This window comes from Grammomys surdaster, unplaced genomic scaffold (assembly GCF_004785775.1).
Source record: "Grammomys surdaster isolate TR1022 unplaced genomic scaffold, NIH_TR_1.0 125630, whole genome shotgun sequence".
Classification (NCBI taxonomy): Eukaryota; Metazoa; Chordata; class Mammalia; order Rodentia; family Muridae; genus Grammomys; species Grammomys surdaster.
Genome location: NW_021620469.1, coordinates 1,572,379 through 1,633,291, shown reverse-complemented (window position 1 = coordinate 1,633,291; position 60,913 = coordinate 1,572,379). Strand labels below are relative to the sequence as shown.

At 42.7% G+C, this 60,913-nt stretch overlaps 2 pseudogenes; both read right to left on the bottom strand.

Moving 5' to 3' along the window:
- Nucleotides 1-12,502: 12,502 nt before the first annotated feature.
- Nucleotides 12,503-15,423, bottom strand: LOC114638767 (annotated as a pseudogene).
- A 10,166-nt stretch (nucleotides 15,424-25,589) lies between these two features.
- Nucleotides 25,590-28,819, bottom strand: LOC114638817 (annotated as a pseudogene).
- Between the last annotated feature and the right edge of the window lie 32,094 nt (nucleotides 28,820-60,913).

The following is a 60,913-nucleotide window of genomic DNA, read 5'->3' as shown; positions in this document are numbered from 1 at the left end:
GAGAGAGAGAGAGAGAGAGAGAGAGAGAGAGAGAGAGAGAGAGAGAGTGACTCCTGGGGCTCACTCACTACGCCAGTCAGCTTAGTCTGCATGGCAAGCCCCAGACTGGAGAGAGACCCTTCTTTAAAGACCTCAAGGTGGGTGAAGACCCTTTTTTTAAAAAAATTTTTTATTGGATGTTTTATTTACATTTCATATGTTGTCCCCTTATCCTATCCCCCACCCATCCAGGAACCCTCTATCCCCTCATCCCTCCTCCTTCTTCTCTGTGGATGTAACCCTTACCAACCCCCCCAATCCCACCTCCCAACCCTCAAAATTCCCACCCCTGGGGCGTCCAGCCTTCATAAGGTCAAGGATCTCTTCTTCCATCTATGCCCAGCAGGGCCCTCCACTCTTATGTATTCAGCTGAAGCCCTGGATCCCTCCTTAAGTGCTCCCAGGCTGGTGGTTTAGACTCTGGGAGCTGTGGTTGGTTGGTATTGTTGCTCTCCTCATGGGGTCACAAACCCTTTCAGCTCCAATGGCCTTCACTCTAACTCCTCCATTGGGAACCCCATTATCAGTTCAATGGCTAGTTGTGAGCATCTGCCTCTGAATATGTCAGACTCTTGAAGACCTCTGAGGAGACATCCATATCAGGCTCTTATCAGCATGCACTTCCTGACTTCCACATCAGCATCTACCTTTGGTGACTGCACATGGGATGGATACTCAGGTGGAATGGTCTTCAGATGGCCCCTCCTTCAGTTTCTGTTCCTCACTTTGTCTCCATATTTGTCCCCTTGAGTATTTTGTTGCTCCTTCTAAGAAGGACCGAATCACCCCCACTTGGTCTTCCTTCCTTATGAGCTTCATGTGGCCTGTGAGTTGCATCTTGGGCATTTCAAGGTTCTGGGCTAATATCCAATAATCAGTGAGTGAATACCATGTGTGTTCTTTTGTGATTGGCTTACCTCACTCAGGATGATAATTGCTAGTTCCATCCATTTACCTAGGAAACTCTTGAATTCATTGTTTTTAATAGCTGAGTAATACTCCATTGTGTAAATATACCACATTTTTTGAATCCATTCCTCAGTTGAAGGACATCTGGGTTCTTTCCAGCTCCTGGCTATTATAAATAAGGCTGCTATGAACATAGTTGAGCATATGTCCTTGTTATATGTTCGAGCATCTTCTGGGTATATGCCTAGGAGTGGTATAGCTGGATCCTCAGGTAATGCTATGTCCAATTTTCTGAGGAGCTGCCAGACTGATTTCCAAAGTGGTTGCACCATCTTGCAGTCCCACCAACAATGGAAGAGTGTTCCTCTTTCTCCACACCCTCGCCAGCATCTACTATCACCTGAGTTTTTAATCTTAGCCATTCTGACTGGTGTGAGATGGAATCTCAGGGTTGTTTTGATTTGCATTTCCCTGATGACTAAGGATACTGAACATTTCTTTAGGTGCTTCTCGGCCATTCGAGTTTCCTCCATTGAAAATTCTTTGTTAAGCTCTATACCCCATTTTTTAATAGGGTTATTTGGTTGTCTGGAGTCTAATTTCTTGAGTTCTTAGTCTATATTGGATATTAGCCCTCTATCAGATGTAGGATTGGTAAAGATCTTTTCCCAATTTGTTGGTTGTTGTTTTGTCCTATTGACAGTGTCCTTTGCCTTACAGAAACTTTGCAATTTTATGAAGTCCCATTTGTCAATTCTTGATCTTAGAGCATATACCATTGGTGTTCTGTTCAGGAACTTTTCCCCTGTACCCAAGTATTCGAGGCTCTTCCCCACATTCTCTTCTATTAGTTTTAGTGTATCTGGTTTTATGTGGAGGTCCTTTATCCACTTAGACTTGAGCTTTGTACAAGGAGATAAGAATGGATCAATTTTCATTCTTCTACATGTTGTCCTCCAGTTGAACCAGCACCATTTGTTGAAAATGCTGTCCTTTTTCCACTGGACAATTTTAGCTCCTTTGTCAAAGATCAAGTGACCATAGGAGTGTGTGTTCATTTCTGGGTCTTCAATTCTATTCCATTGATCTTCCTGCCTGTCTCTGTACCAATACCAAGTAGTTTTTATCACTATTGCTCTGTAGTACAGCTTGAGGTCAGGGATGGTGATTCCTTTAGAAGTTCTTTTATTGTTGAGAATAGATTTTGCTCTCCTGGGTTTTTTGTTATTCAATATGAATTTGAGAATTTCCTTTTCTAACTCTGTGAAGAATTGAGTTGGGATTTTAATGGGGATTGCATTGAATCTGTAGATTGCTTTTGGCAAGATGGCCATTTTTATTATATTAATCCTGCCAATCCATGAGCATGGGAGATCCTTCCATCTTCTGAGATCTTCTTCGATATCTTTCTTCAGAGACTGGAAGTTCTTGTCATACAGGTCTTTCACTTGCTTGGTTAGATTCACACCAAGGTATTTTATATTATTTGCAACTATTGTGAAGGGTGTCATTTCCCTAATTTCTTTTTCAGTCTGTTTATCTTTCATGTAGAGGAAGGCTACTGTTTTGTTTGAGTTGATTTTATAACCAGTCACTTTGCTGAAGTTGTTTATCAGGTTTAGGAGTTCTCTGGTGGAAGTTTGGGGGTCACTTAAGTATACTATCATATCATCTGCAAATAGTGATATTTTGACTTCTTCCTTTCCTATTTGTATCCCTTTGACTTCTTTTTGTTGTCTAATTGCTCTGGCTAGGATTTCCAGTACTATATTGAATAGGTAGGGGGAGAGTGGGCAGCCTTGTCTAGTCCCTGATCTTAGTGGGATTGCTTCAAGTTTCTCTCCATTTAATTTGATGTTGGCTACTGGTTTGCTGTAAATTGCTTTTACTATGTTTAGGTATGGGCCTTGAATTCCTGATCTTTCCAAGACTTTTATCATGAAGGGATGTTGAATTTTGTCAAATGCTTTCTCAGCATCTAGTGAGATGATCATGTGTGGGGCAGTAGGCTATGAGAAAGCCTGAAAGCTTGGTAGAAATCTTTGAAGCCCCGGAGACCTCGGCCTGAAAAGGGTCAGCAGGATGGGAGGTTGCTTCAGATTTCTCAGGCCATATATGGCCCTCTTAGCTTCCGATTGCCACAAAGAGGCCCGTGGCCTTTATCACGTAGGATAACACCTCCATGCAAATAAGGCATCCCCAAGCCCTCAAGCCAAACCCATAGAGGTTACCTGTTCTCCCCCCCCCAACTGTATATATACCCCCAGAGCTAAACGTAAAAAGCGGCTGCTGTTGTGTGGCGTAAGATCTCCCGCTGTGGGAGTGCTTTCATGAGTCGCCAGCTATCTTGCACATTTCAAAGGACAACTCTCCTCTTCTCTCAGTGGGAAGAGTGAACTAAGAGAGCTGTAACACTTTTCTTCCATGGGGTCTCACGAGCTATCCCCAGAAGGAGAGAACTGAAAGAGCTGGTACACTATCCCGCATTCGGAGGCTGGGGTGGAGGCCCTGTTCTGTGCGACTGGAAAATGTGCTGTGCCCTAGTTCATAGCTGCACTCTCCCTCACTGCTGTGGCCGCCACCCCTGCCTCTGGGCTGTCGAAGGCCCCGGGCCAGCTGGGCTGGCGCCTTCCATGCCCCGACCCCAGAGTCCGTCTGCCCGCCCACGTGGGCCTGGCCTGGAACGGACGCCCACCGCCACAGTGCCTCCTCTTGTCCAGGCGGCCCGTGACTGCCTCCCATGCCTGCCCCCAGCCGCCACCACCCTTGGTGTCCCGAGGCAGTTCCTCCAGCCAATCTTCAGGGTCTGTGTCACTTCTGCTCGTGCCAGCATGCCCGCCTGCAATCCCTAGGCTCGAGGAGTGTCCGACAATCATGTGGTCTTTTCTTTGAGTTTGTTTACATAGTGGATTACATTGATGGATTTCCGTATATTGAACCATCCCTGCATTCCTGGGATAAAACCTACTTGATCATGATGGATGATTGTTTTGATGTGTTCTTGGATTCGGTTTGCTAGAATTTTATTGAGTATTTTGGATCAATGTTCATAAGGGAGATTGGTCTGAAGTTCTCTTTCTTTGTTGGGTCTTTGTGTGGTTTAGGTATGAGGGTAATTGTAGCTTCATAGAATGAATTGGGTAGTGTTCCTTCTGTTTCTATTTTGTGGAATAGTTTGAAGAGAATTGGTATTAGGTCTTCCTTGAAGGTCTGATAGAATTCAGCACTAAAACCATCTGGTCCTGGGCTTTTTTTAGTGGGGAGACTTTTAATAACTGCTGCTATTTCCTGAGGGGTTATGGGACTATTTAGATGGTTTATCTGCTCCTGGTTTAACTTTGGTACCTGGTATCTGTCTAGGAAATTGTCCATTTCATCCAGGTTTTCCAGTTTTGTTGAGTATAGGCCTTTGTAGTAGGATCTGATGTTTTTTTTTGAATTTCTTCAGTTTCTGTTGTTATGTCTCCCTTTTCAGTTCTGATTTTATTAATTTGGATACTGTCTCTGTGCCCTCTGGTTAATCTGGCTAACGGTTTATCTATCTTGTTTATTTTCTCAAAGAACCAGCTCCTGGTTTTATTGATATTTTGTATTGTTCTTTCTGTTTCTATTTGGTTGATTTCTTCTTTTTGTTCTAGAGCTTTTAGTTGTGCAGTCAAGTTGTTAGTATGTGGTCTCTCCAGTTTCTCTTTGTAGGCACTTAGAGCTATGAGTTTTCCTCTTAGCACTGCCTTCATGGAGTCCCACAAGTTTTGGTATGATGTGTCCTCATTTTCATTGAATTCTAAAAAGTCTTTAATTTCTTTCTTTATTTCTTCCTTGACCAAGTCATCATTGAGTAGAGAGTTGTTCGGTTTCCATGTGCACGTGGGTTTTCCATTGGTTTTGTCATTATTAAAGACCAGTCTTAGTCCGTGGTGATCTGATAAGATGCAAGGGATTATTTCAATCTTTTTGTATCTGTAGAGGCCTGTTTTGTGACCAATTATATGGTCTATTTTGGAGAAGGTACCATGAGGTGCTGAGAAAAAAGTATATTCTTTTGTTTTAGAATGAAATGTTCTATAGATGTCTGTTAAGTCCATTTGGTTCATAACTTCTGTTAATGTCAAAGTGTCTCGGTTTAGTTTCTGTTTCCATGATCTGTCCATTGCTGAGAGTGGGGTGTTGAAATCCCCCACTATTATTGTGTGAGGTGTAATGTGTGTTTTGAGCTTTAGTAAAGTTTCTTTTATGTATGTAGGTGCCCTTGCATTTGGAGCATAGATGTTCAGAATTGAGAGTTCACCTTGGTAGATTTTTCCTTTGATGAGTATGAAGTGTCCTTCCTTATCTTTTTTGATTAATTTTGGATGAAAGTCAATTTTATTTGATATTAGAATGTCTACTCCAACTTGTTTCTTGGGACCATTGCCTTGGAAAATTGTTTTCCACCCTTTTATTCTGAGGTAGTGTCTGTCTTTGTGACTGAGGTGGGTTTCTTGTATGCAGCAAAATTCTGGGTCTTGTTTGTGTATCCAGTCTGATAGTCTGTGTCTTTTTATTGGGGAATTGAGACCATTGATGTTAAGAGGTATTAAGGAAAAATGATTGTGACTTCCTGCTATTTTGAATTATGTTTGTATAGTTATCTTCTTTTGGGGTTGTTGGAAGATTACTTCCTTGCTTTTTCTAGGTTGTAGTTTCCCTCCTTGTGTTGGCGTTTTCCATCAATTATCCTTTGAAGTGCTGGGTTTGTGGGAAGATATTGTGCAAATTTGGTTTTGTCATGGAATATCTTGGTTTCACCATCTATAGTGATTGAGAGTTTTGCTGGGTATAGTAATCTGGGCTGGCAATTGTGTTCTCTTAGGGTCTGTATGATGTCAGTCCAGGCTCTTCTGGCTTTTATAGTCTCTGGTGAGAAGTCTGGTGTAATTCTTATAGGTCTGCCTTTATATGTTACTTGACCTTTTTCCCTTACTGCTTTTAGTATTTTTTCTTTGTTTTGTGCATCTGATGTTTTGATTATTATGTGATGGGAGGTATTTCTTTTCTGGTCTAGTCTATTTGGTGTTCTGTAGGCTTCTTGTATGTTTATGGGCATCTTGTTCTTTAGGTTAGGGAAGTTTTCCTCGATAATTTTGTTGAAGATATTTACTGGCCCTTTAAGTTGGGAATCTTCATTCTCCTCTATACCTATTATCCTTAGATTTGGTCTTCTCATTGTGTCCTGGATTTCCTGGATGTTTTGAGTTAGGAGTTTTTTGCATTTTGCATTTTCTTTGACAACTGTGTCAATGTTTTCCACCGTATCTTCTGCATTTGAGATTTTCTCTTCTATCTCTTGTATTCGGTTGGTGATGCTTGCGTCTATGACTCCTGATCTCTTTCTTAGGTTTTCTATCTCCATGGTTGTCTCTCTTTGAGCTTTCTTTATTGTTTCTATTTCCATTTTCAGATCCTGAATGTTTTTGTTTAATTCCCTCTTTGTGTTTTCTTGCATTTCTTTAAGGGATTTCTGTGATTCCTCTTTAAGGGCTTCTACCTGTTTACTTGTACTCTCCTGTATTTCTTTAAGGGAGTTACTTAGTGCCTTCTTATAATCCTCTATCTTCATAATGAGAAATGATTTTAATTCTGAATCCTGCTTTTCAGGTGTGATGGGGTGTCCAGGGCTTGCTATATTGGGAGAACTGGGTACTGATGATGCCAAGAAACTTTGGTTTCTGTTGCTTACGTTTTTGCACTTGCCTTTCGCCATCTGGTTAACTCTAGTGTTACTTGCCCTCACTGTGTAAGACTGGAGTCTGTATTTCCAGTTATCTTGCTTGTTGCAGAGCTCCTCAGAGTCCAGATGTCTCTGTGGTCTTATGATCCTGATCTCCTCGGTGGAAGAACTCCTGGGACTCAGGCCACCTCTTGCATCTGGAAATCCTTCTGCTCTGGCTGCAGTGGTTCCTCTAGGATGGATCAGGATACGATGTCTCCCAAGTGCAAACCACCTTGGTGTCTGCTGCTCTGAGTGCAGCAGCTCCTCTAGGATGGCTCAGGATTCAGTATCTCCACAGGAACAGACCAACTCTGTGTTGGCTGCTCTGAGCGCAATGGCTCCTCAGCTGCTCTGAGTGCAGTGGCTCCTCTAGGATGACTCAGGATTCAGTATCTCCACAGGAGCAGACCAATTCTGTGTCTGCCCCAGCCCAGAGGACCAGGCAGGGGCGGAAGGGAAGTGGAATTCCGGAGGGGCGGGGTTTGGGTAGCTGCTGTGTCCTGAATATTCCTGGCTCCCAGATGTATCTCTGGGGCTTAGGGAGTGAGATGGAGTTCTTACCAGCTGCTCTGAGTGCAGTGGCTCCTCTAGGATAACTCAGGCTTCAGTATCTCCACAGGAGCAGACCAACTCTGTGTCTGCCCCAGCCCAAAGGACCAGGCAGGGGCGGAAGGGAAGTGGAATTCCAGAGGGGTGGGGTTTGGGTAGCAGCTGCTCTGAGTGCAGTGGCTCCTCTAGCGGGTGACGACCCTTTAGGAACAATACTGAGGTTGACATCTGGCTTCCACCTGCAGAAGCAGCACTTACATGCATGCTCACATGTATTTCCATGTACAGTTTCACATGTAAACTCACACAAACATGCACACATATACACATACATATGAAAATGAAAATAACAAAAAGAGGGTGAGAACTTGATGAATTCAAGTTCCAGTCTGGAATTTTTGTAAAAAGTCTTATTCTTCTCTCTGTTTCTGTGGCTGTAGGTTATTTGAGACTGTTCGTCTTCCCTTGGGGTCACGCTCATCTTCAGCTTCTTCCAGCCTTTCCCTAATTCATCCACAGGGTTCCCCAACTTCAGTCCATTGGTTGTATCTGAGTCTGTATGAGTCAGCTTCTTGTTAGGCTTCTTGGAAAACAACCATGCCAGGCTCCTGTCTGTAAGCACACTGTAGCATCAGTAATAGTGTCAGGCCTTGGAACCTTTCCTTCAGATGGATTCTATTTTAGGCTGATTACTGAACCACCCTTTCCTCAGTCTCTTCTTCATTTTTCCCCCATGGTTCTTTTAGACAGGAAGAATTCTGGGTCAGAGTTTTTGACTGTAGAATGGCAACCTCATCCCTCCACTTGATCCCCTGTCTTTCTACTGGAGGTGGACTCTGCAAGTTTCTTCTCCCTACTGTAGGGCATTTCATTTAAGGTTCCTCCCTTTGATTTCTGAGAGTCTCTCACCTCCCAGGTCTCTGGTCCATTCTAGACAGTACCCCTAACTCCTCCTCCCCCCAGGATGCATATTCCCATTCATTTTGCTGGACCTCAGGGCTTCTCTTCTTCCTCCCTCCCTCAAATACCTGATGATGTTCCCCTTTTCCCCTCCTCCTCCTCTCTCCCACCCAGGTTCTTCCATCCTTCTGCCTCCTGTGATTGCTTTCTTCTGCCTCCCAATTGGGACTTAAGCATCATTACTTGGGATCTTCTACTTGTTAATGTTCTTGAGTTCTGTGGATTGTATGCTGTGCATTCTGTATTTTTTGTCAAATATCCAATTATTACTAAGTACATACCATTCGAACACTTTTGAGTCTGAGTTACCTCAATCAGGATGATGATATTTTCTAGTTCCCTCCATTTGCCAGTAAAACTCATGATGTCCTTGTTCTTAATAGCTGACTACTGTAGAGAAATTCTCCCCTAATTGATTGACTGTATAATAAAGACAACAAGAAGCCAATCACTGGGTAAAAAGGAGGAGGTGGGCATTTCAGGCTTAAGAGAGGAAGGGGAAGGGCATGCAGGAAGAAGGAACCTCGGTGAGATGGTGAGTAAGATGATCAAGATGTAAACCCGGGAAGTATTAGACCTGTTGGTGGAAACCAACACAGAATAGCTGATGAAATTAGGACAACAGATTTCATGCCCAGAGATTGTGTCATCTGTTGATGTTAAGCTAAGACTGTCTGGTGGGAAGAAGGAAAGAACTTAGCCAGGGTGGCATTCAGCTAGGCTTTAGAACAGGAAGACTGATCAAAGAACTGAGCTCCAGGGGAGAGGTAGCCACAGTGGAGCTCAGGGTGGCAAGAGCTTCTGTAGCTAGCCACAGGAACCAGGGAAGTGCTAGCAGCTTGGCAGCATGTTAGCTGTGGGAACCATGGGGGCAGCTGCAACTGAAGTTGCTGTTGCTTAGCTGGTTAAGCATGGATTGTTTTGTATAACTACACTCTACAGAATAGTATTCCATTGTGTGAATGAACCACGTTTTCTGTATCCATTCTTCTGCTGAGGGACATCTGGGTTGTTTCCAGCTTCTGGCTATCACAGATAAGGCCTCTGTAAATAGAGTGGAGCACATGCCCCTGTGGTAGGGTGGGGCATCTATGGGAAATATGCCCAAGAATTGTATAGCTGGGTCTTCAGGTAGATCTCTTTCTAGTTTTCTGAGGAACCTCCAGATTGATTACCAGAGTTGTTGTCAGTTTTCAGCCTGGCTATTAGACTACAGTATTACCACTACTTGTCCTGTTCCTTGCTGCCCAGTTTGGAAAATAATTCCTATTTGCTGTCACACCCTTTTGAATACAGAAACTTGTTGGGAGCAAACTCCTAGAAGAAAGTGGCTATCATCTTTGCAGCCATTTTGGGCCATATATTCGCAGGTTGATACTTTTCCACTCTGACAAGGGACTTGTTTTTCTAGCATGATATTTTTGGAAGCAGCCCACGACAGCTCAACACACTCTGATAAACATCTTGTTTTTCTCAGACACATCCTGGACATGCTGTTTAGTGACCCCAGCTGCAAGGCACTCATGGTTAAGTGTCTCCAGCTACACTTTCCTGTTTGTGCTTATATACCATAATTGCCTTTCAATAAACGAGACTTGATCAGAAAACTGTCTTTTCTCCATTCTTAGTGTCTCTTGTCCCTCCATCCCCACTCTCTCCCTTGCAGACCCCATTGACTGACCTGCAGGGCAGATCAGAAACTAGCATGAAACATCAGCTGAGTCCAGCTCAGAGGGTGACTGAGTTCTTTCAGCACACAAGATTGAGAAGAGTCCTATCTGGGACTGAGGCCGGGGCTTTCATCCCTTTCCTGGCAGATGAGAGGCCTGATGGAGCACAGCAGGTGAGCAGCATCTGGGTAGCTGCTGAGCACTCTATGTGTCTCACCATAAGACTTTAAATCTCTTTATGCTGTACCTTAGAGGGTTTGGACCTGCACATCCTCGCTTTAGAAAGAAGAAAGGAGATCTTGTTCCCAGCCAAGGCTATGCACATAGATATGGCTGTCATGGGATGGGCTGAATCAGGACTGTGGTGTGCACTATCTTGATCAACCCAACCAGCTTTCTCACTTCAGGCAGTTCCCATGTCCATAAACATTTATGAGCATCCATGCACACCACTGTCTTTGCAATGGTCATCAGACAGAATTCATCCAGCAACTGATGGAAACAGATGCAGAGACCCAAGGCCAAACACTATGTAGAGCTTGGAAATTCTGTATAGGAGAGAAGGGAAAGGATTTTAAGAGCCAGATAAGTCAAGGACACAAAAAAACCACACAGAATCTACTATCTAGAGTCTGAACCAACAACCAAGGAGCCCGCATGGGACTGACTGAGGTTCTCTGCACTTATGGAAAAGTTTTGTAACTTGGTCTTCTTGTTGATGCCTAACAGTGGGAGCAGGGGCTGTTTCTGACTCTGTCACCTTCCTTTGTTACCCTCTCCTCCTTCTGGGTTTCCTCATCTAAGATTAGTAGGAGAGGAGGTGCCTCTCTTACTGCAACTTAATATGCCATGTTTCCATGATATCCATGGGAGACTGCTCTTTTCTGAAGAGAAATGTAGGAGGAGTGGTTTGGGAGGGGTAGAGAACAGGAGGGGAAGGGATTAGGAAGAGGAAAGGAGAGGAAACTGAGGTCAAGAGGTCAAAATTAATTAAAAAGAAAAACAAAAATCTATCATTTCTGCTCCTTGGCCCAGGGAAATTCATTAAGGTTCAGCTTCTCTAAGTTTTTCGGATGGCTCAGGTATGTGACCCATAAGAACAGGATGCTTACAGGGAATAACTTTCTTGGTTTCAGGGATTCACCCGAAGTGGACCCTCAGAAGTCATGGTTGTTGCCAGCCTCAGTCTCTGTTTGGTGTCCCCATGCTACCACAAGCTCTCCTCCAGCCACTTCTTTTATGGGCAGATGGTGTCCTTATCCTGCTGTGTGCTTTCTGCCAACCATTCCTCTTGTGGGTGAATGTCTGTACTGAGCAGTCATAGGCCTGGGGCTTCCTAGTGGTTTGTACAGAGCAATTTGTGGATGGATGGATGTTGATCAAGCTGACTTTGTGGTTGTTTTTCTTCTTGTTGTTCCTGACCATCTGTTCCATGACAGTGACTGAGAGGCAATCCCTTCTGCATCCCCTTAAAGCTTTACAGATGGGAGAGCTCTTGTCCAGATGAGCTCTGGCAAGATTGTTTGACCCTAGCTGTCCTACCTGTACTACTGGTGTAAATCTCAGCTGAAGTTGATTCTTCATCTTTGCCCTCAGGGACATTGATCAATAGCTGAAGCGATTTTGTCTGAGTGTGTAAATGGTGTTGCTACTGACGTCTACTGGAAAAAGGGCCACAATACTTTGAAGATCTTACGTCTGGTTTGCTATAAAAAATGTTCCCAGTGATTCTGAATTATTAAATATGAATCAGAGCTGGCATAGGGTTAATAGTTAGGGAATGGGAGATGGCTCAGTGGCTAAGAGAGCTTGCTGTGAAAGTAGGAGGACCCAAGTTTGAATCCCCAACACCCTAATAGAAAATTTGGTTTGGCTAAGTGTGCCTGTAACATCAGGACTACAAAACATGAGGACCTTTGGGGCTTTCTGTTCATCAGTGTGGCTTCAGGTTCATTGAGGACCCTGTCTCAAATGATTCTGGCAGAGAGTGATAGAATAGAAGATTACAATATTTGATATTCTCTTCACGTCTACTTGTGCCTGCATGGGCATGCATACCTATACACACATGTGCATACACAACATACAGATTTACACAGACACACATAAACACACATCTCACTCATTGAGGGACAGGTGAGAAAGGGATAGAGTGAAAAAGATAAATATTAAAGAAAGGATGGGTATAATTTCTTATTTAAGTTGGACATACAGAAGTCTTGCCAAACCAGGAATAAACGTAGTTTTCCATTGTTATTTCTGTCTCTCTGCCTGTTTGATAAGTATCTTTCTGTCTCTACCTGTTCCTTCAAACCATTCCCAAGCCCCTTATGCTCTCTTCCAAATCTTAAGTTATTTAAGGTGTGAATCAGATTGTTGTACGCAGGGAGAAGAGAGCAGCTGAGAGAGGAGACACACATTGTAATCTAGAATCTGGGTCTTTATTGAGGTTTATGAAGATGGTGACTTTTAGGAACATTCTATGACTTGTAAGAACTTTCTGGAAGCAAAGGAATCTGGCAGGACTTCAGCAGGAACTACAGACAGGCCAGATCACATGGCACAGAAAACCTGCTTTATACAAGTTCCAGATTTCCTCACTGGCTGGCCCTGAGCTCCAGAGTTAATTCTCTCTCAAGATCTTATTGATCCAGGGCCTGTAATGGGAGACTCTGGTGAATACAGCAGAGGGTTTTGCATTCTGATGTACATAGGATGCAATGCCTTGGGCTATCCCAGCACACAGGAGTGGTCCTCCAGAGTCTCCCTGTTGGGCACGGGGCAGTCAGGAAACACATGAATGGATAGGAGGGAGCCTCTACCTCTACCCACCCATTTCAGCTTGCAGTCAGGTCTGGAGCCTGATGCCACATTTTAGTTTTGGGGGGCAGCCAAGCTATCTTCCTTGTATCACCCCATGTTCTCTGCACAGCTGACTGAGTAACCCAAGATAGACCTGGGAAGATGGATACTTTGTTTCCTCACTTGGTGATTCCTAAACACTGTGATTAACTGACCATTTTCTGCCCCACCCCCCTCTAGAACTCTGGTTCCCAGGGGGGCTTTTAGAAAACCCTGGTAAGGGGCTCACCTTGTATGCATTTTGCATCTGGTTCCTAGGAGGGCTTTTAGAAAACCCTGGTAAGAGGATCACCTTGTATACATTTTGTACCTTCTTGGGGTTGCCCACACACAGCTGGGAATTGTGTTAAAAACTGGTGAAGTGTTTGCAGGCTTGTGGCTCCAGGAGTCTCATCCTTACTTCCTGAATTGTGTCTGAGGCTGGTTCATTCACATTGGTTCTGCCCCAGCCAACTACCCTGCACATTCTCCCAGGTGGGATGAAGTTGAAGTTGGCGTAGAGTGAGAGGATTCCCATGGCCAGGGTTAGCTTGGCTTTCTCCTTCAACTGTGAAGGGAATGAGGGATTCCTAGCCAGGGCCATGTGCTAGGGGTTAGTTCCAGGCAATCAGGGAGGGGAAGGGCAAAGTACCAAGTCCAACAGGGGAATAAGAGGGGATGCTGTCCACAGCAGGGCAGGGAAAATTTAGGGCAATGGGGACCAGAAGAAAAAGTCTGAAGGTGTACAATGGAAGGAGAAAGTTGTTACCTTCAGTAGCATGATGTCATGGAGGATAAAATAGTTATTGTATTTTGGATGAAGGAATTGCTTTTCAAACTTAAGCCTTTGCCATGTGTCTTCTTTAGATGTATTGTTATGGGCTTCTAGGAAGACTGTTACTGACCTGTTGTGAGAAAGGATGGGGCCTGAGCATGTAGCAATTGGCAGAGTGCTTGCCTAGCAAACATGAGTCTCTGAGTTTGATCCACAGCACTGTATAAAGTGGCATGGTGGTTCATGCCTATAACCTCTGCACATGGGTGGTAGAGGGAGGAGGATTGGAAATTCAGGGTCATCCTTAGTTACATAGTAAGCTTGAGGCCAGCCTGAGCTACAGGGGACTGTGCCTCAAAAACAACCAAAAATAAAACCAACATCAGCCACAACAAAAAGGAAGGGCAATCAGAGGCAGCCATAGCTTCAGAGATGAATGTATTTTGAGAAAAAGCTGGAATTCTTCCCTGGGACAGGAACCTCTTCCCATCCCCATTTTCTGGGTTACCTGTGGTGTTGACAGGCTCAATGTTTAATCATGAGAGCAGCACCTGCACTTGCGCCTAAGTCAGCTTTCAGGAGAGAAAAGTCTTGGAGCAAGAGGATTTCTGGAGCAGACACAGGTTCCAGGGCTGACTCCCAAGGAATTGCTAGAGAATAAGCAAGAAATAAAGGACCTGTGGGTAGGGTTAATCCTCCCCAATTTGGAGAACTTTGAATGGGGCCCATTTGCTACAGCAAGAACTATTCAGGAAATCAGGAAGTAGAAAGTGTCCTGTAGGCTTGTTCTGCCTTCCTTAGAAATGGTGGGCTATGGATATTGGAACCAAAGGCCAGTGTTCTTGAAAATAGCAAGGAGACACCCCTAGAAAAGTACTGGGTAGATCTTGACAAGTGAGATATGGGTGTCTTCCATGTTAGAAGGGATATGAAGGGGTCACATTGGAGAAACCTCTCTTGCCTCTGAGGGGAACTGTATTTATAGTGATTGAGCTCAAAGCAACTGTTTAATGACATCTCTCTTGTCAGCTCACCCAGGCTCAGGATCTCTCTCAGGTTCATCTGTGTGTGTCCCAGGTTGCCACCCCTTGGTTTGTTTCATATTAAGGATAAGCAGCATCTTGTCTCACCTTCCTGCACAGTGAGCTGCAGTCAGCACAAAGTTTTGTCTTATCAGGAAGCCAGTGCAGGTGGTCAGGTAATTCTTAGAAGTGACAATTTCCAGATAGGCCATGTAGGGGCGGAAGTGTGGTATGCATTATGTGCCCCCAATGATCTCCCCTAGAACAGAGAACCCCATGACCTGAGATAGGCATGGATGCTTTCTCCAGAGAGTGCACATTTGCGGTAAGGTGGAGAGAGGCTTCCCTTGACCTCCTTCTCTCAGGCATCTCTGTCAGCTCCTCTCACCCATTCCCCTCCACAGCATCATTTCTTTCTCAAGAATCCAATCCCGCCTTAGATTTACGCAGTTTCCTACTTCTGATATTTTGTATTCTTGCTTGTCCCTGGCCCATCTTCCCTCCTGCAGCACATGTTGTTCAGGTCCCCCCTCAGTCTCATATAATGGATAAAAACACAAGGTGATCTTCTTCCCAAGGACCCATAGATGAAGAGAATGTGCCTGTTATCCTGGAATCTCTGTCTTTCTCCCAGTGGCTTTAGGATTCCCTCCTCAGTCAACACAAGCTTCTGTGTTAGTAGAAATTACCACAGCTTTAAAGAATGGGGGGGGGGACATTCCATAAGAAGACTCTGAGGCTCTTGAGAAGACCTATGAGACCCATTTGAGAGTCCCAAATGACACACTAAAATTTATTGTTTTAAGAGCTAGCCTGCAGATTGGAGAGGAAGGGATCCCAGTACTCACCAGCTTTGGTGCTGGAACCTAGGAGAGGGAGCAACAGATGGAGAGCAAGAAGATACATCCTGTCAAAGATTTCCTCAGGACTGCTGCAGGCTTTATCTTTGGGTCTTAGGCCTTATGACTTCCAGCAGACAGGGGAGTGGCAGAGCTGTTACCATAGGAACTGTGTGGTCATGGTTTCTTTTTTAAGTTGGCTTGTGTTGATAATTGGACACTCCCCCAGAATAACACTGTTTACTAGAGGTGAAATTGAAGCTTGGACTGTTATGTCCCATATACTCAGATGGGTCCTCACCTGTGTATCTGTGTGGGTTAGGAGTGTGGGGACAGAACATCATGGGATCTTACCTTTCTAGTTAGGGCAACTTGTTAAAGGTCCCTAGAATCTTGGGTTGAGGAATATCTTTTCAGTGAGCATCCAGGCTGTGGTTACTACAGCCCACAGTAGAAAATGTGTTTTGCAGAAAGACTCTCTGGACATGTATAGACATGTACAGGGGTTGAGTTAGGTAATAGATATGATCATATTTTGCCAATCAAATTTTTTAAAAAAGGAAAATAGAATATTCCTAGTTGGTTTTCATTCCATCTTATTACACTATCTATTAAAACTTGAACAGCATTGTTCTTTTTTTATCTTTTTTTTGAATAGCATTGTTCTTAAATAAGGATTACCTGAAATGTGAAACATTAACTTGCATTTCTTTTTCTTGTAACCTGTGTTTATTGTCTGAAGAAGAGAGAGAGAGGGAGAGAGAGAGAGAGAGAGAGAGAGAGAGAGCGCAAGAGAAGGAGAGAGAGAGAGAGAGAGAGAGAGAGAGAGAGAGAGAGAGAGAGAGAAAACAGCAAACATCATAGGAGGAAGCCAAGTCTAGGATAGGAGCCCAAGGATTTCAACCTAGGAGCAAAGAGGTGGAAAAACCATTTTCTCAGACTGTGTATGCAATTTAGTGTCATTCCCTTAGTTACATTGTTACTTTCGTAGCAACCCCATCAAATACTTAATACTCTTTCAATTTTTTGACCTGACCTTTAGCTCTCATGTTTTAGAATGAGATTTTTCTGATTTCAAATTAAGGGTCCTTTCGCCCAACCATCCAAGAGAAAGAGTCTTGGTAAGTGTGAGTGGAGGGTTAGGGTTAGGGGTATGGGGTAAGCAGTTTGCTTCAGAAGGCTGGGGTGGTTCTAAACTTCAAACTACATCAGTGTCTGAGAGTTAACATCTTTTCTTTCTTGTTGAAACTACTTGGGAAATACCACTACTGTCTGTTTACAAATGTAGACATGAAACTGAAACCATGATCATTCTGTCTTTAACTGTAAAACAAATTTTATGTATCTGCTCGGTGCTTCCCTGGGCTAGTAAGAAGGAGTCTAATGAAGAGAAGGACACACAGTGCGGTGCCATTTGTCTTGTAGACCTACAGGAGGTTTAGGTGATAGATGGGAATTTAATGGCAAGTCCTGTTTTCATTTGCTAATGCTGTGATCTCTCTTCTAATACTGCCTCTCTAGCAGGAAAGGGGAGGACTTGGAGCTGGGGAAGTCTTGTCTGGTTGCTCTACATCAGTGAGACCAAGCCCCAGAGTCCATGGCAAGGCTTTTCTCTTCTATTGTTGAAAATGGAGGGGCAGGTCATATAGAACTAGGGTGGTAGTTCCACAACACCATGGCTCAGTGTAGGGCAGTGGAAGAGCATCATGGTTCATTGACCTGGAACCCCAAGATGGCAGGTGTCTGGCCATGCCCCCGAACCCAGGGACCTGACACATAGTCTAATCTCCATTTAACCTGCACCCTGAGTCATGTAGTCATGTACACAGGTAGAGGGCATGACTAACATGCCTCTCCCTCAAGATTTACATATTAATGAGTTATCTAAAGACTGAGGAGTATAGATAATTAAATTATTTCTCCCTAGTCTCCCCTCTTTCCCTCTCCCTATATAAGCTATCTCTTCCCTGGCTCTGGGGATGTGCATTCACATCCGATCCAACTACCATCATGGACAGTAAAACTTTCATCTTTTGGACTCCACTTGTCTTCTGTGTCTGCCGCCAATAAGCTTCCAATGTTTGGAACCCTAGACCTTCTCAAGTATGTGCGAACTTGCCTGCAGGAAAGCCCCTGAACCTTTGCTGCCACGGTCTGCAGGCAGCCTCCGCCGTAGCACCAGCCAGCGTGCTGCCTCTGCTGCTACCACGCCCTGCTGGCTGCCTCCGCTGCCATGCTCCCCATGCACCAAGGGATACTGACATGCGGGCCCCGAGACCCTGCCGTGTCTCTGGGGGCCTCCAATGCGGGCTACTGCTTTGGGGGCCTCAGCTGCCCCTCGCGTGTTTTTTCTCACAGCTGGCGCCCAATATAGGGCACAGACACCCATGGACTTGAACAACGGGCCACTGCCAAAGCTTCCACTCTCTAGATGCTATGCCAAGCAAGTATACTTCCAGCAGGGTGTGACGCCAGGGCTCTCCCTGTCCCCTCTCAACGCATGCCATGCGCTCCCTGCCTCCATTCTGCCAGGCATCCCAAGACCCCCAGAACCGTGGCCAATATCAGTGTACAGGTTTGTCACAGCACAACACCCCGCACCCCCACAATCTCCTTCCTGCTGCTCACCCACCCCTTATGGCGTCTGGGACCCAGAACAGAGATTCTCAATAGAGAGCCCTGTGCCTACTCCTGTTGATATCAGACTGAGTTTGTTCCCCGCCTGAGTGCCAGCCCCGCTGTCCACTTAGTGCAATGAGAGACAAACACAGCCAAGCTTTCCATGCTGGCTTCTGCTCTGCTGCGGTGGACCTCGCCTCCCTGAGACATCCACTCTGGATAGTAGACCGTGGACCAACAACACAACAGACACATGCCCGTGTGCCCGAGGTTTGTGAGCTATCATTTTTTCCCCCGCTAGTGGTGGACAATGCGTGCAGAGCCAGCTCCAAGAGCTCCCCCTTCTGGTGCCTGTGAAAACCATGAGTAACATCTCTCTCTGTCTACCACCTGCGCCGCCCCCCCCCCCCCCCCCCCGTGTTCCTGGCTAATGTCTTTTCTCTAATTCTTAGCTACAGTCTAACTCCTGTCTAGCTCAAAAGACTAGGTCGCTTTCTCACCACATGTTCTCCTGCCAGCGTAAGCTTCTCCCCTCCCCCTCCGTCATCCGTAACAAGTTAGTTCAGCCGCTTGCCTAAAACAGTGCCATTAAATTTTCCTTTCTGCTTTGAGACAGTTTCTTACTCATGACTAAAAACACCAGGCCGGGCCTGAAAAAACTGTGTGCTGCCTCCCAGCTTCTCCCAAGAACTATAGGCTGCATGCCAGCTTCCACATGTCTCTGCCCCTATGGCTCAGTTTTACACAGCCTTTCACTCCCAACTCTATCAAGCCCCTATGCTTCTTACTTTGAACTTTTCTTCAAGGTTGGCTTTTCCTCTTCTTCTCTACATTTAAAATTTACAGGCTAAGAAAAAAGAATGGGGAATACAGGGGCCCTTTCTGCTGAAACACTGCAAGCAGAAGAGCCCCTCCCCCCACTGCTTCTGAATTCACCATTAGTGTTCTCCCAAACAGGAATCCCTACAACAATGTTCATGCTCCTCAACCCAAAATTTTCTTGCTTTTATTTAAATGTTTCCTTTTCTCCCTAACAGGAACTTCTAAAACATCAATGTTCATGATTTTCAATCCAAAATTTTTTCACCTTTTGTTTAAATATTTCCTTTTCTTTCTAATACTCATGATATATGTCCAATACTTTTTTTCAACTTTTAAGATTTCTTCAAGTTTCCAAAGTCATCTAAATCTACTTCCACAGGTTAAATCAACATGGTGGTCATCATTTCTCAAGTCTTAATTAACAACCAATTTTCTTTCACAGACAAACTGTTGCTGCCTGTCCCAGATACATAATTAACATGATGTTTTTCTCCTTCAGCCATCCAAAAACAGACTCAAAGATACCCTCCAAGACTAAAATTTCCTCAAACACCTTTGTTTTTCCAGGACCTTAACAACTGACCATGACGTGCTTGCTCCCAAGTAATTTAATGCTCAATATCTAGCCTTTGCAGGCATCTCCCAACCGGGGATGCTGCTTCCTTGTGATTATATCCACAGATCCAGCAGAGACAACGCCATCTTCTGGAACCTGCCTGAGATGCCAAGCTGCCTTCTCCCCAGCCATCTCATCAGACTGCAGACTCCAGAGACACTCTGAGATCCAGAGACAGCACCACCTCCTGGAACCTGCCAAGCTGCCTTCTCCCAGCCATCTCATCTGACTGAAGACCCAGAGACACATTCCAGACTCCAGAGATGCACACCAAACCCAGAGATACTCGCTAAGACACAGAAACACACACTGAGATGGAAGACAGATCCAGACCTTCCAGCTGCAGATGAACTCTTTTGCCAAAGCCACATAGCTGAAGTAACATGTTAGCGAGGAAAACATAATGTCTATTTAGATTAATCAGATGTCATTACCCTCAAACTGTACAACATATATTTAATTGATTCAATGATTCCTTGCCATCCCAATCAAACCCTCAATTACCATTACCCTTGGCTCAATTATGCTACACTTCCCCCTCGCCTGCATAGTGTTTTCTTTTGACTTCCTCATCCAAAATTTTCACTACAGGTGATACTTATTCTGATGACACCTCTCCTAAAGGAGAGGGAATTGTGGGGCGGTGAGCTATGAGACACAGCTGGGTGCCTGGTCAAAAGAGCTTTGAACCCCGGATACTCTCTGGGACGGAAGGCATTCAGCTCTTCCTGGGCCTCTGGCTCGCTCAGCTTCAGCCCCCCACAACCCCTCCCACAGAGAGGTCTATGTCTCCAATAACCTGCACCTTACAGACGACAGATGACACAGAGTTGCCTCTCCTTTTATGAAAGAGAAGAGAGTAGGATGTTGGGCCATGGAAGGGCATCTTGGTTCGTGGGCCTGAAACCCCACGATGGCAGGTGTCTGGCCATGCCCTCAGAACCCAGGGACCTGACATGAAGTCTAATCTCCATTTAATCTGCACTGTCAGTCATGTAAGACACAGGTAGAGGGCATGACCAACAGGTCTCTGCCTTGCAATTTACATATTAATGAGTTATCTAAAGGTCAGGGGGGCATAGATAATTAAATTATTTTTCCCCAGTCCCTCCTCTTTCCCATTCCCTATATAAGCCAGCTCTCCCCTGGCTCTGGGGATGCACATTCACATCCAGATCCAACTATCATCATGGACAATAAAACTTTCATCTCTTGGACTCCACTTGTCTTTTGTGCCTGCTGCCAACAAGCTTCCAGCTTTTGGAACCCTAGACCTTCTCAAGTATGTGGGAACCTGCCTGCGGGAAAGCCCCGGGCCTCCGCCACCACTACCAACCCCCACAGGCTGCCTCCTCCACCGTGTCTCTGTGGGCCTCTGCAGGGGGCTGCTGCTGTGTGGGCCCGAGCTGCCCTGTGTGTGTTTTTTCTCACAGCTCAGGTCTACCAGCATTGAGTTGTTTCTTGGCTTGGCTGAAGGTGAAGGAGAAGATCAGGTTCTGTCCCTAGCAGGGCATCAACCTCAGAATCACTGACCCCATGATTTTCCTGGATTCTCTTTGTTTGCTACAGTTTCCCAAAATTCTGCTTTCTCTGGTGCCCCCTTGTCTGCTTTATATGTTATATACTGAAGAGTTCAATTATGGTTTGAAGAGCACAAAGCCAAGAGTGTGAGTAGTTAGAAAGCAATGGGGGTCAGTAGAAGATCCCGCCTTCACTTAAGTAGTGACTTATGAAGCCTGTTGTTTTGTTGCTTCAGGGAAGTCATGTCATGTGCCCTTCTCATGGTAACAGTTTGAGGACAGAGTTCATGATGGAAAGACATTGTAGCAGGATGGTGAAGGGTGAGTTGCACTGCATCAGCAGATAGGAAGTGGGCTCCAATGTAAAACTTCATAAAGAGACTGCAGCTAACAATTTCCTTCCATGCTACTGCACCTCTTAGGGTTCTACAACCTTCCAAAGGCAGTGCAACTACCTGGGGACCCAGTGTTCTAAGACATGAGTCACAAACACTGTTCAAAATGCTTGATCAATTCTCAATGTAATATTTTATACGGAGTATATTCAAAATTTCAATCATCTATAACATTGTAAGGTTGTTGGGAAAACTGAACTCTCAAAATAGAATATGTTATAGAGTGCATGCAGCTCTGGCAGGGACAGCTGCCATACAGGAGTGACTCATTTCCTTCTTCCTTCCCTCCCTCCCTTCCTCCATCCTTCCTCTTTTCCTCCCTGCCTTCCTCTGTCCCTCCCTCTTTCTCTCTTTTGTTCCTTCTCTTCCCCTTCTACTTCATTCCCTCTCCTCTGAGTTGTTATTTTTAGACAGGTAGGCTTTCATGTAGCCCAGGTTAGCCATGAACTTCATATGTAGATGAGGCCATTACTTGAATCCTGCTCCCCCGACTCTGTCTCCCAAGTGTTAACATTGCCTACATGCACTACTATGTCAAGTTTAGGATTTGTTTCTGAGAAAATAATTTAGTAATGTGGTACTAGGAGAAATTATGATGTTCAAGACATATTCTGTGCACAAGGTTTACTCTATGCTAACATTTAGTAGCTTTGCATTACAGAATGAAAAACATAGTGGTGCCCTCTGCACTCCTCAGTACCTAGGAGACTGAGGCAAGAGTATAGTGCTTGTTCAAGGCTAGCCTGGGCTCCAAGTAAGACCTTATATAAAACAAATCAGAATGAAACAGAACTCAAAAATTGTTAATGCTTAAAAACAACACAAAGTCATATTCTTTCCTTCATAAAAATGTTTCTAGACCTACTAAAACTTTTATTTACAAAACAATTGATAAAAACCTTCCTTGGATGGCAGGAAAACAGATGGGGTCAGGTGTTAACACCTGCTGCAGGATAGTAATGACCCTGGCTCACAAGAGACTGGATTCTCCTCATTGTAAGATTTTTTTGTTTTCTGAATGTACATTTACTTTAATCATTGTTTAGCAGTTAAAACTGCTAATTCCTCTCAATTGCACTGTTTTTCTTTTTTGAGTCTGAATATTTACCTGCCAACTTCTGGGTTATGTTTCTCCTTTTGCAAAGCTTTTTCTTTTGGACATCATCAGTAGGTGTCTGCTGCTAGGGTACTCTTAGAGATTTTCTTTTTTCCTTCTTTTTTCTTTTTGTATATTGGATATTTATTTACATTTCAGATGTCATCCCCTTTTCCTATCCCTCCCCCAGAAACCCCTATCCAATCCTTCCTCCTCCTTCGTACTTTTTTTTTCTTTATTAGTATTTTAAGTTAACATCGGCCTGTAGAAGACATCCTGGGGTGTTTGGCCACACCCCCAGAACCCAGAGACCTAACATTCAGTCTCATCTCCATTTAACCTGTATTGTGGATCACATAAAGCACAGGTAGAGGGCGTGATTAACAGGCCTCTGCCTCAAGATTTACATATTAATGAGTTACCTAAAGGCCGGGGGACATAGATAACTAAGTTTTCCCTTTCCTAGCTCCTCCTCTTTTCCATTCCCCAATATAAGGGGGCTCCTTCTGGCATTTGGTGGAGGGCACTTCATCTAGGTACAACGATCATCATGGGCAATAAACTTTCATCTTTGATTCCACGCGTCTCCTGGAACTTTGGACTCTCTTGTGTAAGTGGGAAACTCACCCACAGGAAAAATCTCTCCGCTCTCCCTGTTGCAGCGGTCTGCGGGGCTCCTTACTCCGCAGCAGCAGTCCATGCACCTGTGCCCTCGAGGGCTGCCTCCATCCCTGCTCCGGGAACTCCCTCCCCCACCGCCGCCGCCAGGCTGCACTGGGTCCCTGTGCCACTGCTCCCAGGACCCTGCCACCTGCCACCACTGCGGTGCGCAGGCAGGGCCGAACAGCCGCCCCCCCACGTGCCACGTGCTCGAGTTCTTTCCTTTTACCCACGGTTTGCGGGCGGCTTGTGCCTCTGAGTCCCGTGGGCTGCTGACTCTGCCGCTGGTCCAGGGACTGCCTCTGCCGATGCGCACAGGTGCGCCCGACCTGCAGCCTGCTGGGCTCCCTCCCCAGCAGCAGTGGCCTTAGGCGTCTCAGGGGAGTGCCACCACTGTGGCACGCTGGTGGGCACGAGTCGCCTGTGCCATGCTCCAGTTCGTAACCCACAAGTTAACATACAAAGTACTGGGTTTTATTACAGCATCCTCATACATGTGTCATTAGAGTTCTGATTTTTTTTCCCTCTGCCCTTTCTCATTCTTCCTCCATCTAGTTTCCTTATCTGATTTCCTGTCACATGTATTCCATCACTCTTCCTCCTTATCCTTTTTTAAAAAATGTTAATCAAAGGCTTTATAAGTTTGGTAATGCTCAAAAACAAGATGCCCTTACAATCAGAAGTGTAACCCAATACCCAACCTAGATATACCAACTATCTTTGACTGGTGGAGACACATGAACATCCACCTCTATGTTCCCCCCTTCTCATCTCCTAGCTCCTCCTCCTCTCCTCCTCCTCCTCTCCTTACTCTTCCTCTTCCACTCCTTACTCCTCCCACCTTAGATCCTCCTACATTTCACCCTTCCTGGTAAAATAAAACTTTTCTCTCAAAATACAATTAGAGCATAACTATACCAATTTGTATCAGTAAGGTACGAGATAGAACTAATACCCAGTCCAACATTTTGTTGACTAACCAGAACCTCTGTCATCTCTCCTAACTAAAAGACTTAGTTCTGAACCTGGCTTTTTTCTTGGCTTTAGAATGAATGTCAGCTGAAAAACATCTTCTCAAATCTTTCCTCTCAAAGTAAATAGCTGGGGTTGGCTATGAGACTATAAGTCTTTTCTTAAGTTAGGATGCCCAGCATTGTTACTGCACCCATAACTGGAAAATCATTGTCTGCATGTGTCCCTTGCTGACCCCAGGAGACCATGGCTGGTCTCTTGTTCTCAGTGTCTACTGGGCTTGCTGCTTTTGCCCTTCTTCCACCATGCCTAAGAATGACCATTGGTAGTGATGAGTCCCTTATTTTGCTTTTCAAGCCTTTGGGTCAACAACTGTTCCTTTGGCACCAGGGGACAATGTGATGGGGTTTTCTCTGTAGAGGTGACCTTTCTGGAAGCCATTCAGCCTGTGCCCTCAGCCCAGCTCTCAGGAGTCTCCCCCTACTCCCCTATTACTGTGGGCCAGGCTTCAGGGTGGGGCAATCACTCTCTCCTTACCACCAGTTGCACAGCTTCAGGGAGGAAGACTGTCCTAATTACATGTCCTTCTTAGACTATGGGGTAACGAGGCAGTGTGCCCTCAGCTGCAGGTTAGTGAGTATTCCCATCTGTTAAGAAAAGACAGGGCTCCTGTCTCTGCTTTGTGTTTCATGTTTTGAGTATTTTGAGTAAGCCGAGGGTGGTGGAGCATGCTTGAGGTCCTGGCACTAGGGAGACTGAAGCAGAAGGATCATGAGTCATTCTAATCCACATGGTGAGACTATGCTCAAACCAATCTAAGTCAAGTGAAAAAAAAATACGGTACCACTTATTTACACAACTACACAACTATAAATAAGAGTTAGAAAAAATAAACAAAAGTCACTTATGTATATATAATCCAACAGAGATTCTTCAGTTTTTTAAAGATCCTTTTAGGTTGTTTAATTCCCACTAATGTTCCCCACCCCCATAGAGTTAGAATAGAGTTAATATTCTTGTATTTGATAGCTATCTTTACATCTCTACTGAACAGCACCGAAGTTGGAAACCCAGAACTGAGGCTGTCAAGCCATGAGGAGGGCTGAGGGGCTGAGGTCCAATCTGGAGCTGGTTATAGCAGTAGATTTTCATGGTACAGTAGTCAGAGGGCTAAGCCCATAATATTAGGCCTTTGGGCTATGAGAGCTAATGTGTGATCTCCTCCATTTCAGACTTCACACTATCTTATAGTTAAAGCCTTGTTTCCCTTGACTAAGGGCAATGGGAGTTATGGCTTGTAAGAGTAGAACAGACCACTTAGAAGTTCACCTAAGCCAGGTTTTCTTCTGAAAGGCTGAATCTTTGAGGAATATGGCAGTTTTATGGGGGTGGCTCAGAAGCAGATCTAGAGACACCATGCTAAGTACTAGATCATGCTAAGTACTGGAGGGTCTCTTCGCATCATGGGCTAGTTCTGCCCTGTGTTTGGTTCCAGAAAGTGTTGTTCTCCTGTGGTGGCTACTGCAGCCACAGTCATGGTCCAAGGATTTCTGAGGGCAGGCTCTCCTCTAGCTGCAGGTGCAATCTTGAGAGGATGATGATGGCAGGGTAGGTGGTGAGGACACAAGGATCAACAGCCATGTCTGACCAAGACATGGAATCTGCAATGAAGTGTGGAAAAATGCAGTCGCTAAGGCCTGGGTTTGTAGGCAGAATTGCTGAGAGACCAGGAGGGAGAAGATGAGAAGACAAGACTGTGGAGGAGAAGAACAGAACAGTGCTCATTACCATGGAGGTGAAGTCTTACTGTACACAACCATGCATGTTAGTTAGTACTCAATAACCCACACTAGCACACCCTGTTCCAGGAATTCAGTAGTCAAGATGGTTAATATAGCAAGATGGTAGCTTAAACCAATTCATCATTGTGCTTAGAGAGACTCTGAGTATTTGAGCACAGCTTGGGGTCACACAGCTGCTGGAGGTTATATCTTTATTCAGGTGCATTACAGGGATCAATGAATCATCACAGACTTGCCTACCTTTGGGATTGTTTTGGGGGAAGGCTGGGGACAGGCTAGAGGTAGAATGGGGACAGGCTTTGTTAAAACCAAAGGGTACCACATGGGCTTTGGCTTGGAGAGTCTGACTCAGGTTGATCAGGTTTTTCAAGTAATTTTCCTTTCTGAATGTATTAATCCAGTGCACATATGAAGAGATTCAAGTGAAGATTATAGGAGGCGGTCCTTTTCCATGTCCATGAGATACAATGCCATGGGCCACTCCAGCACACAGTAGAGTTCCCCTGAGTCTCCCTCTGAGAGATAGGAGTTTCCTTGCTAAGTAAGGAAAATCAGAGTATGAGGAAAGATTGCTTTCCCTTAAATAGGAGCTCAAAGATAGCTAATCCTGGAATGAGGTACAAGGTCCTAGCTGTCTATGAGTCTTAAGTTGGGGATTTACTGCCTGAAACCTCACCCTCTGTCCTTGCCCTAATGCTAACATGTCTGCCTTTACTTTCTTCCTTTCTCTTCTGGAGCCTAGCAGAAAAGTTTTGGGCAGTGATTGGGCATAGGGCGATGAGACAGAGAGGGAGAATGTCAGTTCTCAGTCTTGGGCGTAGTAGCCTAAAAATACAGGCATTAGTCACTGCCATAGAGAGCTGTTTGGCACACTTCTTCCACTGACACTGTCTCCTGATGTGGGGAGGAAACACAAGTGTGTACATATCCTTATGCTGTTTTTAACACTGTGGGACTGTCCAAGCAGACCTGGGAGTTATGGTCGTAACACCTATAGATTTTACAGGCCTCCTTTTCCATGATTCTCAGATCAACCTCTCTCATGGTATCTGAGGTAGGTTCTGTCACTCCAGTTCACTCCCATCCAGCTGCTAAGTACATTGTTTCAGGGTCAATAAGGTCAGAGGGACAAGTCAGGGGAATTACATTCACAGCAGGAGTCAACTCCGCTTGCTCTTTAAGCTATTGGGAGAAGGAGAGAAGGGATGGCAAATCAGAGGATGCTTGGACATGAGTCCCTTCCCAGTGGGTCCATAAGGACATAGAGTTAAGGAGTGGCTTCTGACAAAAAGGACTGGATAAGAGAGAATTCAAAGGCAAGATACAGGGGGAAGAGTTTAGGAGGGGAGACTTAAGCAGTGCCAGATAAATAAGGGCACCTTCAGTAACATGGTGTCACGGAGATTGGAAAAGATGTTGTAATTTTTGTGAATGATTTGGTTTTTGACTCTTATACTCTGTTGTGTGGATTCTCTTTTGCTCACATCAAGAGCTCCATGGGTGACAGTTATTCTTCTGTTGAAAAAGAAAAAGCTGGGCTGGAGAGATGGCTCAATGGTTAAGAGCACTGACTGCTCTTCCAGAGGTCCTGAGTTCAAATCCCAGCAACCACATGGTGGCTCACAACCATCCGTAATGAGATTGAATGCCCTCTTCTGGTGTGTCTGAAGACAGCTACAGTGTACTCATAAATAAAATAAATATTTTAAAAAGAAAAAGCCGTGAAATGTCTAATGAGGAGGACTCCTTCCAAGGTGAGGGTCACCAGGGACTTTCTTCTCTAGCCCAGGGCAGAACCCCTAGAGAGACTTGAGATAGAAAACAGAATGACAGGGCTCAGGGAAACATAGGACTGAGAACTCTCCCATACCCCTCCTTCCTGTGCATGCATTGAACCCATGCCTTTAAATATGGTAGACAGGCATTCTATATTGAGTTATACTCCAGCCCATGTCTGAGCTCTGGTGACACCAGGATAAGACAAGAGCTGTAGTTTTTCTCCTGTCTAGAGTCCTGCTTCAAGCTCTCACTTCTAGAAATGGAGACCACACATGAATGGTCCAGTGAGTGGCCTTGTGCTCCCTTTATCCTGTCAGTATAAGGAGAGCCCATCTGGAGAAGAGCAGGCCTCAGAGCCTTCCTGAGGCCTCTGCTGCTTTGTGACTTTGGCTCCTGCGTTTCCTCACAGCAAGAGAATCCTCTTACCTTTTTTTTTTTTTTTTTTTTTTTTTTTTTTTTTTTTTTTTTTTTTTTTACAGTGTTCAGGAGTCATCACAAATTGGTGGGTTATGAGAAACCCACCACAGCTGTTCTAAAAACCTCGGTCAGTGATCATCTTCAGATGGGCCATGTAAGGGCTGGAGTGTGGTTTAGCCTCAACATCATCAACAACCTCCTCTGGAACAAAGAACTCACAGTCTCTAGTCACAATCTTTCAGGACATCCCAGCACAGTGTTTGCAAATTAAGATGTGGTAAAGCAGAGCGACTGCTCCAAGTCCACCCCACCTCAAATGGGGCTCAGGCTCTTCCACATGTTCCCGGTTCTTTTCTCTCCTGTTGTTCTTTCCTCCACAGTGCTCCCTGTCTACCATCATCCTTCATTCAGAATACAATGTCCATTAATGGTTTTGACTTTTCACTTCATCAGACATTTCTCCACACCTTCTTCTTGTCTTCCTCAACACTAAAGGAAGGCCAGAGAAGACCTGTCTATCAGAACAGAGTAGTTTGCTGAAATGCTCTAAAGGGGAATTCATTTTTTCATTCTTTCTTGACCTAGGGATTTTTCCCTAGATGATGTCAGTTTAGGATCCTGCCTCATGTTAGATTCTTGGTTACCAAAGCTAAGAGATTATGGTAAGTTACTGAAAACTCAGAAGTTATGGAGATGAAGACAAAACTCACCAGCTCCTGCTCCTGAAGGCAAGAAGAGTGCCATCAGGAAGAGTAGGGCCTGCATTTTGACAGTGGTGCAGTCTGGGGTGAGCTTCTGGTGTGTTCCTGTCCTGGTTCCTGCTTTTTTAGTTCTAGTGTGGGACAAAGGAAGGGCAGGAAACCACAGATATGGCTTAGATAAGCTCTACTTTCCTTATCAGAAATTCTCATGACTCTGTCCTCTGAGGGTGTTAAATCGGTGGCTAGATTCTGAGACTCCTGGATCCCAGGATAAGGTGGCAACTACACCCTTCAAAGTGGCTCTCTGGAGGCAGGACAGCAACACTCAGGAAGTGGGACCTTGATCTGGGATCATGGAAGTGTTCCTGTGTGCATCCAGGTATATTGTCAGCTTTGAGACCTTGCTGCATATGTATAAAGTGTCACCTCTGTCACTGTAGCACAAACATAGGCATCTGTATTGTATGAACATATGGGTGAGAGGGAGTACATTTTATTTACAAACATAGGTGGTGGGCTGATTTAGCCTGAAGGCCATTGTTTGTGTTGATCAGTGTGAGGGCATCTCATTGTTATTCAAATATTAGGGAGATGAGAGAATGTGGCTGTCAGGGATGAAGGTGTGGGGAAGAGTGTGGTAAATACAAAGCATTCAGGGCATGACCAAGTCTGTAATTAAGTCATTGGTTCCAAACCTAATAGTGTGAACCTTTAATACAGTTCCTCATATTGTGATGACCTCAGCCTTAGATGTATTTCATTGTTCCTTAATAAGTATAATTTTACTATAGTTATTAATTTTAATGTAGAATATCTAATATGTCGGATATCTAAAACATGACCCCTAAAAGAGTCATGACACACAGGTTATGAATAGCTGCTGTAAGTGAATGTTGTGATTTAATCATACTAATATTCTCTTTGTTAGACATTGTAATACAAATTTAGGGAGAACTCAATGACCTTTAAGGATATCACAGGATAAAAGATCTTGGGTATCTGTAATGTAAGACAAGGCTTTGGGTGACCAAGTATTTATAGCCACAGATCAAAAGAGTATACAGTGGTCGGCTCATTGTGCTTAAGTACTCAAGAACATGTTCAAAGAAGATGATGGGTTTGGACATTATGTTTTTTTGTCGAAATAAGAATGAAAACTTTGTTTTCTTTTTTTAGAGATAAAAACAATTTATTGTGATGAAATTTCGAAAAAATGATATTGTGAAACTAGAGTAATATAGTAACTCAAACAAGCACTTGTTCAGACTCAAAGACTATGCATCCCAATGAACCATATAATTGGACTTGATGTTCTAGAATAATGGAGCATTGCAGAAAAATTTAGGTCTGGTAAAAAGAGGTATGGACTATCATAGGAAGCCTCAGCTAGTTCTCAGGCTTGGACCAGACAACCCAGAGCTCTTTGCATCATAGAGACTGGGTGCCCTTGAGGAAAGTTCTGGTACCAACTCTATACTTCTGTATTTCCCTCCTTTGCTTCCTCAGAGATACAAGGAGGGTGTCTAAGTACAGCAATAAGAATTAGACAACAGTAAATTAATGTTTTTTATTACTATTCATTGAATTTGACCTGATAATACTTTGTAAAGACGCCAAATTCTTCTGTGAGGCAACAGTTAGAGGACAAGCCTTGAAATGGTCCATACACATGGTCCCAAGTTAACATTCTCATTTTGCAACTCAGGAATGCAGAGATAGGATAGACATAGTTTTCAATTGGCATCATCCCCATAGTGGTTGCCTGATTCAGGAAGTGACATTTTAACAGAAACTAGTGGAAAATTTCACAACTGCCTCTTTTTACCAAAAAGTAAACCAGGGCCTCGGTATACATAGAGTTCTCCAGGAGTCAATGCAAGTAATACATTACTGAACAATACAGATGAGGTCATTCCTGCTATATCCCCCATCAGGATATCTATTTGCATCCTGGAGAACTATTGTGGATTAATGTAAACGCAACTGGATGGTGACTCCAGCCAAAGTTGCTCTTGATGTAGTTTTATGGTTGCTGCAAATTACACATGCCTGGCAGCTAATAATCTGGGAGATGCATCATTAGGGACAGTAACTTCTATTGCAGAGATTCCACTCATATCACACTGATGGTATCATGCTTATTGTGCTAGGAGTGCAGGAGGTAGCACCTACTCCAGACAACTCGGGAAGAAACATTTTTTGTCACAATGTAGAAAAAAAAATCTAAGAGTATTGACTTTAGAGAAGTATCCATGGTCAGTGTTTTTTCATATGTCAAGTTATGTCTTCTTAATTAAAGTTGTTGCATCTGGCTCATCCATATCTAAGGAAGAGGCAATACAGACAAGGTATTTGGGTCTCCTGGGTATTTGGATGGGAGGTTGACTGAGAATCAAATGTTCACACAGGATGGCTCCCTCTGGTAGCACACCTGAGAGTGGATGTTTGGAATAATACAATCCTACTTGATGGTATCATGGAAGATGGCGATACACAAAGGTTCAAATCCAAAATAAAACATCCTCACACTTCTAGTAAAAGATGACTTAATCTATAACCAGAGTAACAAGTAGCAGCTGAAATCATATTTTTGACTCCCCCTTTTCTTTGAAGATGTCTGTGCAATTGTAAAGAAACACCTGGGCTATCATGACTTCATCTTGTCCACAGGCAATTTTTTTAAGTTTAAAATGTTTGCTTTTGAAAAATTCATGCAGCAGTATTGTATATAAAGCACTATCATGTCTCCCTTTCCCCCTCACACTCCTTTCATATTGTATTTTACATTGATTTGTAGGTAAGACCAGATGGTGGGGGGTTGAATGGAGACCTTGAGCTCTAAGCCCATGACATGGAGTCCTAGTTTGTGGGGACATAGCACTGATCCTTACCTCTAGTCTCTTGGGAATCTTGCTTTTCAAAGGAAAACTAAACACCCATAATAACAGGAAGAAATGTCTCAATCTTCAGAGACACTGAAATTGCTGGAGAAGGGAGGGCGAGAGCAGGCAGGAGATTGTGAGAAGGAGACTACGATGAACTTGGTGAGTATCTTCAATTTACTTAGGAATGCCACATGGACAATGGCACAGTTCTTTCCTGAGACACCCACAAAGCAGAGGTTGGAGTGGTAATCACAGGGCTGTGCACTGCTCATATATGGATATGCACGAAAGCGGCTTCCAACTTGAGAGATTGTTTAGGAACATAATATGTTATCCAATCAAGGTCCTGTTTAAGAAGAGCATTCAACATTGTGGTAAGATCTCTTAAGTTTGGGATGCTGATTCTATGATGCTAACTGTCTGTCTGTTTCATAGTTTGTCTATCAGTTCTCAGCATCCGTCCAGGTTTATATGGTTTTCTCATATCTGGTAGGCTGTTGGGGAGCTACATTACCACAAACAGTCATTTTTCTATCACTCCATAAAGCTCATTTAGCATACCATTGTTCTCCAGCTCCTGAACCAGTGTGACAGAGTCAGAGGCCCTGACCTCAGTGAATGTGCTTTGTGCTCCATCCTGTGGTAACTTTTAGGGTGAGTACCTCCTCAATGGAGGGCTCATTTGGGACTCCTCCATTAGGTCTTCAGAACATGAAATCAAAGATTTCCCAGATATGGTTTTTCCTTGTTTTGTGATTTCCTGTCTCATACCCTCTGTCTCTTTCCTCACTCACTTGAAGAAGCAAAGTGGTATAATCTTCATATCCTGATGGATTAGACCACAGAGAGGGATGATAAACCAAGGCTTCAGCTCGAAGCTTGTGGATTGGAGGGCAATGGGCTCAGTTAGTGTTTTTCCTCTGAAAACCTAGGCCTAAGTGGGAACAGAGAAGAACAGGGAGAAAATAGGTCTAGAAATAGGTGATAAGAGGGTATTTACTAAGACTTCCCTTTTTTCTGTTCTCACGGAGACTCTGGGGATGCTTTGGGGTTGTTTTTTGTTTTGTTTTGTTTTATTATTCTTCAATCTTTTTTAAAGTCCAGTGTTCATCCCGCTTCTGGTTCACCCCCGACATCTTCCCATGTTATATTTCCACCGTACCCCCACCCCCTGCTGTCTCCAAGAAGATGTCCCCACAGACACCCAGTCCTACTCTTCCAGAATTCTTTACTCCCTGGGGCCTCAAATGTTTCCAGGGTTAGGTGTATCTTAACTCACTCAGGCCAGATCAGGCAGTTCTCTGCCGTATGTGTGTCCAGGCCTCATGTCAGCTGGTGTATTTTGCCTGGTTGGTGGCTCAGTGTCTGAGAGATCTCAGGGGGTACAGATCTTTGAGACTGCTGGTCTTCTCATAGTACTGCCCATCTCCTCAGCTTCCTCTAGCATTTCCACTATTCAACCACTGGGTTCCTCTGGGGACCCTCTGTGTGTAACAGAGTGGCCGACGGCATTGTCAATTATCACTTGTGTCCTTGGACACCTCTTCAATATTCACGAGAATCTCCAGCTTTATACCTTGGATTCAGAAAACAATGAAACTCCTGCAACAACCCTCAAATGCCAAAGCTGTGTCTGGGCCAGTGTCCAGCATCCTGGGATACAGATATTTCAGTCTTCATAAAGAAATCTGGCTGCAGGAAAGAGGTGACATTGCTTCCTTCTGTGAGTGTAGAGCTTAAAATGATATTGTGCACCACCTTCTTCTTTACTGTTTTTTGTCCCATGGTTTGTTTCTCTCTTCAGTGCTCCCATAAAGCTTGGGCATCAAACCTGTACATCAACTCCATCATAACTGCACATACAAAAGCCAGTACCATCAATCCTGGAAAGTCCTGCCTGTGTCTGATAAGGGTGCCTTCTTCACATTTAACAGGCTACCAAGGACAAGAAAGATCAAAAGTCTTTACCTCCCACTCTCCCTGTGTCTCATATGAATATCTATGATTCTGAGAAGCCCACTGTTCTCTGAGACTCCAACCATGTCCCTCGGTCTATCCTAGCAAGGCCTCTCTACCAAACTGTCATCTCAACTTAGAACTGTAATGACCTCTCTTCACCTTACCCAAAGTAACTCAGAACCTTCTTACACAGGACAGTCCCAGCATCAATATGAAAACTTTAGAAAGGGACTAAAGTATTGAATGCCCAGACCAGAATGTAGACTCACTTCCTCTGCAGCAGGGCTAGGTTAGCTCCTCTCATATGATATATTTTGACTCAGAGCCCTGGTGTGAACTTAGAGTCACCCGCAATCCACTGAATAAATACTGTCTAAGTCACCCTGTGCACTTAGTCATGGAGGCAGCCTGACAACTTTTTTTTCAAAAACACAAATTTTCACATGTACTCCATGCAAACTGCACATTCTCAACCACTCTCACCTTCCTCACATCTCTGGACACCCTAGGCTCTCCTCAAAAATCTCTCTCTTATGTTCATGTCTGTGTGCTTAGTTTTGTAACCTACTAGGATTAACAATCACCTTATTTGTGCATCCTGGGCCACTATGCTTCTCTGCATTCACCCCGCCCCCCATCATAAGAAAAGGAGGCATCTCTGGGTAAGGCTGGGATTAGCCAGGCCTACAGTACCAGACATTGGTGCCTCCATCCACATGCTGTGGGTCTTGAATCTGATTACAGGGCAGTTGGTTACCATCAAAATAGAGAAGTTGATATTGCAAATGAAGACACATCTGGCTTTTCACATGGTTCCTGTATGCTTTTTTATATCGGTTAATTCTTCCCTCCAACTACACCCTCAGCTTTCAGCCCCCTGCCTTCTTACTGCCTAAGCCTTTCTACTTCGGTATTCCCTTTCTTTACTGCCTATGATTTACTGTTCCTCTGCCTTGGAGGTAATTTCTGCTATCTCTTGATTTTTTCCTGGCTTCCACTGTTACACATGTCAGACACACAAAAAGCATACATTCACATAGATAGAATCCTCTTATGAGTGAGAACATGAAGAGTTTATATTGTATACAGTATGATCATATGTGTTCCCACACCCCCATCTAACTCTCATGTACTCCTTGACAAAGCCCTTCCCAACTTCATGATATAGAAGACAGAAAACAACTCCAGGCCTAAGTCATGGGTAGCACTCTCAAAAAATTCATAGAAGAAAAATTTCCAAACACTGAAGTAACTACTCATCCAAGTACCCAGGCTCAAGGAATGCCAAAGAAGAGATAATCTGCATGATGTATTATGGTCAAAATGCTAAAACTAAAAGGACTAAAAGTGCTGAAAGCTTCAAGAGAGAAGAGTCAGTCACAACATGGGCAGAGACATTATACTAATAGCTACTTACTTGTTGGAGATATTCAGAGATAGAGTGGATTTCTTCTTATAATCCACAAGTCTAATTAGTGCTTCCCATTTGTGAATGGGTGTGGGTCCATCCACTAGAGGAGCATTTCTCAGCATTTTTAATGTTGTAATCCTCATGTTGTGGTGACCCAAAACCATAAAATTATTTCATTGCTTCTCCATAATTGTAGTTTTACTATGGTTATAAATCATAACCATAAATATCTGATATGCAGGATTCTGATATGTGACCCTGTGAAAGAGCCATTTGACTCCTAGAGAGGTCAGGACCCTCAAGTTGAGAACCAGTTGAGTAGAGTATGGGAAACATCCCAGTGTACACCAGTGATTATGTCTCTCCCAGAAACCAATAGCTCTTCGGAGGTCACCTATCACATCTCAGTCACAGAAGGCCGCCCTTAATAGTTAATCAGTGTTGGAAATGAGATAAGTAAAGATATGTTTAACATGGCTCCTCAAGCTCTGGTGTGCTCTCTCACCCAGGCAAGATCTTTGCTTGCCACTGTCAGCCTTTGGTTCCTTATCACAGTGCTACCTTGTACTCTGTCTCTTCCTGTCGGGATATAGAAGACATCTTGGGGTGTTTGGCCATGCCCCCATTACCCAGAGACCTAACATGCAGTCTCATCTCCATTTAACCTGTATGGGTCGGTCACGTAAGGCACAGGTAGAGGGCCTGACTAACAGGCCTCTGCCTTGAGATTTACATATTAGTGAATTACTTAAAGGCCAAGGCACATAGATAACTAAGTTTCCCCCTCCCTAGCCCCTCCTATTTTCCGCTCCCCATATAAGGGAGCTCCTCCAGGATTTTGGTGGGAGTGCACATCATCTAGATACAACTATCATCATGGCCAATAAACTTTCATCTTAGATTCCTGGTGTCTCCTGGAACTTTGGACTTTCTTGTGTAAGTGGGAAACTCGCCTTTGGGAAAAGCCTCCCGCACCCTGCTGCAGTGGCCTGCAGGACTCCCTCCCGCTTCAGCAGCAGTCCGCCGGACCCCCTCTCCTGCGGCTGTGGTCCATGCTGGGGCTGTCCCCAAGCCACTATTCCGGGGACTCAGCCGCTGTTGACAGGCTGTGCTGGGTCCCTGTGCCACTGCTCCTGGGACCCTGCCACCTTCGTGGCACGAGGGCAGGGCCAAACAGCCGCCTCCCTCCCCCCACGTTCCACGCCCACAAGTTCTTTCCCTTCACCCAGGTTCACGGGCCACTTCCGCCGCCGCTGAGTACCGCTGGACTCTGCCGTGGCTCCAGGTACTGCCTCGGCTGTGGCACACAGGTGCGCCCGACCTGCCCTGTGCCCCACGTGAGTTCATAAGCATCATCTACCCCCAGAAACCACTTCCAATTTCATATCACATTGCTCCTCTGTAAGGGGAAATATTTAGAAAACTGTGCCGGGTCTGCCTTGTTCCTGGGCAGTCGCCATTTTTCCGCTGCTCTTGCTTTGCTGGTGCTGTTTTCCTGCTGCTCCAGCTCTCTATCAAGGCTCAGGCTATCTAGAAACACCTGCCCTGGCACCTAAGAGATGCCAGCGTGGTGGCTGGCTCTGCCAATACACCACACTGTCCACAATGCTTGGCTGTGTCCAGATCATTCCTGATATGCCCGCATTACTTGGTATAATGAAGACTCTTAATGCTTAGAGATTATCCAATGGATTTATATATTTGAAAATGTACAATTAACAAGATCCTCACACAATTAGAACTGCTACCCAATTACCTAACATAGATAATATAAGCTACCTTATACTGCTAGAGACACGTGTACATCTGCAGCCGTCTTCTTTCCTCCTCCTCTTTCTCTCCTCCCCTTCCTTCTTCTTTCCTCCCAACTCCTCACTACACCTACCTTTCATACTTCCTAATGACAGTGTTTTGTTACAAATGTAGCAGGATATTTTCCTCTCTCTACTTGGGTGATTTTTCCTAACCCATCATGATTCCAGTCTGCCCTACCTCTGGTACAATGTCACAACCCTCTTTTAATCCCAGACCCACAACTCCATAAGCTTGATATGGGCCAAGACCAGACTTGGATGTGGTAGGACACCTTGCCCTAGTCCCCACATTCCAAGCCAAGGCTTCATCCTTTGAGATATCCCAAGATGCTTTGCCTAAGACCACCTTAGGATTCCAATCTAGTGGGGTAAAATTTCACCAAATAACAGCCAACAGTCTAAATTAAAATACTCACTTCATATCACAAAAATACAAACAATGTGAAAAAAAAACTCTATAAATGTACCTAGCTCCTAAATAACCGATTCACTAGCAATGTTCCCTAAGGAGTCAAACTCAGATGAAATACAACTCACAGAACTCTGAGAGTCTATGAAAAGACAAAACTTAAAAAATTCTGTGTAAGTGTCAACGAAACTTAAAAATTCTTACACCCCACAAAAGAATTGTAAAATTGAAGATGACATAAGAACTTTTGGTGATAACAATACATTAGAATATTACTGACTTTTCAACGGAGACTCTGAAAGCTAGAAGGTCTAGATAGTTGTTCTACAAGCTCTAAGAGACTACAGATGCAAATCTAGACTATTAAACCCAGCAAAACTATCCATCACAATTGATAGAGAAATAAAAACATGCCGTGATGAAATACCAATCTAAGCAATTTCTATCCACACATCCAGCTTTAGGAAAGGCACTTTAAGGAAAATTTCAAACTGAAAGGGTCAGTCACACTCAAGAACAAACAAGGAATAATAAACATTGCTAAACTAGCAAGTCACAGGCATCACAGCATATGTTGTGTGGGTCACACAACAAAACAACAGAATAACAGGAATCAACAAACACTACTCATTGATAACTGTCCAATAATAACGGTCTCAATTCCCAATGAAAAGATATACACTAACAGAAAGATTGAGAAATCAGGATTCATCCTATGACTGCCTCCAAGAAACATGCATCAGTACCATGGATAGACATCATCTTAGGTTAGAAGGGTAGAAAGTGGTATTCCAAGCAAAAGTATCCAAGAAAGAAAGAAAGAGTTGTAGTTATTTTACATATGGCAAATCAGACATTAAATCAAAACTGATCAGAAGGAATAAGAATGCTGCATACCTATTTAAAAAAATTCACCCAGAGGGCATCTCAGTTCTAAGCATGTATGCATCAAACAAGAAGATACCCAAGTTCATAAAAGAAACTCTCCTAAAGCTAAAATCAGAATAGATCTCACACAGTAATAGTGTGTCACTTCAGTACCTTACCCTTGCCCACAGACAGGTCATCAAGACAAAAACTAAAGAAAAAATGCTGGACTTAATATCAAAAAGTAAATAGACCTAACATCTACAGAACCTAGACCTAGATCTACAGAACATTCTACCCAAACAGGACAGAAGGTACCTTATTCTCAGTAACCCATGAACATTTGTTTCTACAGGAAAGACTTTTCTGGATGATTGTGTTGATGCATGACAAAATCAGGAATGTAGGGATATAACACACATGGCTAACTTTCCTCTGAAAAGTACAACTCTTAAACTGGGGAGGGGTTTTGGATAAGTGGTATCTCCACACAGACTAGGACCTCCATTCCACAACTTTTGAGATGAAGCCTTTGTTGATCAGTCCTCAAGACGATACCACTTTGCTTCTCCAAATCCAAAGGAGTGAGGAAAGAGAAAGTAGATGGGAGACAGGGAATCCCAAAATCATAGTTGAGGACACATGGAATTTTTTTTATCCTGAAGAGGTAACAGAGAAATTCCTAGTGGGCCCCCCCATTGAAGAAGTATTCAGTGTACTTGATCCCACAGGAGGGAGTACAGAATATATACAGTGAGTCCAGGGTCTCTGGCTCAGTCACATTGATTTAGGACTGCATAGATTCCACTGGCAGCAATGATATGTTAAATGAGCCTCATGGAGGCATGTGAAAATGTCTGTTTGTGCTAGTGTAGCTCCTCAACAGCCTACCAGGAAACCATTAATAGAATTAATTATAAATTAATGGCTAAGATGTTTATTATGGCCTGGGCTGGTGTTTACAACTGATAGATAGACAGACAGACAGCATCACAGGATATAAGAGAAGGATCCCAGACATACTTAAGAGACCTTACTCAAACCATGAAAGCTTCTCTTAAACTGGCTCATCATTGCTCAACAAGTTATAATACTAAGGATTCTCTCAACAAGTTCACAGCCACTTTTGAGCCTGCCCATATGTGAGCAGTGCACATCCCTGAGATTCCCACTCCAGCCTCTGCTTTTTGTGTGCCTCAGGAAAAGACTGTGCCATTGTCCATGTGGCATTTTTAAGGAAAGTGCAAGATATTCACCCAATTCATCCTAGTCTCCTCCCAATGCCCTGCCTGCTCTCTCCCTTCCTTCTTCAGCAGTTTCATTGTCTCTAGGGACTGAGGCACCTTTCCTGTTATTATGGGAGTTTAGTTTCCATTTGAAGAGCAAGATCCCCAAGAGGCTAGATTTGAGGATCACTGCTGTGACCCAACAAACTAGGACCCTGAATCCATGGGCTTGGAGATGAAGGGCTTCATTCACTCCCCACCATGTGGTCTTCCCCACAAGGCAATGTATAATACAACATGAAAGGAGTTTGAGGACAAAAGGAAGGCATGATAGTGCTTTATATACAGTACTCCTGCATGAAATTTCTACACATTAAACATGTTAAACTTAAAACTGTCTCTTGACAAGATGGAGGTGAAGATGGCTCTGGTCATTTATCACAAGTGCACAGGCATCTACAATTGTCCAAAAGAAACAGGGAGTCAAGAAGTATAATTTTGGTTTGGACTTGTTAGCATGGTTATAGGTTAGGTGGTCTTTTCTTACAAGTGTAAAGAAGTTTTTTTCTTGGGTTTGAAGACCTGTACATCACTGTTTTCCATAATATCATAAAGTAGTATTGTATTATTTCAAACATCCACACTCAAGTTGGATGTCACTTAGGGAGTCATCTTGTGTGATCACTGGTTTTTTTTTTTTTGTTTTTGTTTTTTTTTTTGTTTTTTGTTTTTTGTTGCCAACTTTCCTTCAAAATACCCCGGGGAAACTTTCCCGCTTTCTTTCTTTTATTAATTGAGTATTTTATTTACATTTCAGATGTTATCCCCTTACCCCATACCCCCCCCCCCAGGAACCCCCTATTCTATTCCCCTTCCTCCTGCTTCTATGAGGATGTGCCCCCATGTACCCCACCACTCTCACCTCCCCACCCTTGAATTCCCCCATACTTGGCATCCAGCCTTCATGGGACCAAGGATCTCATCTCCCACCTATGCACAACAAGGCCGTCCTCCCCTACATACACAGCTGGAGCCATGGGTCCCTTCCTAAGTGCTCTCAGACTGGTGGTTTAGACTCTGGGATCTCTGGTTGGTGAGTATTGTTGCTCTTCTCATGGGACTGCAAACCATTTCAGCTCCTTCAGTCTTCTAACTCCTGCATTGGGAACCCCTTGATCAGTTCAATGGTTAGCTGTGAACATTTGTCTCTGCATGTGTCAGACTCTTGCAGACCTCTAAGGAGACAGCTATATCAGGCTCTTATCAGCATGCACTTCCTGACTTCCACATCAGCATCTACCTTTGGTGACTGCACATGGGATGGATACCCAGGTGGAATGGTCTCCAGACGGCCCCTCCTTCAGTTTCTGTCTCATACTTTGTCTCCATATTTGTCCCCTTGAATATTTTGTTACTCCTTCTAAGAAGGACCAAGGCACCCCCACTTGGTCTTCCTTCTTCATGAGCTTCATGTGGTCAGTGAGTTGACTCTTGGGTATTTCAAGCTTCTGGGCTAATATCTAACTATCAGTGAGTGAATACCATGTGTGTTCTTTTGTGATTGGGTTGCCTCACTCATGATGATATTTTTTAGTTCCATCCATTTACCAAAGAATTTCTTGAATTCATTGTTTTTAATAGCTGAATAATACTCCATTGTGATATTTTCTGTATCATTTCTCTGTTGAAGGACATCTGGGTTCTTTCCAGCTTCTGGCTATTATAAATAAGGCTGCTATGAACATAGTTGAGCATATGTCCTTGTTATATGTTGGAGCATCTTCTGGATATTTGCCCAGGAGTGGTATAGTTGGGTCCTCAGATAGTGCTATGTCCAATTTCCTGAGGAACTGCCAGGCTGATTTCCAGAGTGGTTGCACCATCTTTCAATCCCACCAACAATGGAGGAGTGTTCCTCTTTCTCCACATCCTCACCAGAATCTACTATCACCTAAGTTTTTTAACTTAGCCATTCTGACTGGTGTGAGGCAAAATCTCAGGGTTGTTTTGATTCACATTTCCCTGATGATTAAGGATGTTGAACTTTTCTTTAGGTGCTTCTCGGCCATTCAATTTCCTCAGTTGAAAATTCTTTGTAAAGCTCTATACCACATTTTTATATAGGGTTGTTTGGTTGTCTGGAGTCTAATTTCTTGAGTTCTTTGTATATATTGGATATTCGCCCTCTATTGGTAGGATTGGTAAAGATCTTTTCCCAAACTGTTGGTTGCCATTTTGTCCTATTGACAGTCTCCTTTGCCTTACAGAAGCTTTGCAACTTTATGAGGTTCCATTTGTCAATTCTTGCTCTTAGAACATAAGACATTGGTGTTCTGTTTAGGAACTTTTCCCCTGTGCCTAGGTATTCGAGGGTCTTCCGAACCTTGTCTTCTATTAGTTTCAGTGTATCTGGTTTCATGTGAAGGTCATTTATCCACTTGGACTTGAGCTTTGTACAAGGAGATAAAAATGGATCGATTTGCATTCTTCTACATACTAACCTCCAGGTGAACCAGCACTATTTGTTGAAGATGCTGTCCTTTTTCCACTGGACAGTTTTAGCTCCTTTGTCAAAGAACAAGTGACCATAGATGTGTGAGTTCATTTCTGGATCTTCAATTCTATTTCATTGATCTTCTTGCCTGTCTCTGTACCAATACCATGCCATTTTTATCAGTATTGCTATGTAGTACAGTTTGAGGTTAGGGATGGTGATTCCCTCAGAAGTTCTTTTATTGTTGAGAATAGTTTTAGCTATCCTGGGTTTTTTGTTATTCCAAACCTCTCTACAAATTGTTATTTCTCTCTATGAAGAATTGATTTGGAATTTTGATGGGGATTGCATTGAATCTGTAGATTGCTTTTGGCAAGATGGCTATTTTTACTGTATTTATCCTGCCAATCCATGAACATGGGAGATCTTTGCATTTTCTGAGATCTTCTTCGATTTCTTTCTTCAGGGACTTGAAGTTCTTGTCATACAGATCTTTCACTTGCTTGGTTAGAGTCACACCAAGGTATTTTATATTATTTGTGACTATTGTGAAGTGTGTCATTTCCCTAATTTCTTTCTCAGCCTGTTTATTCTTTGAGTAGAGGAAGGCTACTGATTTGTTTGAGTTGATTTAATATCCAGCCACTTTGCTGAAGTTGTTTATCAGGTTTAGTAGTTCTCTGGTGGAAGTTTTGGGGTCACTTAAGTATACTATCATATCATCTGCAAATAGTGAAATTTTGACTTCTTTCTTTCCTATTTGTATCACTTTGACTTCCTTTTGTTGTCTAATTAGTGTGGCTAGGACTTCCAGTATTATATTGAATAGATAGGTGGAGAGTGGGCAGCCTTGTCTAGTCCCTGATCTTAGTGGGATTGTTTGAAGTTTCTCTCCATTTAGTTTGATGTTGGCTACTGGTTTGCTGTATATTGCTTTTACTATGTTTAGGTATGGGCCTTGAATTCCTGATCTTTCCAAGACTTTTACCATGAAAGGATGTTGAATTTTGTCAAATGCTTTTTCAGCATCTAGTGAGATGATCATGTGGTTTTTTTTTCTTTGAGTTTGTTTATATAGTGGAATACATTGATGGATTTCTGAATATGGAACTATCCCAGCATTCCTGGGATAAAGGCTACTTGATCATAATGGATGATTGTTTTTATGTGTTCTTGGATTTGGTTTGCAAGAATTTTATTGAGTAGGGTACCATTCCCCTTTTTTAATTTTTTCAAATTGATGTTTAATAGTTTGATGTTCCATTTCTACCATACCTTGGCTCTGTGATTTACATGGGATATCTGTTTTATGTTGTATTCTCTTATTTTTCACAAAATTGGTGGAAACTGGAGCTTGTATAACCTGGACCATTGTCAGTCTTTGTCTGTTTAGGCATATCCAATACAGTGATTGAAGTGAGCAAATGAGTGATCACATGTTTGCTTGCTTCTCCAGCTTGTAATGTCAAATAAATGAAACCATTGTATGTATTTACACATACATGTATATATTTTTGATTTCCAAATTCATTTTAATGAGTAACATCCATTTGCCAGGGACTGTTTTGTTCAGTCCCTTTGGATTTATGCCCAAATGAGGAACTGGTAGAAAGTGTAACACATGATTGACATTGTTTGACACTTTGCCTAGCTTGTTCTCTGGTAATTTTAAACATTATCTTTAATGTTGGGGCATTAAGTTGATGTAACTCATGAGCTTTTATGGCCTGATCCAAGTTAGATGGCAGATCTGATAAAGTCACTGTGGCTACACGAGTGACTAGATCTACCTTGATTATTCCCTCAGGGAGGGGACCTGGTAGTCCGGTGTGGGATCTCAGGTGTCCTATAAAGAATTTATACTTTCTCCTCAAAATTAATTGTTGACACTGTAAAAACAAATCAGCTGCTTTTGAGGAATGCTTTATTTGCACAGCAGTTTCTAGCAGAGCCGTAGACTAGCTAAAATTGAGCTATCTGTATAAATATTAATGGCTTGATTTGGACATGCTTGGAACACAGCAATAACAGCATGTAATTCAACTAATTGAGCTGACATAGATAAAATGATGTAGCAAAGGAGATTACTTGATCTTTAAAGGCATAACCAGCTGTTCCTCATGAGGAACTATCAGTGAAAACTAGCAATGCTTCTTTTATAGGTGCATGCGTGGTGCGAGATGGAAAAATGAATGCATGGCAATTACAAAACTGAACCAATTTGTCTGGCAGGTAATGATTATCTAGTTGTCTCTTTACAATTCTCATGATACTCTGATTTCCAAATAAAATGGTCATCACCACTAAGAACTGCTCTCCCTAGAGTATTCTAATCCCTAGGAGTCAGCCACTGCTCTGCTGGAGATTCTAAGATTGCAAGAGTAAAAGGAGCAGTGGTGCTATATTGGGACACTGCATTTTAAAATTCTTTAATGATTTGAAAATTAAACCCTGTGTGATGTCTCCAGGCAACCCCATGAGCATCCATTGTCTCTGATACAGGGAAAGCCTCAGTCTCTCCCTGCTCTCGGTGATCTGTGGCTGAACTAAAGCCAGAGGGCAGGGCTGTCTTTGGACTCCATGTTGAGGAATGAGGACCCAGGGGATTTTTGCAGGTGGCCTTGTCCTCTCAAAACATCTTCCCTGTCTTTAATTTTTGTAGCTGATTAATTAAGTCCTGATGCTCGTCCTCTAACTCTATTTGTTGTTTAAGGAGAGAATTTTTGTCCTGTAACTCCTTTCTGGGATTTACAACCATCATCCCCAGAGTGGGAGCATTTGAAGGCAGAGGTGCATAGGGAGGGGGCCAGTCAGGGTTGTGATATTTGGCTGCCTCTTCCTCCACTAGGTCATCCCAGTCTGGCTCAGACAAATAGTCATCATCATTTGGTCATATTTTGGTTATATGCCCTTTATCTTTTTCATTTGGACAGCTGAGTCATTTCTCTCTTTGGGCCAAGTGTCGCTATTTGGTTTTGTTTCCTTTTCCTTAGATTCTCTGTCTCTAAAGTCTGATCTAAATTTTGGGACTTATTGGATGACTTTTTGTAGGGGTAATATTTAGAAAATGATGCCCAGCCTGGCTAGTTACTGAGCAGCCACCATGTTCCCACTGCTCCTCAGCTTTGACTGGGGCTCCAGCTAGCTAGATGCGCAGGTCCTGGTACCCATGAGATGCTAGCATGGGGGATGACTCTGCCAATCCACCATGCTGCATCCACAAATCTTGGCTGAACCCCAGACAATATCTGGCATCCTCACAGTACAGTAGAAATGAGACTCTTAATGCTTAATGATTATCTAAATTATTCATATATTTAGAAATGTTCAATCAACAAGATGCTCACACAATTAGAATTGTTACCCAATATATAACCTTTTGATAGAAGGTGCTACCCAGGACAGCTTTCAACTCATCCACGGTTCTTCATGGCTGATAGCCTCCTTCTTCTCCTCCCCTTCTTCTGTTTCTTTCCTCCCTTCCTCTTTTTCTTCCCCTTTTTTCCTCTCTTTCTCTCCCAGATCCACCTCCTCTTCTACTGCCTAATCACAGAGCTCCACTTTGAATATAATGTAGCAGAATAAGTATCCTGGTACATATCACCCTTTTTGTTAGAAGAAAAGAGGAAAAAAAACTTTCCCTCAAAATATAATTAGAGCACAACTATTACCAGTTTGTAATAATAAGGTACAAGACAGACCTAATACCCAGTCCAATATTGTCAATAAAAAGACCATTGTCATCTATCTTGACTTAAAATACTATAATTCTGTACTTGGCTTATGTCTTGGGTTTAGAATGAACACCATCTGAAAATCATCCTCTCAAATCTGTTCTCCCAGATTAAATAGCCTGGGTTGGCTAAGAGGCTATAAGTCTTCAATCCCATCAGAAATCCAGAATGACTGAATTAACTGAATATGGGAAGCACAAAGCATAACTTCCAAAACATAGTCAATTATAGAGACCACTGAACACCTGGATAGTCCCTTATACTATAAAACATCGGAGCATCTAATCTTCAGCCTTCTGGCCCAGGATCATCTTACAGACCTATAATGCAGAATATTGAAGGGCTGATCACTCTGTCTTGGCAGATATAATCAGTTTATTATTCCACAAGTGTGTCTTTTTTTCTGAACAGTGTTGGTCTGTAGATGAAAAGAGGCTATTTGCCTAGTGGCTGTCTCACCATTACTGGAGTAACTACAAAGATGCTCAATTTCTTTTTAGAATCCAAGAAGGGAAAGCTGTCAGGAGCAGACAGGTCTCTAGTCAAATGATCTTTAATAAAGAAATGTCTATACCATCAATTCTGTGAACTTTTGACATTTTTGAAAACCAACTATCTAGGTAAAGCAATCTGGACTGTTGTCCATTAATTACTCTTAGCTATTTCTAATTAAAATCTAGAAAACACCATAACAATAAACTCAGAGCCATGAATTTGTTATATGCCCTTAACCCACATTGCTTAATCATCTAAAAACAGCTTAAAAATATTTAAAGAAGGACTGGGTCTAAGCCTTGTACCCACAAATTTTTGAATCAATAGAAGAAAATTATACCAAAGAATTTGTTATATATATAATTTATTTATTTAAATTGTAATTTATACTCATTCACACAGGGGTTATAAACACAAAAAGGCAGGATGTGGGGAAGGGGATAACACTGGAGCGTGGGTGTTCAGGGGGAATACAGATACCTTTCAGAACGGTATCGGCTGGGTAAAGGTTCAGGAACAGGTCACTATGGCTCTGCCTATGATTGTTTTTAATAGCTGAGTAGTACTCCATTGTATAAATGTACCACATTTTCTGCATCCATTCTTTCATTGAAGAACATCTGGGTTCTTTCCAACTTCTGGCTATTATAAATAAGGCTGCTATGAACATAGTGGAGCATGTGTCCCTGATGCATGTTGAAACATCTTTTGGGTATATGCCCAGGAGTGGTATAGCTGGGTCCTCAGGTAACACTATGTTCAATTTTCTGAGATACCACCAGACTGCTTTCCATAGAGGTTGTACCAGCTTACAATCCCACAACAGTGGAGGAGTGTTCCTCTTTCTCCACATCCTCGCCAACATCTGCTGTCACCTGTGTTTTTGATCTTAGCCATTCTGACTGGTGTGAGGTGGAATCTCAGGGTTGTTTTCATTTGCATTTCCCTGATAACTAGGGATGCTGAACACTTCTTTAGGTGCTTCTCAACCATTTGAGATTCCTCAGTTGAAAATTCTTTGTTTAGCTCTGTGCTACATTTTTTAATAGGGTTCTTTGATTGTTTAGAGTCTAATTTCTTCAGTTCTTTGTACACCTTGGATATTAGCCCTTTATAAGATGTAGGGTTGGTGAAGATCTTTTCCCAATCTGTTGGTTGCCACTTTGTCCTATTGACAGTGTCCTTTGCTTTACAGAAGCTTTGCAGTTTTATGAGGTCCCATTTGTCAATTCTTGGTCTTAGAGCACAAACCATTGGTGTTCTGTTCAGGAACTTTACTCCTGTGCCCATGTGTTCCAGGCTTTTCACCAGTTTCTCTTCTATTAGTTTCAGTGTAGCTGGTTTTAATGTGGAGGTCCTTGATCCACTTGGATTGAGTTTTGTACAAGGAGATAAGTATGGATCAATTTGCATTCTTCTACATGCTGACCTCCAGTTGGACCAGCACCATTTGTTGAAAATGCTGTCTTTTTTGCACTGGATGGTTTTAGCTCCTTTGTCAAAGATCAAGTGACCATAGGTATGGGGGTTCATTTCTGGGTCTTCTATTCTATTAAATTGATCCTCCTGCCTGTCTCTGTTCCAATACCATGCAGTTTTTTTTTTTTAAAAAATCACTATTGCTTTGTAGTACAGCTTGAAGTCAGGGATGGTGATTCTGCCAGAAGTTCTTTTATTGCTGAGAGTAGTTTTTGCTATCCTCGTTTTTTTGTTATTCCAAATGAATTTTAAGATTGCTCTTTCTATCTCTGTGAAGAATTGAATGGGAATTTTGATGAGGATTGCATGGAATCTGTAGGTTGCTTTTGGCATGATGGCCATTTTTACTGTATTAATCCTTCCAATCCATGAGCATTGGAGATCTTTCCATCTTCAGAGGTTTGTTTTGATTTCTATCTTCAGGGGCTTGAAGTTCTTGTCATACTTGCTTGGTTAGATTCACACCAAGGTATTTAATATTATCTGTGACTATTGTGAAGGGTGTCATTTCCATAATTTCTTTCTCAGCCAGCTTATCTTTTGAGTAGAAGAAGGCTACTGATTTGCTTGAGTTAATTTTATATCGAGCCACTTTGTTAAAGTTGTTTATCATGTTTAAAAGTTCTCTGATGGAAGTTTTGGGGTCACTTAAGTATGCTATCATATCATCTGCAAATAGTGAGATTTTGACTTCTTCCTTTCCAATTTGTATCTCTTTGACCTCCTTGTGTTGCCTAATTGCTCTGGCTAGGATTTCCAGTACTATATTGAATAGGTAGGAGGAGAGTGGGCAGCCTTGCCTAGTCTCTGATTTTAGTGGGATTGCTTCAGGTTTCTCTCCATTTAGTTTGATGTTGGCTACTGGTTTGCTGTATATTGCTTTTACTATGTTTAGGTATGGGCCTTGAATTCCTAATCTTTCCAAGACTTTTATCATGAAGGGATGTTGAATTTTGTCAAAAGCTTTCTTAGCATCTAGTGATGTGATCATGTGGTTTTTTTCTTTGAGCTTGTTTATATAGTGGATTACATTGATGGATTTCCGTATATTGAATTGTCCCTGCATTCCTGGGATAAAGCCTACTTGATCATGATGGATAATTGTTTTGATGTGTTCTTGGATTTGGTTCGCTAGAATTTTATTGAGTAATTTTGGATCATTGTTCATAAGGTAGATTGGTCTGAAGTTCTCTTTCTTTGTTGGGTCTTTGTGTGGTTTAGGTATGAGGGTAATTGTGGCTGCATAGAATGAATTGGGTAGTGTTCCTTCTGTTTCTGTTTTGTGGAATAGTTTGAAGAGAATTGGAACTAGGTCTTCCTTGAAGGTCTGATAGAATTCTGCACTAAAACCGTCTGGTCCTGGACTTTTTTTTTGTGGGGAGACTTTTAATGACTGCTTCTATTTCTTTTGTGGTTATGGGACTGTTTAGGTGGTTTATCTGCTCCTGATTTAACATTGGTAACTAGTATTTGTCTAGAAAATTGTCCATTTCATCCAGATTTTCCAATTTTGTTGAGTATAGGCTTTTGTAGCAGGATCTGATGATTTTTTAAATTTCCTTGGTTTCTGTTGTTATGTCACCCTTTTAAGTTCTGATTTTATTAATTTGGATACAGTCTCTCTGCTCTTCGATTAGTCTAGCTAAGGGTTTGTCTATCTTGTTGATTTTCTCAAAGAACCAGCTCCTGGTTTTGTTGATTCTTTGTATAGTTCTTTTTGTTTCTATTTGGTTGATTTCAGCCCTGAGTTTGATTATTTCCTGCCTTCTACTCCTCTTGAGTGTATTAGCTTCTTTTTGTTCTAGGGCTTTCAGGTACGTTGTCAAGCTGCTAGTGTAAGCTCCCTCCAGTTTCTTTTTGTAGACGCTTAGAGCTATGAATTTTCCCCTTAGTACTGCTTTCATTGTATCCCATAGGTTTTGGTATGATGTGTCATCATTTTCATTAAATTCTAAAAAGTCTTTAATTACTTTCTTTATTTCTTCCCTGACCAGATTATCAACGAGTAGGGTGTTGTTCAGTTTCCATGTGAATGTGGGCTTTCCATTGTCTTCAGCCTTAGTCCATGGTGATCTGATAGGATGCAAGGGATTATTTCAATTTTTTGAATCTGTTGAGGCCTGTTTTGTGCCCAATTATATGTTCTATTTTGGAGAAGGTACCATGTGATGCTGAGAAAAAGGTATATTCTTTTGCTTTAGGGTGAAATGTTCTATAAATATCTGTTAGGTCCATTTGGTTCATAACTTCTGTTAGTTTCACTGTATCTTTGTTTAGTTTCTGTTTCCAAGATCTAGCCATTGCTGAGAGTGGGGTGTTGAAGTCTCTCACTATTATTGTGTGCAGTGCAATGTGTGATTTGAGCTTTAGTAAGGTTTCTTTTATGAAGGTGGGTGCTCTTGCATTTGGTGCATAGATATTCAGAATTGAGAGTTCATGTTGCTTGACTTTTCCTTTGACAAATATGAAATGACCTTCCTTATCCTTTTTGATAGCTTTAAGTTGAAAGTCAATTTTATTCGATATTAGAATGGCTACTCCAGCTTGTTTCTTAGGGCCATTTACTTCAAAAATTGTTTTCCAACTGTTTACTCTAAGGTAGTGACTGTCTTTGTCCCTGAGGTGGGTTTTCTGTATGCAGCAAAAAGCTGGGTCCTGTTTGCATATCCAGTCCATTAGCCTATGCCTTTTTATTGGGGAATTGAGTCTATTGATGTTAAGAGATATTAAGGAGAGGGTGTTGTTGCTTCCTGTCATTTTTGCTAATAGTGGAGGCAGTGTTTGTGTGGTTATCTTCTTTTGGGTTTGTTGGAAGGGGATTATTTTCTTGCTCTTTCTAGGGTATGATTGCCCTCCTTGTTTTGGAGCTTTCCTGCTATTATCCGTTGTAGTGCTGGGTTTGTGGAAAGATACTGTGTAAATTTGGTTTTGTCATGGAATATCTTGGTTTCTCCATGCATGGTAATTGAGAGTTTTGCTGGGTATAGTAGCCTGGGCTGGCATTTATGTTCTCTTAGGGTCTGTATGACATCTGTCCAGGATCTTCTGGCTCTTATAGTATCTGGTGAGAAGTCAGGTGTAATTCTGATAGGTTTGCCTTTATATGTTACTTGGCCTTTTTCCCTTACTGTTTTTAAAATTCTTTCTTTGTTTTGTGCATTTTGTGTTTTGACTATTATGTGACGGGAGGTATTTCTTTTTCTGGTCTAGTCTATTTGGTGTTCTGTAGGCTTCTTGTATGATTATGGGATTATGATTATTCTCATTCCTTAGGTTAGGGAAGTTTTCTTCTATAATTTTGTTGAAGATATTTATTGGCCCTTTAAGTTGAGAATCTTCACTCTCTTCTATACCTATTATTCTTAGGTTTGGTCTTCTCATTGTGTCCTGGTTTTCCTGGATGTTTTGTGTTAATAACTTTTTGCATTTTGTGTTTTCTTTGACAGTTGTGTCAATGTTTTTTATGGTATCTTCTGCACCTGAGATTCTTTCTTCTATCTCTTGTATTCTGTTGGTGATGTTTGTGTTCATGACTCCTGATCTCTTTCTTAGGTTTTCTATCTCCAGAGTAGTCTCCCTTTGTGCTTTCTTTATTGTTTCTATTTCCATTTTTATGTCCTGGATGGTTTTGTTCAATTCCTTCACCTGTTTGTTTGTGTTTTCCTGTAATTCTTTAAGGGATTTTTGTGTTTACTCTTTAAGGACTTCTACCTGTTTACCTGAGATGCTGCATGAGTTATAGCTCCTGGGAGGCCCTCTTCCTCTGGGTTTTGTGAAGTTGAGTACAAAGCTGCCGCCTGAGATCTGCCTTGAATTTGTATCAAAATAAATTGTGTAACAAAATAAGAAACTATGACTTCAGCTTAGAAACAATTATACAGATTTCTACCAATAGATTATGGCTATGTAATCAATTCTAGCTATTCTTCCCTGTTCCAGTGAAAGCCATTACTTTTTCCTAGAAAGACAGTCTAATAATAATCATCTTAGTCTGTAAGCCCAGAGAATTGGGGCACCAACTCTTCATAACTTCTTCAAGCTGAATCTGGGCCTTGAGATATTTGAAGAGGGGGAGGGGAAGGATAAATAGGAGAGTTAGTTGGCCTAAGAAGGCCACACCAGTGATCGATAAGCCTCTGATGTCTGTGTCTTAACTGGATCCAGCTGGAAGTCCAGGACATCAGGAGTTCAAGCAGGTCAGTTCAGCATGTTCTGACAAGGAGATTCATTCACCAAGGCTGTATATTCTGTAATATACAAATATCAAAACAAATTTTAGTCTCATCAAGATAATTTTTGTTTGAGTCTCTGGAATCAAGTCTTCTGGAGGCCTGCCTTTGTCATGTCTCATCCATATAATTCTGGAAGGCATAACTACCTTAATGACCTCTTCTGAAAACACACAGAGAAAACCCTTTTCCCAAATGAGATTATCCTTGAGCCAGTAACTAGAAAAACCTTTATCTTGATCTTTTTTCCAGAGGAAAAATATAACTACACAACTCAAAATCATACCGATTTTGAAAGCTGAAGCAATGTGAAATAAATAAAGTAACTAAAATTACTGTATATGCCTATTTTTAGGCCTTTTCTATTTTGCCAAGCAGGAAATAAACCCAGAATTCCCACGGGGGCACACATTAGACCCAACCCAAGTATCCTGTGAGGCAATATAACTTTATACTATCTTAATTCACATGATTTACACTATCTTTCTGTTCAGCTCTCTGCCTAGAGCAGCTTTTTATTAATATCATCTATCTGTTTGGCTCTCTGTCTAGGGCAGCCTTCTTGTTATTTACTTATCTGTAGGTCTCTCTATAGAGAAGCCACAGACTAATTTGGTTACCCAATCAAAGCAGCCAATGAATATCACTGTACTCTGTACCTGGAGTCAGTGACATTTTCCTTATCTTAGTTTTGAACCAAGGGTGAAGTTCCTCATGTGAATTGGACAAATCTGTTTATAATTTTTTCCCTAAAAGCAAATAATCCCTATATTGTAAATTCACAGCTAAATCAGTAACTGCTCCAAAATGGAGGCTTATACATTTGTCTCTCTTGACTCAGAGTAGTCTGAAATTTCTCTCAGCAGGGGACCTGCCTGCAAGCTGTTTCATTGTTCAACGGTCCTGCTCTGGAGTCATGTGACTTGGATCAGCTCTACTCACTCACCACTTAAAAAAAAAGAATAAAAAATACAACTTTAACTCTCAGGTTAATAATCTTAAATTTCTAGTGAATATTTTTGCCCTGAATTGGTTCTCCACTTATAGGGGTAATATTTTGAAAAAGGTGCCCAGTCTGGCTTGTTACTGGGCAGCCATCATGTTCCTGCTGCTCCTAGGCTCTGACAGGGGCTCCAGCTAGCTAGATATGCAGGCCCTGGTACCCATGAGGCGATGGCATGGGGAATGGCTCTGCCAATCCACCATGCTGCATCCACAAATCTTGGCTGAACCCCAGACAATATCTGGCATCCTCACAGTACAGTAGAAATGAGACTCTTAATGCTTAATGATTATCTAAATTATTCATATATTTAGAAATGCTCAGTCAACAAGATGCTCACACAATTAGAATTGTTACCCAATATCTAACCTTTTGATAGAAGTTGCTATCCAGGACAGCTGTAGACCCCATCCATGGTTCTTCATGGCTGATAGCCTCCTTCTCCTCCCCTTCCTCTATTTCTCCCCTCCCTTCCTCTTTTTCTCCCCTCCCTTCCTCTTTTTTCTTCCCTCCCCTTCCTCTCTTTCCCTTCCAGCTCCACCTCCTCTTCTACTGCCTAATCACGGAGCTCCACTTTGAATACAATGTAGCAGAATAAGTATCCTGCTACAACCTTTGAGAGGTCCCTCCCTTATCATCACTATCTAGAGAAATTAAATCTATTTTTCTTTAGAAGAATCAACCTTTCCATTTTTCTTTTCCTTTTCTTTTTCTTTATTTTCACTGTCTTTTAAAAAAGATTTTCACTCTCTTCAACGACCACAGATATCAATGGACATTTTGTTGAGATCATTTCATTTATCAAGTTCCAATATAAAAAGAGAGTAACTGGGACCTTTTCAGGCCCAAATGTCCTGTAACAATCTTTAAGTGCAACTTTAACTCTATGCCATCTTTTTTCATCAATGGTTCCTTCTCGAGGAAACTAGGGACATAACTCTTTAATAAATCAAAAAATGAAAACAAATGCTGAAATTTCACCTTCATTTGTTTTGCCTTTAAAGCCTTTCTCATCTGTTCCACATATAATTCATGCTGACTTATTTCTTGCCCCATTATCGTTACTATGACTTACTGGTCTCGATGTAGCAGGTTCCCGAGGCAATCACTTTGCTTCACTTTTGAATGTTTGGTCGACCCTTCTTCCAGTAACATACCTCACAGGGTCTTTTGTTCTTGCTGCCCCACACTGGGCACCAGGTGACATCGTCAGTCAATGAGGTCTGCAAGGGAGAGAGTGGCGATGGAGGGGCAAGAGAAACGAAGAATGGAGACAAGACAGGGTGTCTGATCAAGTCTCATTCATTAAAAGGCAATTATGGGTATATAAGCACAAGCAGGGAATGCAGCTGGAGACACTTAACCACAAGTACCTTGCAGCTGGGGGCACTAAACAACAAGTTTAGGACATGTCTGAGAAAAACAAGATGTTTGTCATAGTGTGCTCAGCTGTTGTGAGCTGCTTGCAAAAATATCATGCTAGAAAAACAAGTTTCTTGTCAGAGTGGAAAAGTATCAACCTGCAACTATATGGCCAAAAGTGGATGCAAAGATGATAACCACTTTCTGCTAGGAGTTGGTTTCCAACATTCAGCATTACATTCCATCACCATTACTTTAATATACTTTCAAAGGTATAAGAGCCTGTGAGACCCAGGCTTCCTTCTCCAGGGATGAGTCTAGCCTGATAAGTGTAGTCTTTGCCCCTCACTAAAGGAACTTTGCTCTGTAACAGAGACCCCTACAGAAAACCACAACCAATCAATATGGAGAGTTGTGGAGGCCACTTCAAGTGGATACATCTATGAAACACTCCTGTACCTATGCTTCAGTGAACACTGCAGAAGAGGAGCCAGACAGTTTTTATGAGCCAGAGAACCAAAGAGTTTGATGTGAGATTGTGTCTCCTAGTAACAGTAGAAGCTATGCGTAAAGTCTCACCAACATGATCACGCAAGTGCAAAATGAACAAGGGTGACACCAATGGACATGCCAAACTGGACAAGGAAAAACCCAGGAGGCCTAAACCCTACACAAAGGACTATAGGTGACTGAGGAAAGCTGAGAGCAGGAGAGGTGGCCCTCCCCAGGAAAGAACACACTAATTGGTTGTCCAGTGCTAAATGGTCCATCCTGAAAACATGCATATAAGCAACTTTATATGAATTCATCAGGTTATATTTTAAAATACGTGTGCATACAAATACATATATAAATATAATAAAAATTAGTTTTTTTTAAGGCCATGAATTTGAAAGAGAGCAGTGAGGAGTCTATAGGAGGATTTGGAGGGAGAAAAGAAAAGGGAGAAATATTATAACTAAACTATAATCTCAAAAAAAAAATAAAGATCAAACACAAAGCACCTATTGACATATTATGACCTTTTTAGCAACTAGAGGGTTAAGTGTTTCTCTTGTCAAATACTGTTCTAAGCAGAATCAATAGGGTCAGTCACTATTTAAGAACTAGTTGCATGTGATCATACAATGAAAATAACTCAATCTGGCCTTGTATATTCCAGGCACAATCACACTTATTAACATGTTGCCTATGGGGGAAATAGCTGTGTAACTCCTACTTTCAGAGAACTCTAAGCCCAGTATCCACAGGAGAGTCAGGCAAGGATAATGGCTTTTCTCTTTAGTTCTGTATCTCTCAGGAGTCTGGGTTATCTTTAGGAGAGAAAGCACAGTCCAATCCCTGACCATAGGAACCAATGTGAATGCAGAGTCTGGCCTCTAAATCTTGCCTGCTCATCTTGCAAAGTGAACTCAAGTAGACACTTGCTTGTGCAGCTGCAGGACTGTCTTCTTGCACCAGACCTAGACTAGGTGACAATGGCCACAGCAGGGAAGCTGTCCCAGGCCATTGACTTGCTTCTCACTCTGTCTCTTACAGAGAACACAGTGTTCTTTACAGTCTGGATAGTGATGTGTGTAGTTGTTCTTCCAGTTTTGAATGGAATGAATAAATTTATTAAGTACATTGCAAGAAAAAGTAAAAGAATAAGAAGCAGGGAGAGAGGTCATACATCATCAAGTAAAGCACACATAGCATCTGGCTGAGACCAGTACAGAGCCTGAATGAAAGCAAAAGCAAAAGTAGTCTAATCAAATCAGTGCTTGTAACATCTAGCAGAAATTGACTAGGGGATATCTGGGAGAATAATGTTCTCTTTGCTATACCTTCTCATTCTCTCACTAGTGTCTTTCACTGTGGTATTAATTGAAAATTGATTATGTATCTGTCTTAGTTAGAGATTCTGTTACTGTGGCAAACACCATGACCAAAAGCAACTTGGAAAACAGATTATTTCATGTTACAAGTCTTAGATCACAGTGCATCATTGAAGAAAGTCAGGGCAGAAACTTGAAGCAGGAATGTGAAGGCAGGAGCTGATGCAGAGACCATGGCAGAATGGTGCTTATTGGCCTGTTCCACAAGTTTGTTCAGCCTGCTTCATTATAGAACCCAGGACCACCAGCCCTGGGGCAGCACCCCCCACAATGGGCTAGGACCTCCCACATCAATCAATGTAAGGAGCCGCCCTTGGCCTGTCTGGCACGGTACCAATCATGACTCAAACTCAAGCCCGATCAAGCAAATTCCATCTTGGGGGAATAAGCGATCAAGGACTGATAGTTACAGTCTTCCCTACCCTACCAGGTGCAATGGAAACAAGTCCTCTGGGTGTAAGGGCTAAGGGAGACAGATAGAGTTGCAAACACCCGTCCCTGTGCAATGGAGTTATCTCCCAGGGGTGCAAGGGCTGTTTGCCTCAATATTCAGGTACCAGAGCTACACAGACAAGGACCAGCCAGGCTAAGACTCCTCACCGACCCAGTACAATGGGCTGAGCCCTCACTAATTGAGCTTACTGTATGGCTTCTTCTACTTTCTGCAGAGCTACTATGGCAGCATACGTTAGTTTTCTAGGTGAGGAAATATGACTGTCTCCTTCTAATATAGCAAATAAAGGCTTTAATTCAGCTGAAGGAATTTTGAGATAGGGACGTATCCAATTAATATCTCCCAAAAGTTTTTGAAAGTCATTTAATGTTTTAAGGTGGTCCCTATGAATGGCAATTTTCTGTGGGGATACAAACTGAGGATGTATATTAGTTTCCAAGAATGCTCCTATGTTGCCTTTCTGCACCTTTTCTGGTGCGATAAATAAACCTTTACTCTCAAATACTTTTATTAAATCAGCATAGGCAAGGCACAAGTCTTCATCCTTAGATCCACAAAGCAATACATCATCCATATAATGGCAGATTCTCAATTTAGGATACTTATCTCTAATAATTCTTAAGGCTTTTTTTCCCACATATAACTGACATATAGTGGGACTATTAGCCATACCTTGAGGTAAGACTTTCCAATGATATCTATAATCCGGTTCCTCACGGTTAATGGATGGCAACATAAAGGCAAATCTTTGTCTATCTTCAATTACTAAAGGTATTGAAAAGAAACAATCTTTAATATCTACAGTTATCAATTTCCATTCTTTAGGTAAAGCTGATAAAAGTGGTAAACCACGCTGAGTGGCTCCCATAACTTGCATTTGACTATTAATAGCCCTTAAATCATGTAGAAGTCTCCATTTTCCAGACTTCTTTTTAATAACAAAAATTGGAGTATTCCAAGGAGATTGAGTGGGCTCTAAATGTCTAAGGGCTAGCTGTACATCAACTAGAGCTTTAGCAGCAGTTAATTTTTCAGAGGGTAAAGGCCATTGAGGAACCCACACGTTGTCCTCTGATTTCCACGGTATGGGTATTGCATCCTCTAGGAAAAACACAGCCCTTTTGTGTGGGTCTGACCTTTGGTCTCAATATGAAACCTTCCCAGGCCAAGCCCAGGAATATATCCCATGTCTTTCATCATTTTCTGACTCTGAGCAGAGTATTCATTGGTTAGTCTTAATTCCATGCCCTTTAGGATGTCTCTTCCCCAGAGGTTCACTGGTAATGGTAAAACATAAGGCTGAAATCTACCTTTTCTTCCCTCATGATCTCTCCACACTAACTCTTTTGCACTTATGTTAGGAGTGGCTTCATACCCCAATCCTTGCAAAGAATGAGAAGCTTCATAATCCTGCTTCTACTCTTAGCTTTAGGACAGAAGCTCTGCCAGAGAGACAAGCTTAAAGATGAAAAGTTATTTAAACATTTTACCTCAGAGTAATTTTTAATTTTTTCTAAAAAAAAGATTCAGGTTTCCATTTACTACTCTAGCTTACTTCTCTGCACTGCCCTACTAGGACCCCTGCCACTCTAAAGTCAGGGAGCAAAGTACCACTGCCCCGCTCACTATGAGCCAAGCTAGCATGTTAGTGTCCTTATCTGTTCAGCCCACAACTCTTTGGCAGTGCTTAGCTTTTCAGAAGAAAGTATGCTAATGATGACCTTGGCAGGCTGAGCAGGCAGAGGAGCCTGGGCGGCTTCAAGATAAGCTGGAGGAACTGAGGCCTCCCTTCTCACCTGCAGCCCTCTCCAATCTCTGCTCCTGCAACATTTCCAAGGCTGTTTGTCCCTCTTCAACTACCTTACAGGATTTCTGATCTTCCAAACAGTTTCTCACTAACTTTTGCAAAGTTCCCTGTTCCTGAGCAAAGTCTCTGCCAAGCTTATCCCAGCAGGATACTGTAAGATTTCCTGATACCGCGAACCAGGGTGCAATGGTATCGCATTCATTCAAAAATGTTAACAGAGTTGAGCTTTTTATCTTAAAACTCCTTGATAAAAGCAGCTCCTGAAGAGCCAAAAAAAAATTGGGTGTGACTGAGCAGCGCCCATAACTAAATTCCTCCCAAAGATTCACTTTCGGTTCAATACACCACGAACTTGCCTGCTCTCTCTTTATCTACAGAGAAGAGCAAAATAGCCACGTCCTGAGGACTTAATTATCCCAGTTCACCTGGGAACTTTATCTCCTCTTTTGTCGAGGACCTTGACTTTATCTAAAAGTTCAAACTCTTGTAGAGGCAGGTAGATGTTATGTTGCGTGCGCTCTGCCTCCGGATCCTTACGTTTTCCTTTTTTCCTTTTTAGAGCTCTTTTCCCTTCATGCCCCTAATTTTTCCTCTATTTCATTTTGGGCACGGGCCCCTGACTCATCTCCTTTTTCTGTTTCTGACATGCTGTCTTGATGCTCAGCCAGTGCACGCTGCCCTTCACGTACTGCCTTCTCACAGCGTTGGTCTTGAATACATGCTTTAACTAGTTTCCATAGTGGCTTTGTCCCTGCTTTTAGCTTTCTTTTTTCTGCTTCTCTCTCAATATCTCTCCCTAATTTCTCCCAACTGCCAATGGTTAGCGACCCTGTTGGAGCAAACCATGGAGCTATCCGGTCTATTTCATCAAAGAAGCCTTTTAATGTAGTTTCTGATACTTTCAGCCCTCGTTCTTTCAAAAGCTCCTGTAAGGCTCTAATAACAGGCGCAGAGTGTCCAACTCCCATGTTGCTCTTTTATCTACAAGAGACTGATACACAGGTCAGCTTGTGAGGTTATATACCCCCGCCTTACAGCTCTGTCAGGACGCTACTCCCAACAGATGCACTCATGCCCTGGGCGATGGCAATTCAAGCAGTAACAAATCACCTAAACGACAATGAAAACAAACAGTAGTATGACTGCAGCAGCCACTGGATGAACTCCCAGAACCAGCATATCTTTTTTCTTTGTCAGGGGCTTACCGGTACCGCCGTTCCCGTGCGATCAGTTCTGAATCCTCCCGTAGCTAAGTCCGGGGGTCTTCGCTGGTGCCTTGTAATGTAAATCTTCCCAGGTTTCGGCACCACTTGTCGCGCCCGCCTCGCCAGCAAGGATGACGCAACAACAGGATCCTTCCTCACGCACTTTATTGGGGAACACACCATTGATTGCAAAGCGAAAGACCCCAAGCCTGAAATGGGTGCTGCTTAAATAGTTATCACAACTGTGTATAAGTGTCTAATTGGTGCTTCTTGCAGAACTTCATTTACATACTGCTCGGGAGGGTGAGGAGCTGGGTCTGAAAGATACGCAGGCTCACAGCAGGTGTTTACGACCCTGAATGCAGTTGTTTTCCACCTCAAACAGAGGGAACAAGCGCCATCTTCTAATGGCGGCTCCTTACAAATCAATAAAAGAAAATGCCCTACAGGCTTGCCTACTGACCGATATTATGGGGCATTTTCTTTTATAATTGATTTTCCCTCTTTTCAAATGACTCTAGCTTTTGTCAAGTTGGCACAAGACTAGTCAGCATGCCATCTTTTATGGTCACAAACACAACCAGCTGGGTCTGTTTTTCTTGTGTTTGTGTGTCAAGGATGAACATGCTGAAACAGATAACCAATAAGGAGGCTCATCCCTGGAAACTTTTAATTCTCCTCTCTGAAGTCAATACTTGCTTGTAGTTCTTGTTTGGAAATCAGACCTAGCAGAATTGCTCTCCTTCCATGCTAACATGTCAATTGATGTGTTAGCTCTGGTTTTGTTTATGTAGCCATTTCTAGGAGAGACTCTTTCACAGCAGACTTCCTGGCTCTTACAATCTTTCCAGCCACTCTTCCATGATGCTCTCTAAGCCATAGTTGCAGGAGCTGTGCTGTCAATGTATCCATTGGGGGCTGGGCTCCCCAAAACTCATCGACTACATTTTTCTGGGGGTATTAAAGTGTCTTAATCGTGTCCCCATGACCTGTTTGTCTCTCCCTTTCCCACTACTCTGCTGTCTCAGCTATTGTAATTTGAATTTTGTAGTTTAAACTTTAACTATAATATTTTCTGTTACCTCTTCTTGTTTTACTTGTATGTTAAGATACTGTGGTGCTTCAAAGTGTAGCCCCTTCAACACATTGTGGTACAGAGGAATGAAAGGATTTCCTCAGGAAGAGCTAGGACATAATGCAAAGGGTCTGGCCATCTTGGACCTAAAAGAATTTGAAATATGGTCCACTGGAGTATCTGGAACAAGTCGGGTGTATAAAAGGTTTTTCACATGCGCAGCTTGGACAGATCACAGCAGACCAGACAGTTCCATGAGGGGAGGTTTATTAAGAGAGAGAGAGAGAGACAGAGAGAGACAGAGAGAGAGAGAGAGAGAGAGAGAGAGAGAGAGACAGAGAGAGAGAGAGAGAGAGAGAGAGAGAGAGAGAGA